General features: G+C 33.8%; 3 protein-coding genes across 3 annotated transcripts; 1 reads left to right on the forward strand and 2 right to left on the reverse strand.

Annotated features, from left to right (window-relative positions):
* Nucleotides 1–24,490: 24,490 nt before the first annotated feature.
* On the reverse strand, nucleotides 24,491–28,126 carry LOC130449170 (uncharacterized). Its single transcript, XM_056786849.1, has 2 exons — nucleotides 25,137–28,126; nucleotides 24,491–24,863 (listed from the first exon to the last, which is right to left on the reverse strand). Exons 1-2 carry the CDS (start codon nucleotides 28,124–28,126, stop codon nucleotides 24,491–24,493), a joined length of 3,363 nt encoding a protein of 1,120 aa, XP_056642827.1.
* Nucleotides 28,127–30,564: 2,438 nt separating this feature from the next.
* LOC130449171 (uncharacterized) lies at nucleotides 30,565–33,346 on the forward strand. Its single transcript, XM_056786850.1, has 3 exons — nucleotides 30,565–30,667; nucleotides 32,780–33,054; nucleotides 33,332–33,346. The coding sequence occupies exons 1-3, from the start codon at nucleotides 30,565–30,567 to the stop codon at nucleotides 33,344–33,346; spliced, it is 393 nt and encodes a 130-aa protein (XP_056642828.1).
* Nucleotides 33,347–33,814: 468 nt separating this feature from the next.
* LOC130449696 (histone H3-like) lies at nucleotides 33,815–34,229 on the reverse strand. The gene has a single exon (XM_056787658.1). The coding sequence runs from the start codon at nucleotides 34,224–34,226 to the stop codon at nucleotides 33,816–33,818; it is 411 nt and encodes a 136-aa protein (XP_056643636.1). The 5' UTR covers nucleotides 34,227–34,229; the 3' UTR covers nucleotide 33,815.
* Between the last annotated feature and the right edge of the window lie 37,860 nt (nucleotides 34,230–72,089).

The following is a 72,089-nucleotide window of genomic DNA, read 5'->3' on the forward strand; positions in this document are numbered from 1 at the left end:
AGTGTGGACCAGTAGCAACCGGGGTGGCAATACATCGTACAAGGAGTAGTAGTATACTTAGGTAATAATCCCAGGCAAAAAAAAAGAGATGCTACACAACGCAACGCTGGAGCTGGTATATGATTCTAGTATTTTTTATGGAACGTAGAAGGATGGACAATTTATCACATTTCAGAATTTTTTTTTGAACAAATATAGACTATATATAATTATACACTGGGCAATTAAGTATTTTAGGCCATATCTTTTTGGTTATACATTTTTAGTAAGATCGGACTATAAACCACTCGTTTATTTATTTACTATGAAAGATCCCTCTTCCAAATTAACACGTATGCGTCTAGACTTAGAAGAGTACGACTTTGAGGTAGAATACATTAAAGGTAAAGATAACGTAGGCGCAGATGCCTTATCTCGTATTCACGTCGAAGATCTTAAAAACATCTCTGCCACATCTACAAAAATTTTCGCTATAACTCGTTCAATGACAAAGCGTACTCCAGATACAAATTCGACCATTGCGAAAAAACTAGCCCACAAAATAATAGACCAAAAGTGTTTCAAACCACCGACAATTTTATAACGATTAATATCCCTTATTTAAAATTCACTATTAAGCCAGATTATCTTAGAGTAATTCTGGGTCGAAAGGACAAAAAGAGCGCTATAGAAACAATACATTTTGCTAACGACAACTTTTCTTTAGGGAAGTTGTTGTCTCAGCTTGAAATTCTAGCTAGCAAAAATAACATTAAGAAATTAAAATTAAAAATTAATTATATTATATTTACTATGTGCACAATTAATGATTTTAAAGAAAAGGGCGAAACTATGTTAAAAAATTTAAATATAGTACTATATGATGAACCTACAATTATCACAAATAAAGCCGAAAAAGAAAAAATTGTCGCAGAGTACCATGATCATCCACTCCTTGGTGGTTATTGCGGGCAGAAGCGACTTTTAAAGAAAATTAGGACTAAGTTTCGTTGGAAAAATATGTCTGAGGACGTAGCCAACTATGTCAAATCATGCCAAAAGTGTCACATGAATAAAAGTAAAATTGGCCATAGGGAACCGATGGTACTCACACCGACAACCCAACGGCCATTCGATATTATGTGTATAGACACCATAGGACCATTTCCTAAGACATCGAACGGAAATTGTTGTCATAACACCGGTACCCAATAAAGATGCCTTAACTATCGCAACGGCCATAGTTGAAAACTTGATTTTAATTTACGGTCCTTTGCGCGAGATAAGAACTGATATGGGAACGGAATACAAAAACGAATTGCTGGAACAAGTTTGCAGACTACTTAATATCGAACAAAAATTTTCCAACGCGTACCATCCCCTGAGTATAGGTGGCTGCGAAAGTAGGAATAGGAAACGTATTTTTGGGTAGCAATTATTTTTGGGATTTAATATTCAGTTTTAGAAAAAGGGATCCCTATATCGTAAGTGAATATTTCTAATGTGATCAGCAACACATTTCTCTTATTTCTTTTTCCGTGAGACTGAATGTTCTCCATTTACCGGCCGAAATGGAGTCCATTCTTCCAAAAGGGGGAGATGTGGTGCCCTTCAAGTCAATTATTTTATTCTTTTATATCGATATCTATGTATACACCCTGTACACTAACTGTTAATTATTTATAACCAGGTCACCTATGTTTTGGTAATATTGCAATTTACTGTTACGTAGGTAAACTATATCGTAATTATGAACCAATATTATGTGTCATCATTAATTATAATTCCAAACTATTAAGACAATAGAAAAATGGTGAATGGTGAATTTCTACCCCTCGTTAGGGCCCAACCTTACAGCGGGCTTGGAACTTTATTTTTCAGTGGAAAGTGTTTGGTTTTTGGGTGAAGGCGAAATGAATGCGGTTACCTACGCCGCTGGTTACGGTACAATTATAACCATAAAAGGGGGAATGAGGCGTTGTATCGATTCGGCTACTAGCGCACGAGAAGTGGGGATGGCATTCATTATTGTTGTTGCCAATATTTCAATTAGGATTTTAGTGTCAGTCGACAGGTCATACGGGGTTTGAGGTTTTTCCAGGGTGACTGGGGCTGTATCCTGGGGGGCTTTCGGTGTTTCCATCCTTTTCGGGCAGCAGGGGTGGAAGGCGGGGTGAGATCCACCGCAATTTTTACAAGTAGGGGAGTTTAATTTTGGGCCTTTTTCTGGTTTGTGACCAGAAGCACCACAGGTTGGACAAATGGGTTTGGCATTGCAGGTGTCTGCGGAGTGGCCGGTAGAGGAACAACGGATGCAATATATGGGGACCGCGGGTATGTTGTTTGAATTTGAGGCTTCGCAGTAGTGCGAAAGCCCGTGGAAGTTTATACCCTTGGTCTTTGGACTCGTTGTGGAAAGTTCATCGGAATAACGACGATTATCTCGTCGCCTATGGCGTAACGGACTTTCCTTGCCAACGTTTCGTGATGAAACGTGGAAGGAATTTTGAGAAGGGTGCTTCCATTGGGGTTAGCTTTGAGAAAGCGCATTTTTCCCCTCAATAGGTCTTGCGTATTGAGGAGATTGTAGAGCTCTCTCTGTGAGGTATATTTTTTTGGAAGGTTTCTCAGATTGAGTGTCTGAAGTGGAGGACATTGAGCGGAGATGTGAGATTGAGATTGTTGTTGGGTGATGGTTTGGGATTGTTGGTGGGTTCTGGGGATATGGGTTTGAGTTGGTGCTTGCGGTTTAGTGGTATTTTGGGTAATTTTTTTGGGCTTTTGAGGTATTAGGATTGATTTGGAAATTAGAGGGGGAATATTGGTTTTGGGGATCGCGCCTAGTCGGGTATAATCAACCTGCTGGGATTTAGAGCTGGCTGATTTCTGCGAGACCCTAGATGCATAAGAATCCGCAGAGGGTGCTGGTGATGAGCTTCTGCTATTCTCAAATGATTTACGTTCGATATATTTCATGGCATTATAAAATTAGTTAAATTGTTGTGGATTGTACCGCTAGAGGTCTGCGACTATTTCTGCGAGGGTTTTCTCCTCAGGAAGAGAATTGGGGTTGGTCGGGAGTGATGGGAATTCGTCGACGGTGGATACGGGTTTGTTTCGGGTTTGTATAGGGGAACGGGCTACTCGGGGCATTTTCAAAGGGGGATAGGTTAAATGAGAGAGTCGAGCGATCTTCTCGTAGCGCTCTAAGAAAGCAACTGGATATATCGGCGAATAACTAGTAAACTAATACACGTATTTCCACACGATTTAAACCAATCGCAAGACTGCATCAAGAGGAAGATTTTGATATTTCATATGTTGAGGTTGGGTGAAATATTTCGAGATTCAACAGGTATACAAAATCAAAGATATATCGGCGAATAACTCGTAAACTGAAGGATGGATTTCCACCCGATTTGAACCATTCCAAAGACTGAATCAATAGGAAGATTTTGATATTTCATATGTTGAGGTTGGGTGGAATATTTCAAGATTCAATAGGTATACAAAATCAAAGATATATCGGCGAATAACTCGTAAACTAAAGGACGGATTTCCACAAGATTCAAACCAGTCGAAAGATTCAATTGAAAGGAAGATTTTGATTTATGATATGTTGAGGTTGGGTGGAATTTTTCAAAATTCAACACGTATACAAAATCGAAGATTTATCGACGAATAACTCGTAAACCAATATACGTAATTCGACACGACTTCAACCAATCGAAAAACTGAAACAAGAGAAAGATTTTTATATATCATATGCTGAGGTTGGGTGGAATATTCAGAGATTCAACAGGTATACAAAATCAAAGATATATCGGCGAATAACTCGTAAACTAATACACGTATTTCCACACGATTCAAACCAATCGGAAGATCGAATTGAGAGGATGTTTTTGATATATCATATGTTGGGGTTGGGTGTAATATTTTGAGATTCAACAGGTATACAAAATCGAAGATTTATCGGCGATCAACTCGTAAACTAATTGACGTATTTCCACACGATTTTAACCAATCGAAAAACAGAATGAAGAGGAAGATTTTGATATATTATATGTTGAGGTTGGGTGTAATATTTCGAGGGCAGTTGCTTTCTTAGAGAGCTACGAGAAGATCGCACGTACGGATTCAAGGACTACTGTATAATCGGTCACTATTTCATTAGAACACACCGGTAAACGCAGGGTCGCCTACAGTGATTCAAACTATCGCTTACAAAGAAAGTATTCAACGTTACAGCGTCGTCATATTTAGCCTGTACAGTTGCAAAAGTACCCCTTTCGGGGCTTTGTTGCTCCACCTATCTGCCTTTTCGGGGCTTTTTTTTATAACGAAATAAACCCTTTCGGGGGCAAGTGTTATCATGAACCAGCGTGGGTCCTAGGATCAGCCAGTTTCAGGTGAATATCATTTTCATTTTCATAAAACACTAAGAGGCAATCAAAAAGGTCAGGAATTCCTTAACCGGGGAGGAAACTCCCTCCGGCAGTGAGTCCGCTGTCGGCTTTGATAGCCAACTCTCTTGTTAGGTACTAACAAAGGAATTTAATTTTCAAAAACCTCATTCCGACCATCTTACTTGATTCGACCCTCTCGATCTCTCTCATTCAACCTATTCCCCTTTGAAAATGCCTCGAGTAGCCCGTTCCCGAAGCAAACCCGTATCCACCGTCGCAGAGATGTGCAAAATAGGTTATAAAATGTATTTAAATGCAAAATGCAAATACTTTTTGTATTTTGTTATTTCAAATACAAAATACAAAATAGTTTTTCATTTTATATTTAAAATACTAAATGCAAAATACGTATTTACAAAATGCTTTATTAAAATAAAATACTTTTAGTTTTAAATTATCTTTATTTTGTTGAAAAGTTTATTTATTTTAGCCAGCTAACAGGCTGGTAAATTTACTTTGATAACTTACTTAAATTAAATTATTTAACAGATTTTAATAAAATAATTTGCTCAAATACACTGTCGCTCATCTTTCTCCTGTGTGGTCTCATAATCATGCCACCATAAGAAAAAAGCCTCTCTACTGGCGCAGAACTAGGCAAGCAGGTATTATATTTCAAGAATAACATCTTTACTGTAGGATATTTATTTAATGATTGCAGGCTGACATCATTATCCTTCAAATATTGCAATGATTCCAGGTCAATAGTGGTGTTTGCATTTGCACTATCACTAGCTAGTGAGGAACTCGAATCATCATAGAACATGTAGTAGGATTCATTTTTTTCTTTCTTGTGTGATGATTGGGATGTATTATTTAGATCTTTATGATAATTTTTAAGTTTTTTCACTTCTGCAAGGAACAATTCCTTTATATGTTCTCTATTTCCTTTTGGCACCCATTTTAATTTAAAAAAAGGATATGACACCGATGCCAAAATTGCATCTTTAGCTTTAGGATCCTTCAAATCATGAAATTTTCCAAACCTCTTTTCTAAGCTTTTTTTATTGTCTCTATCAGTACTCCACAGTATATGGGATTGTCCATTTGTAATGAATGCAAGATTTTTTGTATTCTTATTAACTCAGGTAGCAGGCATCCATAAAATGTTTCTTTATCTCCCTCTAAGCTTTTGATAGCTTCTGCTATGGGTTTTGTACAGTTGGTATATTCAATTAGGAACTGCAATTCAATTTCTTTAAAAACCGACAATCCTAGTTTTTTTAAGGTTTCATTTAAAGTTTCCTGAACTTTTAAAAGATCCATAATACAGTTATAATATGAATTCCATCTTGTTGGACATGGACTTGTCGGAGATTTCCCGGTAGTTTCACAATATATTTCAGACGCTTTGGGGGACCTTGAACACAAATTCCAAATTGCTTGGCATTTAGCCATAGCTGCATCATGCAGCTTTTTATATGAAATATTTTGAGATCTTGCCTGAATAATATCACGAGAGGTAATTAAATGCAATGTGTGGGTGGTACATCTTTCATGGTTAGGCAATTGATATGTTTCTTCAGGTTTTTGAGATTCAGGAAATTCTTTTAAGAGAAATGTCTCATCATCATCGTCGTCATGTTCATTATTATTATTATTATGGTCGTCATCATTTTTATTTACTGAAATGTTTTCTATGTCAGATGATGAAAAAAAAATTCCATCAGTAGCGTCCATTCCCAATTCAGATTTTCCATAAATTTTAAATGCTTTTAACATATTTGAGCCATTATCAGTTACAGTTTTTGTTATTTTTGGTACCCTCAAATGATACTCTGTGTGTATGTTAATGATCAGTTCGGCCACTTTGTCAAAGGTATGAGTTCCTTTAAATCTTCTACAAGCAAGAGTAAAACTATTTCTCTCAAATGTGTGAGGATCAATCCAATGAACAGTCATACCTAGGTAATTTCTCCTTGATGATGACCAAACATCTGCTGTCGTACACACATAATCAACGGTTTTTAATTTTATTTTTAGATTTTCCTTATATTCTGCGCACATATCAGCAATTCTCTTGTAACATGTGCGACGGCACATAAATTTTGGTGGGTTTTGTAGTTTTTGAGCACCTCCAATTAGAGTCCTAAATGATTTATTTTCGACAATAGATATTGGTGACATTGTATCAATTATAAAATCTATAACCAACTTGTCTAAATTAATTGACACTGGCAAAGTAGTTGGAAGAGTGCTTTGTATCAGTTTTTTCGAAGTACTTGCACTATTTTCATCAGTGTGTGTGCCACATTTTTTCTTTTTGGAGGTTTTGGTTTGGGATTTTAAATTTTTATACTCTGTCAATAGATCACCATGACCTTTTCTCTGAAAAAAAAAGTAATATCATTATACATTCACACATACACAACCAGAATCAGCTATTGCAGTTTGTTTATTTATATACACCTATTGTCTATGTAATTGTAACAAATGAAAAAATATCAAGTTTGATTAGGAAATAAAATTAACATGTTACTCACTTTTATATGATTTAAAAAATTTGTAGTTGAAATTAGACTTCCTTTTAATGTTTTAGAGCATTTCTTGCAAACAGCCGATATATTATTATTCTCACTTCCAGCATCCTTTTTTATATCTTTAAAACAATACTTTAATATCAATGGTAGAGAAATATTATCATCCCTGAAACAAAATAGAAAATATCATGGAGATTAAGCATAAAAATAACATGTATGCATTTTGCAGGTATAGATAAATCAATGTATTAATTAAAGTATTTAACAATCGTTGTTTGTTTTAATATGAAAACATAGGTAATTGTTTATAAATTGGGTTTGGTGGGTAGCGGATAGCTAATTAAAAATAACATGAGATATAATTATTCATTTTGTGTACTTACATGTTTTCAAATTTAATTCACTGAAAAGATAGTTACCAAGTAATTTATTCAGTAGGTTAGGTTAGGTTACCGGTTAACCGAATTTATGATCAACTTGCAAACAAACTCGAAACAGTTCAATAATTATTTGGTTCACTTTTTTGGTTTCGTTATTATTTTATCGGAAAGCAAGATAACTTTATTAAAAGTGTAAAAAGAGATAATTCGTTAGTTCGGTTCAACACATTTGGCAACCTAAGTGGCTTGCACAGATTACTACTATTAGCGTTTTCGGGAACGAAAACTCACCGCACGGTAAGGTGACCGAATAATCCCGAATTCATACGAAAAGAGTCGATAATAAACGAAGCTGATCAGACCAAGTTACATAGTGTTTTATTTACAGTACTCTTTTATTGTAACAAGATTTTAATTGAAGATTGTAACACATTAATTATTAATTCTTCGATGTTTACAAAACTTAGCAAAAAGTATTTTGCATTTTGCAAATACAAAATATGTCCTAAAAGGTATTTCAAATAAAATATAAAATGCTTTTCTAAAAAAAGTATTTAAATACAAAATGGAAATATTTATTTTGTATTTTGTATTTTGCATTACAAATACTGTTATTTTTAAAATGTCACATCTCTGCACCGTCGACGAATTCCCACCACTCCCAATCCCAATTCTCTTCCTCAGGAGAAAACCTTCTCAGAAATAGTCGCAGACCTCTCGCGGTACAGTCCACAAGAACTTAACAATGTTCGTAATGCCGTGAAATATAAACATAATCTCCAACGTAAATCTCTTGAGAATAGCAAGAGCTCATCACCAGCATCTAGGGTCTCGCAGAAATTAGCCAGCTCTAAATCCCAGCAGGTTGATTATACCCGACTAGGCGCGATCCCCAAAACCAATATTCCCCCTCTAATTTCCAAGTCAATCCCAATACCTCAAAAGCCCAAAAATATTACCCAAAATACCACTAAACCGCAAGCACCAACTCAAACCCAGACCCCCAGAACTCACCAACAATCCCAAACCATCACCCAACAACAATTTCAATCTCGCACCTCCGCTCAATATCCTCCACTTCAGACACTCAATCTGAGAAACCTTCTTAAAAAATATACCTCACAGAGAGAGCTCTACAATCTCCTCAATACGCAAGACATATTGAGGGGACAAATGCGCTTTCTCAAAGCTAACCCCAACGGAACCGCCCTCCTCAAAATTCATTCCACGTTTCATCACGAGACGTTGGCAAGGAAAATCCGTTACGCCATAGGCGACAAGAAAATCGTCGTTATTCCGATGAACTCTCCAAAGACCCCCAACTAAAACCTTCTCTCTGGTCTGCAAGAACGTAGACCAATCTTATACCGACGGAGAGTTCCTGGAGATCCTCTCTACACTAAAATTCCCCGTTAAAAAAACTTGGAGGATCATTGCTAGATCTATAAATAAACCTCCATCCATGTTTCGAATTATTACAGATTCCGAAACACCCTACCATCACGCCCTCACCAAGGGTATAAACTTCCACGGGCTTTCGCACTACTGCGAAGCCTCAAATTCAAACACCATACCCGCGGTCCCCATATATTGCATCCGTTGTCCAACCTGTGGTGCTTCTCGTCACAAACCAGAAAAATTCCCAAAATCAAACTCCCCTACTTGTAAAAGTTGCGGTGGATCTCACCCCGTTGTGTCATTTAGGCACATTCCTTATTTTATATGTTTCAAGACTTTTCTTCGCATGAAGAGACTCTGTTAATAAAGCAAATTTAATTGTGCGGAGAATTCCGTTATTTAAAGTGGCCGTACACTTAGTACGGACCAATATTTAACTGTTAAATTTCAGGAAATTTCCCAAATGTAGGGAAAAACCCTATGATAGAGGAACATCGAAGGATAGGTTGACGAAACTTCTTGAAGCAACAGTAAGAAGACTGGAAGAAGACCTCAAAAGAAAGGATGAAGAAAACAAAAAAAAGGATGGCGAAAGCAAAAAAAAGGATGGGGAAATCAAGCTCCTGAGGGAACAGTTGAAACACAACTGGTAAGAATAGATAACCTGACGGAAACACTGAAAGAATTGAAAGGCAAAGTAACAAAACTCATAGAACATAACGAAAGGAACCAAAAAAAAAAACAACCCCAAAATGAAGACAAAATCTGGGAAAGGAGATGCGAGAGCCCGACTATAGTCATGGAGGAATCCAACAGCGAAGGCTGCCCAATGGAAGAGGAGGAATTCACGCAAGTAAAAAATAAAAGGAAACGGAAAAAAGCGAAAAGCAAAACCACAGAAGAAAACAAAAACGACAGTAATGGAAGTCAGAAGGAAATACAAGAAGAATTAAAAGAAATAAAGAGAAGCGAGGAAGAAAAACAGAAAAAACCAGAGAGGAGGCCACCTCCAATCATACTGAAATCTCCACTGCTGTGGACTGTTATCAGGAAACAACTGATACAGAGAAATATAAACGCCCAGTGCAAAATGGGCAGTTTTACAGGAAAGATCACCACGCAGTCAGTGGAAGACTTGCACAAAGAAATAGAGTGATACACGTACGCACTCAGAGAAGAAAAAGAAAGAAAGCTAGTGATAAAAGGACTAGCAGTGAACACCACAGCATCGGAAGTAGAAATCGAACTAAGGGAAAAAGGACTGAAACCCAAAAAAGTATGGCAACTCACGAGCTATACTCAAAAAAATAAAGACAACACGAGAAAATTGCTACCAATATACATGGTAGTTATCGAGCCTGCAGAAGAGCAGACCTACAAAAACTTGAGATATCTCTGCCACACGAAGATAAGTGTGGTAGAACAGAAAAAACACGACGGACCTGTACAATGCTACAGGTGCAAAGGTTTCCATCATGGACAGAGCACGTGCAACATGGACATGCGCTGTGTAAGATGCGCAGGAGAACACAGGGTCGCGGACTGCATCCTGAGCAAAACGGAAAAACCAAAATGCAGAAGCTGCGCGGCAGATCACCCAGCCAACTACAGGGGGTGTCCAAAAAATCCAAAAAAAGTGGAAACTAAAAAACAAAAAACAAAAACCACGATCCCAGGAGTCAGCTACGCCCAAACGGCCAAGAAAACGCCGTTAGCCTCAACTTCACAAAAACCACAAGGAACGGGCGAGATATTGAGTATGCTGCAGAACATGCAGGCACTCATAGCGACATCAATAGCCCAACAAGCCAAATAAAATGACAACCAACCTTCCTAGTCAAATAAAGATCGGCTCGTGGAACACAGGAGGACTACGAACAAACCAAAACACCATGGGAGTGATCTTGGAGGAAGAAGATTACGATATCTTCGCTCTACAAGAAACGAGATTGCCAGGTGACACACACAGATTCACCTGGCCAGGCTACAACGTTTATAGAGACGATATAAACGGACGCTCCGGAGGCACAGCGATCTTAGTAAAAAAAGAGTTGTGCCAACACCGAATAAACTCACCGGACGGACTACTTAGCATGGAGGCAACAATAGTAGTCATTAAAACATCATACGGCGATATTAGAATAATATCAGCATACGTACGGCCTAAAAACACAATACAGGAGGAAGACGTGTTAGCAGTACTCCCAGATGTTAAAAAAGGCATTATCATAGGAGATCTGAATGCCAAGTCCCCTGACTGGTACAGCACAAGAAGAAACATACAAGGAAGAAACTTGGAGAAGATCATAGAAGATCACCCATCCTATCAAGCGATAGGACCAGTAAGACCGACACACTACCCACCAAACGGAGGAAGGCCCGAGGTTATAGACATCGCTGGGTTGAGAGACATGACGATGCCTGTAGAAATCGGGATCATAGACGGCGGCGTTGCTCACTCACCAATCGTCGTCACCATTGGTAGCGGCAACAGACAAGAAGGAAGAACCGTGAGAAAAACCAACTGGGATAAATTCAGAAGGCTAACAGGACAGCTGTTAGGACCAATCTCGGAAATAAAAAGCAAGGAGATGCTAGAAGAACAGGTCTGTTTCTTCGAAGAAGCACTATCAGAAGCGATAGAACGAAGTACCACAATGACCGTAGCAGATTCAAAAATATAAGCGACGATCTGAGAAATCTGATTAGGGGGAAAAATCGAATAGCTAGAAGTTCCCAAAGGACACAAAACCCAGAAGAAAGAAGGAGAGTCAGGGAAATGAAACAGGAAATTCAGGAAAAATTACAGGAACACAGGAGCGAAGAATGGAACAGAAGTATGAACGAATTATATCCGCAAAAACCGGGACTACGGAACATATCTAGTCCTGAGAGAAGAAAGAAAACCAATGCTGCCAATACACGGAAGCAACGGGATGGCGTACACAGACAAAGAGAAAGCAGAAGAGCTGAAAAACACAATGGAAATTCATTTCACAATGAACGAGCATCCCGACGAAGACATGGACTTCTCAGACATGATAGAAGGAAACATAAATGAATACCTAGAAGACGAGGAGGATCAAAAAACCCTAGGATTCGCAACACCGATGGAAGTGAAGGAATTACTTAGGTTCGCATCAGCAAGGAAAGCACCGGGAATAGACGGAATCTCAAATAGAGCGCTGAAAAACATGCCAAAAAAAGGTATGGCATACCCTTCGAACATAATAAGTGGCATGTTGAAGACAAAACACTTCCCATCGAGATGGAAACAAGCAGACATTATCATGCTGAGAAAACCCGGGAAAGACCCCACTTTCCCCCAAAACTACAGACCGATAAGTTTGCTACCTGCCATGAGTAAAATCGCAGAGAGAGTGATACTGAAGATTCTGAACGAACAAACAAGTACATTAAACACTATACCAGAGGAACAATCCGGCTTTAGGAAAAACCACAGCACCGAACAACAAATTTTGAGACTAGTAGAATATACTACTCAAGGTTTCAACCAGAAAGAATCCACAGGGGTAATCTTCTTAGACGTAAGCAAAGCCTTCGACCGAGTATGGCACGAAGGTTTGCTTTCCAAGATGAAAGAGGCAGGATACACAAAACCGCTCATAAAACTCCTGAGCACGTACCTCAAAGACTTCAGGTGAAGGTTGCAAACGAAAAATCGGAGGTCGGAGAGCAGCAGGCGGGAGTACCGCAAGGAGCGGTACTATCACCAATGCTGTATAACATATACACAGCAGACATCCCGAAAACGGAGAACACCTTGACAGATTGACGAATGGTGCAAAACATGGAAAATACAAGTCAACTGCGAGAAAAGCCAAGCAGTTCTCTTCAAGAAAAAAAGAAGCCACCAACCCGACCGGAAAATAAAAATTAACAATGAAGAAATCCAGTGGACAAAAAAGGCCAAATACCTAGGCGTAACGCTAGACCAAAGTCTCACTTTCAACGAACACGTGAAAAACACTGCCGACAAAGTGAGACAAGCGAGAGCAAGACTATGCGGATTAATCGGTGGAAAAAGCAAGTTAAAGACGGAAACAAAACTCAGATTTATCAGGAGTATAATAATACCGATTATAACGTACGCCTCTGTTGCTTGGGACATACTTGCAAAACAAACAGAAAGAAACTACAGGCTCAACAAAACATAACGCTGAGATAAGCACTAAATGTTCACTGGACAACAAGTAGCGAGGAAATATACGGAGAAACGGGACCCGAAAAGTATTATACATCATGGACCAAAGGGCAATAAAGTTATTCGAGGAGTTGGCAACACACCCCAACGAAGAATTAAGGAAAATCACAAAATACAATAAAGAAGACTACAAGAAACACAAGAGGCCCAGAAAACAATTGGATGGATAGGTAATGTAGGTCAAGATAGGTTAGTAATAGCAGTAGGTTAGGTTAGTATGAAAAAAAAAAAATTCTCTATCCACAATCCTAGGTTTTCAGAGACAACCCACAAGAGGACACCCCCCGACACGGTAACTCCGCATTTCACAAGCAAGTGTAGAGTTATACATCGGGGACAGCTATAGAGAAGGCGAAGGACCACTCGGATTAGATCTTTTCCGACTGGTTGGAGGTTGGAAGAGGTTTACCCGAGGCCGCGAAACACACACACACACATTATGACGTCCAGACCATGAAGCCAAGAGAGTATAGTCAACAGCAGGTAGCTGTGCTTTGACACAGCTTTTTATTTATAATGAATTGAAATACTTCTGCATGAAAGAATTGTGTTTGTTAACACAAATTTGATTGTGCGGAATTTATCCGTTTTTCGAAACAGCCGTACTTATCAGTACGGCTTAAACTTTTCTTTTAGGTAATTTCCAGGTACCGAAGCAAAAATAGGAAAACCGAGACAGAGAGTAACAGGCATGGAGCCTGAAAACTCCAAAAATAGGGTTGAGTTATCTAAAATCATAATTCAACAAAAAGCTGATTATGAAGCGCTAGTTGAGACGATGGGACAGCAAATTAAATTCCTTAAAGAGAGGATGAGAAACTACGAAGAAATGATCATCGGTAAAGACAAGCTAATTAAGTCCTTAGAGGGCAATATTAGAGAACTCAATGCCGATAACAACAAGTTGGCAGATAGAATAGTAGATTTGAGAGATGAGTTGAAAACTCAAAATAAAACAAAAGAAGGAACACAAAACGAAGACTGCTCCATGGAAGGAGACTACATGGAAGTGAAGAACAATAAAAAAGAAAGAAAGCAGAGAGACAATCCTCAGATGAAGAAATAGCAACGGACAAACAAATCCAAGAAGAATTGGAGAAGATAAAAAAAGACGAACAAAGGAAACAGACAAAACCGGAGAGAAGGCCACCTCCGATAATTCTAAAATCCCCACTCATGTGGACAGCACTACGCAAACAGCTAGTGCAAAGAAAAATCGATGCCCAGTGTAAAATGGGAATACACACGGGCAAAATAACGACAGCAACTAAAGAAGATTTTAACAAGATGAAGATGCTCCTGAGCGAGTATAAGGAGATTGAGTGGTATACCTACCTACTCAATGAGGAAAAGGAGAAGAAGCTCGTCATAAAAGGACTGGCTGTTAACACCCCAGTGTCGGAGGTAGAGGAAGAACTGAGGGAAAATGGACTGAGGCCAAAGAAAGTATGGCAGCTGACAAGCCGTACTCAAAGAAAGGAGGACAACACCCGAAAACTACTACCTATCTACATGGTAGTAATAGAACCTACAGAAGAACCAACTTATGAGAAGTTGAGATACCTCTGCCACACAAAAATAAGTGTGGTAGAACAAAAAAGGCACGACGGACCTGTACAATGTTACAGGTGTCAGGGATTCCATCACGGACAAAGCACGTGCAACATGGACGTGCATTGCGTGAGATGCGCGGGAGCGCATAGAGCGAAGGAATGCACGCTCAGCAAGACGGAAAAACCGAATTGCAGGAACTGCGGAGGAGAACACCCCGCAAACTACAAGGGGTGCCCGAAACACCCGAAAAAGATGGAGAACAACCAAGCAAGGAACACCACGCAAACAGGACGCACTTACGCACAAGCTGCGAAGAAAACAACAAAGACAGGAGAAAAAACACCAGAGCTACTGAGTATGTTGCAGAGCATGCAAACACTCATAGCAACACTCATTGCCCAACAGAAGTAAACCACAAGAGGACACCCCCCGACACGGTAATTCTGCGTTTCATAAGCAAATGTAGAGTTATACATCGGGGACAGCTATAGAGAAAGCGAAGGACCACTCGGATTAGATCATTTCCTATCGGCAGGAGGTAGGAAGAGGTTTACCCGAGACCGCGAAACACACACACACGAAGACGTCCAGAACAAGAAGCCAAGAGTGTATAGCCAACAGGCTAATCTCTTAATAAAAAGATAAGATATCCCAGAATCTCCCATAGACATTAGGGGAGACGAAGGAGTCGACGCGCTAAACTGCGACGCGAAAGAGGATGATGACATGTCAAAATGACAGGGAGAGGTGGAATTTCCTTATTCGCACCCACTCGAGGATTTATACGGGAGTGGGTGCTTAGAGGGACGGGCTTTCTCACGCGCAAGTGTGTGTGTGTCTGTTAACTTCTAATTTTACCCACTTTTCGATAAATACGGTACGTCATCTAAGTGTTTTTTTTTTCAAGAGAAATAATGCCACCAAAAGCTAGCGGAAAGGCAGCGAAAAAAGCCGGAAAGGCTCAAAAGAATATTTCAAAAGCCGATAAAAAGAAAAAAAGGAGGAGGAAGGAAAGTTATGCTATTTACATTTACAAAGTACTTAAGCAAGTTCATCCTGACACACACATCCTTTTCAGAACCACAATACTACTTTTTTTTATTTATATATGATAACAACGAACGAAAGACTTTAATTCAATTGAATTCTATTAAATATGACGAAAGATGATATTCCACTTAACTGAAAAATTCTCTTCTAAGATCAATAAAAATTTATTGTGTATTAATATTATAAGGCCATGTTTTTCCGTTGTACGTACATATATATATATATATATATATATATATATATATATATAAACTTTCTAACGTCGCTTTTGTTTTAAAAAGTTTCATATACTAATTCACTGTCGGCTAAAGGCAAAAAAAACCCGACAGTTACATGCGAAGAATTTCTGAAGGACATTTTTAAAACAATACCATTGTATCAAATATCACAAACATGTATCAGCATTTATTCTATTTTTGTATCAAATAACGTAAACATGTATCAGCACTATTTTACTATAAATAAGATGTTTGTAAACAACTCAATGATATTTAATGTTTATAATTAGTTCGATCTTGAGATTAATTGTATTCATATAAATATACAAAAATAAAGTTTTTTAATTTAATTTAATTTCTAAACCCGAAATTTATAATTGGCGCAGTCAGTAGGATTAGTGCGGTCGCGAGTTTACGCAAAGTGCCGGCTAAGTACTCCATTACCTCAGCACTAGATCTACATACTCAACGAGGGACAGGACTTCAGACAAGCTGTAAGTGCCAAGTCTCCTTATTATTTTGATTCCTTTATTATCCATCCTTATCAATACTTTGAATGAGGAAGAGATAATTTAATAATATTAAAAATATTATTTTATGAACGATTTTGATAAATTATTAAATACCTTCAGTGAATTAAACTTAAAAGATAATTCAGAATATATAAAAATGGCAACGTCAAATCCAAAAACCCTAAATTGGGATTTATTTAAATTAAAGTTAGAGAATATTAAACCTTATGATGGAAACAAAAATACATTAAACAAATTTATAAATCGATGTGAGAACCTTATAGAGACGTATTCAGTTTATAATGATCAAGACATTAATAATCACGTCTTAGAATACGTACAAGAAAAATTAATAGATAAAGCCGAGTTAATGGTGGGAAATAGAATTGAGTTGAATACATGGTTTAAATTAAAAGAAGCGTTGATTCAATGTTTTGCAGATAGGCGCGATTTAGATTGTATTTTACAGGAATTAACGAGAACGAGACCATTTAAAAATGAAAATTTGATAGCTTTTGGTAATAGATTGCAATTATTAAAAAGTCAGACTGTACAAATTATCAGTAATAATTAAACTTAGGAGAGATCGATAAAAGATGTCAAATTAATCACTGTGAGAAAACAGCTTTGAACACCTTTATTGCGGGATGTTCAGGCGTTATACGTAACAATATGTACTTAAAAAAGCCTAATTCTCTGGAAGACGCTATGGCTTATGTAGACGAGTTTGAAAATTTCGAAAAACTTTATGGTCAATTTTACGAATCTAAAGTTAAATATAATAATAATAATACTAATGTTCAAATGAATCCATCAAGAAATAATAGAAACAATCAACATAACAATTATAATTCTTTCTACCGACAACCTAATAATAACAATCATGACAGATATACTAATTATGATAGATATAATAATAACAACTATTAGAATGAAAGATACAATAATAATAATAACAATAATTTCCCTAGTCAACCAATAAACGTAAATCCCATGTCACAGAGAAGGCAAAATTACCCGACGAATGCACAAGTATTTGGTCCATGAAAAATGTTTTCCGCCCGAACCAAATACTTGTAAACCGTTTACCTAGACCAGAACCGATGTCTACGACATCGAGAAATTTTTCTGACACACCAAGTAGACGTATAAATAATAATAATAATACAAATAATAACAAATATTTCAAATCACGAAATGAACCGAATTTTACTTCTGAAGAACTATATAATAATAATTATAAAAATAGCGAAGAAGAAGAAGTAATCGATTTTCACCATTTATTTGAACGCGACGAAGATAATGATCGAACCGTAAATTTTCGGAAAGAGCCTCGGAAAAAGAATCAAAAATAGAAGAAATAAATTTGACTCCTAATGATGTATTAACATATTTTGAAAATTTTATAGAATCTAACGAATCAAAACCTAGTGAAAAAATAATTTAAATAAATTTCACATCTAATAATTCATCACCAAAAATTCAGAAATTAATAAAAATGAAAGAATCAGAATTAAATCATTGTGAAGAAACAAATGAACAAGTAGAACTAGATCTTAGTAAATAATTTGATGAAGAAGAAAAAGATAAATTAAATATAACAGAAAAGAATTCAGAACAAAATATTATAATGGTAGAACAAATGAATAATGATACAAAAGGAGAAGTAGAATTATTTGATAAAATAGAATTAAACAGAGAAATAAATGAAATAAATAATGATATGACAATGAATGAAAAAGATATAATAAATGATGTTATAAAAATAAATAATGATATATTAGAAAACGAATATTATATTATAAAACCCGAATTAAGTACAAATATATTGCGAAATAATGTGATCAACGAAACAAAAATGAATAATGAAAATGAGAAAATGGTTATTAATTATGAAACAATTAACAAAGAATTTGATAGAAATAATAATGAAATAAGTTCAAAATATTTCAAGAGAAAATTAAATGCTATACTAAATGAAAAGATAATAGAAGAACTATTTTGGAAAAATAAATATTATCATACATTAAAATGGTACGCAATTCAAGAAATTATAAAATGGATTTTTATACAAAGACCTTTCTTTCTTTATATTATGTTATAAGAATAGATAAGATTTAGAACTAATGGATAAAAAATAGGTAAAACATAAAAATTAAATATTAGTAAACTTTTAGAAACTATAATAATAAAAAGTTATTATTAATTAGAGTATATATAAAAAATTTAATAATATAAATAACTTTGTTTATTCAACTAATGGGAAAAGAAAATAATATAAAAATTCAAATTATAATCAGTATAACACAAATGAATCATTTAAAACAATACCTATAACTTTAAATGAACCCCTTAAAGCTCAACCATTTGAAATAAATCAATATGAAATTCACAACTTTAACTATTCAAAAGAAGATAAAAAACTAATTAACGAAAATTATAATTGGCACGAAACTTATATTTGGCGCAAAAATAAAATAGACATAAGTAAATTAATTCAAACTAATCATATGAACGAAGAAAAAAAAAAAAGAATAACATAATCAAATTATGTAAGAAATTTTCTGAAAAAACGCATCATTCAAATTTATTCATTGTATAAATGCAGTAAAAGATATTTTAACTGAGGAAGAACAAAAAGAAAAATTAGAATATTATCATATATATATAAGAAAGGACATAGAGGGATCAACGAATTAAAAAAATCGTTAACCGAAAAATATTACTGGCCCAAAATGATACAAGATATAGAAAATTTCGTTAATAATTGTGAAACATGTCAAAAAAATAAATATGATAGAAATCCACCGATAATAAAATTCAATTTAACTCCAGCAGCTAGTAGACCATTTGAGCACATTCACATTGACACCTTTAAAATAGCAAACCAATAATATTTAACAATAATAGATGCTTTTTCTAGATACGGTCAAGCTTATTCAATGTCAAGTGTGAATGGAACTTCAGTTGTAGATAACATATTAAATTACGTTACTCATCATGGTTTACCTTATAAAATAACAGCTGACTGTGGTTAAGAATTTAAAAATAATGACTTACAAGATTTTTGCAAATTACACAAAATTGAGTTACATTATACCACGTCAAAAAATAGCAATTCTAATTCACCTTTTGAACGTTTTCATTCCAGTTTAATCGAACATTTTAGGTGTATAAAAGAAAATAATAACGATTTGACTCCCGATCAATTGATAAAACACTCAATATTAGCATATAATAATTCAATTCATTCGGTAACACAATTTAGACCATTTGAAATTATTAAAGGCCATATAAATAACCCTGATCCATTCGATTTAGACGATCACTTAATAATATCTAACTACATACAAAATCACAAGGAAACCTCCAAATTATTATATGAAAAAATCAAAGATAGAAATGCTAACATTAAAGAAAAAATAATCAATAAGAGAAACGAAAATAGAAATGATCCCCCATCCTACGAAAACCAAAACATAGCCTACATAAAAACAAAATTTCGAGACAAGAAACTACCTAAATTCAAAAAAGCTGAAATTGTAAAAGATTCTGGTATATTATTAGAATCAAACAAAGGAACATATCATAAAAATATAATTAGAAAACCAAAAAACTAAAACAAAAATTTGTTACAGATAATGAAGCTGACAATAGTATTAACGTTACTATTACTTTACAAGATGACCAAAACAGAAGACATAACAGTTACGAACGTAAATAACTTATTATTACTTATCAATTTAGGAACCAGTAATCTTATACATAGTAAACATACTTTCATATATTATATAAATTTAGAATTCATTCATAAACAAATCAATAATTTAAAACAATATTATTATAACCTAAGAAATAATTTATCTCAAGCGATCGCAACAAATCCTATTTCATACCATAACTTAGCTGAACACTCATTGAGTAGAACAGAAATTTTAATTAACACTTTAGATAAAAAACAGAAAATATTTACCCACATTTAAGATTGAAAAGAGGACTAATAAATGCTGTAGGCAAAATAGATAAATGGCTTTTTGGAACTTTAGATGCGGATGATGAAGAAAGATATAATAACGCTATAAATGTCCTACAACAAAATCAGAAACAAATAATTCACGAAGTTAATTTACAAATATCACTACATAAAAAATTAATTGATCATTATAACAAATCGATTACGACTCTATGGGATAATCAACGGAAACTTTTTGATAATATAGAGAAATTTCATATTTGAATTGAAAATAAAATAATAACTTTAAATAATTTTATAACATTCCAAAGTACAATTTCACAAATTAATCTGGATTGTCAGAGTTTAATTACACTAATTGATAATATCTAAAATGCAATAACGTTTTCTAAATTAAATACAATTCACAGTTCGGTTATATCAAGTCAAGAAATTTTGGAAATGATAAAATATTTAAGTACTATTTACAATGAAGAACAAATACCAAAATTTAGTAATATTTTGACATATTATCTCTTTCTTGATTCACAAGTAACCTTTTCTAAATCCAAAATAATATTTGCTACCCATGTTCCTATCCTAAAACCTAAAACCTACGAATTATTCCATTTATACCCCGTAATTCAAAACCATACAATATTTATCCCTCCGCAACCTTACTTGGCCAGAATTCAAAAAGAAGTTACTTTCATCAAAGAAGAATGCCCCGAATTAGAAGGAAAATATTATTGTAAAGAAACTCTCAAATTACAAGATACTGTACTGTTGAACTTTTAAATGGACATTCCGGTAAAAATTGTGTCATTAGTGAAATTAATCTTCAAGAAACAATATTGGAACAAGTAACAAACGATGAACTTTTAGTGATTCCAAATTTTGAAACTGATGTGGTTTCTAAATGTGTATCAGACCGTTATTTTAAATTAATGTATCCATCACTTATAAAAATTCCAAAAAATTGTAATATTCAAGTAGGAAGTGAAATTTTCTCTACTAATGTACAAATTAAAAAAGGGAAATCAATGATACTACCGAAATTAAACTTTAAATTTTTGAATAATGAAATTTATAAATCTCCTAACTTAACTAATATAGATTTTAATAAATTGTATGAAATTAATAACATCGCTAAGAATATAAAACCAATTCATGAAATTTATAATCCACAAAGTCATGTATCGATAGGATTATTTACTGTAATAATAATAATTTGTATAATTCGTAAATATGAATATAAGTTTATAAGAAAACAGAAAATAGAAGAAATGAAGAAAGAAGACATCGAATTAGAAGAGGAAAGACAACAAAGGATGAAAAATACCTCTGTCATTTTTAATTCTTAGGGATGGAGGAGTTACATGCGAAGAATTTCTGAAGGACATTTTTAAAACAATACCATTGTATCAAATATCACAAACATGTATCAGCATTTATTCTATTTTTGTATCAAATAACGTAAACATGTATCAGCACTATTTTACTACAAATAAGATGTTTGTAAACAACTCAATGATATTTTATGTTTATAATTAGTTCGATCTTGAGATTAATTGTATTCATATAAATATACAAAAATAAAGTTTTTTAAAAATAAATTTCGAAACCCAAAATTTATAATTCGACCGCCGGTAAGATAAAACATACAAAGCGGTTGGTCGGTTGCCGTTGTTAAAGTAGTTTTTGTGGCGTCTTTGAAGTTATGTTATAAACACTTTCTTTTTCTTTTCAAATTGGTTTGAAATTTTAAATAAAATATGTTCATTTCCTAAAATAATATACTATACAATGTAAAAAAAAAAATAAAAAATGTCGGATAAAATATTAAATATTGTAATAGACAGACATAGTTGCGAATAGAGCGAAGTAGTTCGTTCAAAGAAAATTTAATCAGTCAATCAATTTATTGTAATAATTATAATTTGCTACTACCACTCACCCACCATTCAATATCTAAAATGAAATATACGCGGGTTCCAATATTGAAATTTGATATTTTTCTTATATTCAGTATGTCGGAAGATTGTTATTGAAAAATACTCATAATAATATATTAGTTATGAAGATATAGTAGAAACGTGTCGCGTAAGTCAGGGTAGACATGTCACCGTTCAAAGGATAATTGCGGTATTTTTTTTTTTTTATTACAAAATTCGCATCAACCGTATACTGGTTATTAGCGATTTAGTAAAGATTAAGTACTTAATCTATGAATAATTGTTAAATTAATTTTATGATAGAGATCTGTTTAAGGTAATTTTTAAGGTAAGTAATGTTATATTTTGGTCCTAAAATTTCACGTATTGTTCCGAGTGGTAGATTTGATGATGATCTTTCTGAGTTAAGAGATGGACATTCTGCGATTATGTGTTTTATAGTTAACTTGCAATTGCAGTTGCTACATTTTGGTTCGAGTTTCGCATCAAATAAGTAGCTGTGCATCAGTCGCGTATGGCCTAGACGCAGACGTGTTAGAAGAACTTCATCTCTGCGATTTTTCGGTAGTATTGAGTTTTATTGAGTCTATCACTTCACGAAGTTTGTGTGTGGATGTTGACCATTTTATCTCCCAATCATTGAACACTTTACACTTTAAGATTGTTTTAATATCGGTAGTAGTTAAAAAATTCACGCACTCCGCACTATCACTAATTACAGCTTCCTTAGCCGTCAGGTCTGCCTCTTCGTTTCCTTTTATTCCAATGTGTGAGGGGATCCAACAGAATACTATTTTTTTGTTGTTGTCTTGTATGTATTTCAGTTTTTGCTTGATTTTGATTACTAATGGATTTGTGGTGTGAATTTTTTGAAGACTTTGGATTGAGCTAAGAGAGTCTGTGAGTATGATATGATTAGGCTCGTTTGATGAAGCGGCGAAGTGGGTAGCTCGATATATTGCGTATAATTCAGCAGTGAAAGTGGATAGGGTTTGAGGAGCTTTTATCATATATTTGGAGGTTGGTGTAATGATTGCGATCCCCGTACCGTCTTGAGATGTTGATGCATCTGTGTAAATATGTACAAAGTTTTTGTACTCATTGAGTATGTTATTTAAGTGTCCTTCGATTAGCTTATGGTTGGTGTGGTGTTTGTCGAAAGAGGTGAGATGGGTAATGAATTTCGTGCTTCCTATTGTCCATGGTGGAGTTTGAGAAGATTCGATAGGAAGGCATTCAGGAATAAAGGAATTCAATTCGCTTAGATATGATCGAATTCTAGCATAGAAAGGTTTGGGGGTTCTGGGTTTATTTGAAAAAAGATTTGGGAATTTCTTGGAGAAGCAGTTTTGGAGGGTCGGATTGGAAGGATTGAATTTTAGTTTGGCTGCATATGTAAGGCTCCAATATATTCTTCTGTCTCCCAAGGATGGTTCCCCTGATTCGCAGTACAGACTTTCCACTGGTGTTGTTTTGAATGCACCTGTTATCAAACGTAAGGCTGAGTTGTGAAAGCTGTCGAGGTTTTTCAGTAGCGATTTGTTTGCTGTTGAATATACAATTGATCCATAATCCAGTTTTGATCGAATAAGTGTTCGGTACAATGTTAGTAATGTTTGTCAATCTGCACCCCATTCTTTGTTCGTTAGCGTTTTCAGAAGTTCAGTCGTTTGTTGCAAGCTAGGAGAAGGTTTCTAATATGGTAGTTCCAGCTTAGTGTGTGGTCGAATAGTATTCCGAGAAATTTTATTGTTGTTTCCATTTTTATGTCTTCATTATAAAGTTTCAGTACCGGTATGTTTGGTATGTTCTTTTGTCTTGAGAAATGAATATAGCGAGTCTGTAGTTGAAAAATTAAAACCAGTTTTTTGTGACCACAGCTCTAAGTTATGGATAAAAGCCTGACTTTGTGAGAAGAGGTTTTTAATATTTTTTCCTTTACAGTAAACAACTAAGTCATCTGCGTATAGTCGAGCTTTTACTGGTAACTTTAAGTTTTTCAGGATGTCGTTGATTGCGATGATAAAGAGTGTGGGACTTATGATTGATCCTTGGGGTACACCATCATTAAAATATGTTTTTTCGGAGGTGGTGCCGTTGGTTTTAACTTTAAATGTTCGATTTCTCAGGAAGTTTTTGATAAAAACCAGGCAGTGACCATGTAGAATTCGTAAAATTTTTTTATGATGTAATCATGTCTTGCAGTGTCAAAATCTCGGTTAATGTCAAAGAAAACAGCTAGACAGCTGTTTTTTAGGGCAAATGCTTCGTTGATTTCACTTTCCAAGTCTATTATGTTATCCAGGGCTGATCTTTGTTGTCTAAATCCGCTTTGTTCCGGTATAATAAGGTTTCTTTTTTCTAGAATCCAGAGCAATCTGTTGTTTATTATTTTTTCCATTAGTTTGCACATAGCACATGTGAGTGATTTGTGGTGGTTTCAGTATAGGAATTATTATGGATTCATGCCATTTTTCAGGAAAGTTATGCTGCAGCCAGATGGTAATGAACAGGTTAAGGATGTATTCGTGGGCAATTAAGGGGAGATGTTTCAAGAAGACAACTGGTATTTCATCTGGTCCTGGTGACGTTTCTTTCAGGCTTGAAAGAGCTTCATCATATTCTTGGGTGGTAATAGTTAAATTGATGGGTTCGAAACGGGGAATCGGGTTCAACCACAAGCAAACATACGAACTTAACAGAAGAAACGGAAACTATTTAATCGCAACTATTTGAAGATTACACTGACTGACATTTTAACTAAAATAATTTTTTTATATCAAATTTTGACAAGACATGAGGTTACTACGACGTGATTAAAGCGACAACAACTACAACCACTTACTTCACTATACCGACTACAACCATGACAGACACTAAGAATCGGGTTCAGCCACAAGCAAACATACGAACTTAACAGAAGAAACGGAAACTATTTAATCGCAACTATTTGAAGAAGAAAAGTACCGGGCTAATCTTTCGCAGCAAAACACACCTGGTTCTTGGGATAAAGCTGAAATCAAAGGCGTTTTTCTCCTTTCCATTTGAACTTCATTTTCCTCAGGAGTGACATCGCAGTTAGGCCATTCAGAACGCGGCCCGTACAACCATCTCGGCCCCTCCCACCATTTGGAGTCAAGAAGTTCTTCAGGAAAACAAACCCTGTTAGGAAGATCTGCTGGGTTCATCACCCCTGGCACATGTTTCCACGTATCAGGATCAGTCAGAGAACGAATTTCCTTAACCCTGTTGAACACAAATACTCCCCACGGTTCCTCTTTCTTGATCCAACACAGAGCCGTGGAAGAATCTGACCAAAAATGGCACTCTACATCGCCAATCTCTTTTACAATACTAGAAGCCATTCGCGCCCCAATTGTTGCAGCCAGAAGCTCTAGGCGAGGAATTGTAGGTCTCTTAACAGGGGCAACACGAACTTTCGCTCCCACCATTATCACAGATACCGTGTTATCTGTTTCAACTCGCAAAAATGAGACGGTGGCATAAGCGACCTGACTTGCGTCACAAAATGTGTGTAGAGACACATTACCAACGGTCAATTTCAACCATCGTGGGACTTCGATTTGATTCAAGGCATCAGCTTGACTCATCCACTTACGGAACGTTGCCTGGCTTTGCTCATTAAAAGGGGTATCCCAGTTCCCAGCCTCACCCCAACTTTCTTGAACTAACAATCTCGGTATCAAAATGGCGGGTGCACATACACCGAGCGGGTCGAAAATACGGTGTGCTGCTGACATCACTGTTTGTCGCGTGATGGCATCACTTTCCAAAGGCTTGGGAGAGTTTAACCTGAGAATATCCTCCTTTTTATCCCACAGAAGTCCAAGAACGGGGAAACTGGTGTGAGCAGCACAATCGGGGTCGCTCCATTCCCAGCCACGAAGATCAAAGCAGGCTTTCATAAAAATTTCCCTGACTTGCGACATGAAGCTCAAAAGTTCCTTCTCATCATCAACCGAAGTCACACAGTTATCAACGTACAAGCATTTGCGCAACTGTGAGATGACAGATCTTTCATAAGGAACCTCTTTTGAAGCCACTTTTTCCTCACACTTTGAGAGATGATGGTCAATAACGGTGCCTAGCAAATAAGGGCTACTGGTCACCCCAAACACCACCCTCCTGTGACGGTAGATTTTCATCTCTCCGACCTCGTCCTTCCATAGGAACCTCAAGCTATCCCGATCCTTTTCCGAAACAGAAATCTGTAAGAAGGCTTTTCTTATGTCAGAAATAACGCCTATTGCGTTCAGACTGAATCGTAGAAGTATCGATGGGATTAACTCTACACAACTGCCCCCTTTTTCTAGACACATATTCAGGTTAGGCTTGCCTTTCTCTTTGGACGAGGCGACGAAAACAGGACGAATTCGGGTGGTACTGGCTTCCTTAACCACGGCTCGGTGAGGCAAATAATGTCCGAAATCCCACTTATCAAGCTGTACCTCTTCAATAATTTCATCTTTCAGCCATTCTTGAAACACCGCTTCATATTCTTTCACCAAATGACCGTTACGTAACTTGGCTAGGGTCGATTCAAGTCTACCACGGGCCAGATCGAAATTTCGAGGCAGCGGGGGATGTTCCTTCAGCCATGGAAGACATACCTCATATCGTCCATCAGGTAAAATCTTAACTGTTTCCAAGAAGTGCCGACGCACAACCGTTTTTGCCTCTTCTTTGGTACTAACCAAAGCGGGGTCCTCGATGCCCAACACATCCAACCTCCACATATCAGAAGGGTCGAACTCCTGGGCGCAGTGCAAACTGATGTTAACCATACAACTTGTCTCAGCGTCCTTAACGCGGCCCATTATGGTCCAACCTAGGCTAGTTTCGATAGCAACCAAACCACAGCTTAATACCTCGCGCCTCCCGGTGAGTAGCTTTCCCGCGACGTCCGCTCCAACAAGAATTCCAATTGGGCCCTCTCTGTCGTCAGTCAACTCGATTTTCTTCTCGCGCAGTTCAGATACCCATAGACCTTTAGGAATGGAGGGAATGGCGTGACAAATCTGTTCCGAGTCAAGAACTTCAAAGTTGCAGGAAAACGCACTCATCAAATTTTGCAGACGGATCTTATAGCATTGATGCGTCTTGGGTTCAGTCTTGCTCCCACCAAACAATGCATGAACCAAGTTCTCAGTGCGGATCGGCTCATAGCGCATTCTGGTAGCCAGCGCTTGAGTTATATAACTTCTTTGAGAACCTGTGTCAATCAACAACCTGGTGGTGACAGGATTTTCTCCTTTCAAACGAACCCTCAACGTTTGCATCAAAACTGGTGCACTCTGGATACTAGCATAGTTGTGCTCTACATCGTTTTCTTTCTTCGTCGCCTTACTAATTTCAATAGTCGTTGAATTCTGGTTACGAGGAATTGGGCACACCACAGTAACATGAGGTTCACCACAAACTAAGCAACACAGCTTTTCCTTACAAGGCCGTTTCCCGTGGAATTTTTTCAGACACTTAAAACAGCGGCTTTTAGCTTTGAGGAGCTTAATTTTCTCCTCTTTGCTCTTGGCCCTCGCCTCTGAACACAATTCGGTATTGTGAGAATTTTTGCAAAAAATGCAACTGACATCTTCAGTGCCTTCAGTGGACTCAATACCAACTAGGTCAGCAGCTGTGGTGTACTTTCCAGTCGAGGACTTGACATTCCCAGCACTGCTCTTTGGTGCAGCGCTGGGGACAGAAAACGTGCTCCTAGCTAGCAGAAACCGCTCCTCGCTTTCAACCTCTCTCTTCAGAAAATCTCGCAACTTGACCATTTGATCTGCAGCTTCAAAGAGGGATGATTCATCAATGCCGCACGACATCCGCTTACGCTCCCATTCCCGCAAAATTGACTCAGGAAGTGCGGATTCAATTAAAGGCGCGAGCATGCACGCGTATTTTTCTGATGTAACTCCCAAACTCTCCAAGGCCATTAGCTGGGTTTCTAGCTTGTCATGAAGCTGTGCGAGAGTCAAAGAAACTTTGCCCGATGCCTGTACCAAGACCAATGAGAGAAGCTCCCTAACATACAGCTCAATCAGCAATTCATCACGGCCAAAACGGAAACTATTTAATCGCAACTATTTGAAGATTACACTGACTGACTTTTTAACTAAATAATTTTTATATATCAAATTTTTGACAAGACATGAGATTACTACGACGTGATTAAAGCGACAACAACTACAACCACTTACTTCACTATACCGACTACAACCATGACAGACACTAGTTCCACAACAGGTTCGTTTTCATCGAATTGTATTATTACCTCATCCTTTTCTTCTCTCTCATGGGTAATAACAGTATCATCGGAATTGCGTGTGATGGAGCGGTTTTTGTAAGTGGTAGCTAGTATTGAGACTATTTTGGAGTTATCTGTGGTTGTGCGTCCATCTTTCTCTAGCATGTGTATATTATGGTGCTTGTAACGTCCTGATATTTTTCTCACTTTTTCCCATACCTCCGTCATGGGTGTTTCAGAATTTATTGTAGAGACGTATTCTGTCCAGGATTTGCGTTTAGCAGTTTTTATTGTACGTCTAGCTTCGGCTCGGGTTTTCAAAAATTCGATTTTGTTCGCTGATGTATTGTGTCTTTTATATCTATTGAAAGCTTTTTTGTTGCTCTTTATTGCTGATTCGCAGTCACTATTCCACCACGGCACAGGATTTCGTCGTTTCAGACGTGTAGTTCTTCCGATTGATATGTTTGCTGCTCGATGAACAATACTAATAAGGTTTTCTAAAGCTTCGTCTATATCTGTTATAATTGTGTAATTTGTCAAACTTTCTGATATAATTGTTTTGAAAAGTGCCCAGTTTGCTTTTTTTAAGTTCCATTTTGGATATAAGTCGTGATTGTGATTTGGTTTTCTATTGTTATGAATGACGATTGGATAGTGGTCACTGTTGTAGGTATAGTCCATCCGATCCCAGGAAAGAGCTGGAGTCAAAGTTGGGTCACAGATAGTGAGGTCAATACATGAACCCTGTCCTGATTGTATGTTAAATCTAGTTGGCTTCCCATCATTTAAGATGGAGAGATTTGCGTCATCAAGAGTATCTCCTAGTAAGCGACCTCTGTGGTTTATTGATGTTGATCTCCACAAGGTGTTATGGGCATTGAAATCTCCGACTATTATTCTAGGTTGATAATTCATTTAATTCTTTAGCATCTACTTGATATGCTGGAGGCATGTATACATTGCATATGTTTACTTTTGGCTTAGTGTGTAGTTCGATAGCTACGGCTTCAAGGTTTGTAAGAATCGTGATTTCTGCAGCGTGGAGAGATTTTTCCACAAATATTGCTACTCCTCCGCTAGCTATTTCAGCATTTATTCGGTTCTTGTAGAAGCTGTTAAATTGCCTGAGCGGTTCGTTGTTATTGTATTTGAAATTGGTTTCTTGAAGACAAATAACTTCGCATTTCTGTTTGGATAGGATGGTTTGCAACATTGGTAAGTTGTTATAAAAGCCATTGATATTCCATTGTAGTATAGATGTAAAGTCCATGGGAATACGGGGAGAAAATATTAAAGTAAATTATTGGTTCAGTTAGTTAATATTTGTTTGAGATGATTCGCTTTCTGTTTCTGAGAGGTCCGTTTCTGGTATGTTCAATTGTAGGTGAGAAAACAGTTTCTTCTTGAGTTCAGTATCTGCTTTTGATAGATCTGTGCTCAAAGAAAGGGTAAATTTTTGTTAGCATGTCTATTAATCCAGTAAAATCATTTGTGTAGTTCTTTATTATACTAATTGGATCAGATGAGCCGTAGACATTTTCAAAAAGGTCAGATATCTGGTTGTGGTCCAATATGAAAGGAGGATTCTGTTCTGAAATGACTTTTCCAATTGGTTCCATGAGAATTTCTGTAGAGATGTCTGGTTTATTTTTAGGCTTTTTACTTGGCCTATTTGGTTTGGGGAAAGACGGTTTCTTAGGGTTCTCTGATTTAATTCCTTCTGTTTGAGGGGGAGGAGTAATTATTTGCTCGTAGTTGCGTTTGGTGCTGTTTTGCGGAACTTCTTTTATGTTTATGGGGGGTACATTCTGGGAGTGAGATGTTATAGGGGTTTCTGATGGGATCTTGGTGTGTGCTTGTGGAGTATTGGCTTCGGTATTTTGGGGCTGCTGGGAAGGTTGAGTGGGGTTTTGTGGTAGTTCAGCTATTTGGGGTTGTTCATAAGTTTGTGATTGTGAGTTTCTACAGTTTGCTGCAGTATGACCTGGTTTTTTACATGTAAAACATAGTAGATGGTCTTGGGATAGGTAAATTCTATAGCTGGTGTTCTCGTGTGTAATCATTAGACAGTCGGGTATTTGGATTGTCGATGGTGAAATAAAGATTTGTCTTCTGAAGCTGTAGATGTGGTTATATTCCGGAATTGTGGAGCAAATTTTAAGGAAAGACATTGGTGATAGTGTATTGAGACCTATTTTGTTAAGTTCATCGATTAGAGCTGAGTGTGGTATGGTGGGGCATACATTTCAGAGTATCAATCTTTCGGAAGGTGTTATAAGCTTTCGGGCTTGGATCGAAGTGTTGTTGATAATGATCAGCCCTTTATGAAAGCTCATGAAGCGGTCTACAGTATCTTCATTTGCGAGGTACATGCATATTCTATTGTTTGTGAATAGTATATTTTTTGGACCGATTAGTTCGCCAAGTGATATCAGGTAATCTTGAATTTTCAGGTTATCAACAGCTGGAAAAACAATTGCTTGATGTTTTGTAGGAAATTGTGGTTGACTAAGTATAGATGAGTATGTTTTTGTAGGGTTTATATTCTGAGAGCTTCTGTAGTCAGAAGTCCCAACATTTGTATTTTGCATCATTAATTTTAGAAATATTTCCGCTTTGATTCTAGAGTGCGGACCTGTTTTGGCACAGGCCACTTCATATCAAGTTGATAAGAGCTGGTTTGTTTTTTTGTGAATTCTTCTTCCAAACCGGTGCGGTGTAAAATTGATAGCGTAGTGTGTAAAAATTCACTGTTTTAGTATGAATGTATGAGATTCTACTTACAGTAATGTCTCTGAGTTAAGAACACTTCTAAACGGATCTATCTATAGTTTCATAGATTTTAGGACTATGATAACTATCGAAAAAGAGTTATTTTTATAGGAACTGACACTTTCACTGTTAACGTTACGGTTGTCAGAGCCGGACTCCAAATTGCGGTATTATTTCAATTTGTTTTGATATTTTTAAATATTGGTCATTATTGTGAATAGACACGTTTCTCTTTACCTACATTGTATTTTAAGAAGGACTTTTATTTAATTTCGAAATTATATCTAAAGTGCTAAGCATCGACGGAAATAAATTTTCAACCATTTTTAAGTGGTACTTTTTTTTAATAACAAACGTTGTTATCAGTCATTAAATTATAGTAAAACTTCGGCGAAAGTTCGAAGTATACCTTAGTTAGTTCTTTGTCAATTTTTTTCATTACATTCGATTCGAAAATCTCGAAGAAACCAAGGTTTTTGAGGTTGGTTTGGTTTATGAGGTTCGTTAATTTAATTAAAAAGATTCTTTATTTTGTTTATGATTCCCAAATTAACAATACATATAAAAATAACAATATAAAATGTGTATGCCGATGGTCTGGCGATCTTTACATGTATTGAGTGCGTCTGAAGTATTAAGTTGGCTCCTTGTTTCTTCAACATTATCCATACATTTTCGCTCTAAAAATAACTTTGTCCCTAATATATGTTTATGATTCCTAGCATCTTTCGACTGGGTTATCTCTGAAAAGCAGCTGAAAAACAGAGTTTCAATGAGGTTCGTTTTTTAACTTAGTTCTATTCGTTCGTTCAGTCTTCCGTCCGCTTTATTTGAATGACTCCTCTTGTAACTAATTACTCGCGGAAAATTAAAACTCTTTTATACTACTAAGTATATAATATAGAGAGGTGAAATTTTATAAAACTAAATATAAAAGTACATCCAATATTTTTTTTTTTTTTTATATCAGTTTAGTGTAGTTTATCGACGATATAATAACACTCAAGGTTGTTTGTTAGTAGTTATGGCGGATACAGAAAATCAAACTTCGGTTGTAACCGCAACGTCTGCGTCTAATTCACCGCAGGTTTCGTCGTCTCCAATAAATAAAAAGGAAAAAAAAGCTAAAAATCCTAGGACCAAACCATCTCATCCACCGACTTCGGAAATGGTAAACAATGCAATCAAAGGTTTAAAGGAACGCGGAGGCTCATCTTTACAAGCAATTAAAAAGTACATTGCTGCCAATTACAAAGTTGATGCAGAAAAAGTAGCGCCATTCATCAAAAAATATTTGAAAGCATCTGTAGTATCGGGATCTTTGGTACAAACTAAAGGTAAAGGAGCTTCCGGATCATTCAAGTTAGCTTCGGCAACTTCGACTGGTGGTACTTCGGCTAAAACGAATGCTATTGACAAAAAGAAAAAGAAAACAGCCGCTTCTACTCCAGGCGTAACTAAATCCAAAAAAATTGTAACAGCAGCAAAACGAAATGCTATTATTGCAGGAGGAGGAGGAGTGGATAAATCGAAAAGTATTAGGAAATATTAGGCAAAAAAACGACAGGTACAGCAGCGGCTTCCTTAAAAACTTCGACGACAACAACAACACCAACTACTGATAAGGAAGGCGTTAAAGTTGCCAAAAAAACAGACAAAAAATCTTCGGCTAAAGGAGGAGTCGCCGCCGCCGCTTCCAATACAGCCAGTGCCGCATCATCCGAAATTAAAACGAAGAATCCTACTAAAGCAAAAAAATCCAATAAAGGCAGTCCCACGAAAAAGCCGAAAGCACCAAAACCGACAACTGCGAAAGCAGCTGTTAGCAGCTCCTCTCCTAAAGCAAGAAAAGCCGCCGCCGCCGCTCCCAAAAAGAAGAAATAAAAAGAATATTTTTTTCTGACAGAAAGATAGTACAACAATCGAGAATTATTATCGGACTGATGATGGGTACGACGACAATCGACAATAATAACAAATGGCCCTTGTAAGGGCCACAATTTTTTCCTTTATTTATGACGAAAATAAGAAACAAATAATGTTTGTTTTGATAAAACAAGAATTTTTTAAATTTCGGTTCAATAATTGATATGTTATGTTATATATAACATTTTCATAGATCGATGTAATGTAGATTGTTACCACCTTCTAAATTTGTCTCGACCTACCTACGATATAGTAGATCTAATGTGTTTTATAAACTTTCAATTATTATATGTCGATATTGTCTAAAATTTGTTAGTTGTTAGTTAAAAATAATAATTTTCTCTATCTCGTGTATGTATGTGTGTGTGTGTGTGTGCGCGGCGTGCGTGCGTGCGTGCGTCTTCTTTATCCAATCAACAATCACATCCTTCTTTTATATTTCAATGTTTTCAAACGAACATCCTATATTTATATCAAAATATTATACTACTATCATAAATGTTAAATTATTTGTGGTTCTGAAAAGAACCGTTTTTACTTACAATATATATATATATATATATATATATATATATATATATATATATATATATATATATATATATATATATAAAAAATAAAAAATCTATTATAATCAAATAGATAAAATGTAATTCTATAAAAAAAAAATTTTGTATTTATGCTCGTTCTCCGCAAATTCTTCTAGCCAATTGGATATCCTTGGGCATAATGGTGACTCTTTTAGCATGAATGGCACACAGATTAGTATCTTCGAATAGACCTACCAAATAAGCCTCACTAGCTTCCTGGAGAGCCATAACCGCTGAACTTTGAAAACGTAAATCTGTTTTAAAATCTTGTGCTATTTCACGAACCAATCGTTGAAATGGCAATTTTCTAATAAGTAATTCGGTACTCTTTTGATAACGTCTTATCTCACGAAGAGCTACAGTACCTGGCCTATAACGATGAGGTTTTTTTACTCCACCAGTAGCTGGTGCGCTTTTACGGGCGGCTTTCGTCGCTAATTGTTTACGAGGAGCTTTCCCTCCAGTCGATTTTCTAGCCGTTTGTTTAGTACGAGCCATCTTATTTTTTTTTTTTAAGTATACAAGAAATGTCAATATACTAAACCGCTATAGCAGCTTGCAGCTAAACACACAATGAATGAGATAAATCTAGAGAGAGATATTCGTTGTTAAGAATTTGGAAGGAAGGTTTTTTTTTTGGTAATTTGGGTATAATTAGCTTAGGCCCTGATATAGGAATTTTTTCATCTGCAGGGCTGGGTGTGTGGATATTTGTTGGGAAGTGCTTGCTCGGCTGCTTCTAGCGGTGTAGTTATTTTTTTGTTCAAGATTTTTTTTCTTTTTATTACTTTTTTTGGGTTTTTTTATATATTTTTTTGTTCATTTTTTGTTTTTTCTTAATCTAATTGGGGGTGGGCGGGTACAGCTGCGGCTGTATTATTCCCTATCGTCGGACATTTGTCTGGAGAATCGGTTCTCCAGGTTGCAGGGAAACCGCAGAAAACCTGCAACTCCGACGATGGATGACAATGAGGGTGTGTGTTGGGGGTAGGAATTTATCTGATTTATATGGGAGCTACTATCGAGGAAATTAAGGAAGGATGAGGAGGGTCTCTTTCGCAACGGAATTCTTGATTCGATGGATCGAATCAATTAGAAGGGGCTTGGAGGTCATTTAGGCGGCTTGGAATGGGGGTTATGTCAGTATCGACATAAATGGTGTTGCTAGGGCTAACCTACACTTTTTCAGTGGGACGTGTTTGGTTTTTGGGTGAAAGCGAAATGAATGCGGTTACCCACGCCGCTGGTTACGGTACAATTATAACCGTAAAAAGGGGGAATGAGGCGTTGTAGCGTTTCGGCTACTAGCGCCCGAGAAGTAGAGATGGCATTCATTATTGTTGTTGCCAGGATTTCAATTAGGATTTTAGTGTCAGTAGACAGGTCATAAGGGGTTTGAGGTTTTTCTAGGGTGAATGGGGCTGTATCCTGGGGGGCTTTCGGAGTTTCAATCCTTTTCGGGCAGCGGGGGTGGAAGGCGGTGTGAGGTCAACCGCAATTTTTACAAGTAGGGGAGTTAGCTTTTGGGCATTTTTCTGGCTTGTGACCAGAAGCACCACAGGTTGGACAGATGGGTTTGGCATTGCAGGTGTCTGCGGAGTGGCCGGTAGATGAGCAACGGTTGCAACATTTGGGGACTGCGGGTATGGTGTTTGAATTTGAGGCTTCGAAGTAGTGCGAAAGCCCGTGGAAGTTTATACCCTTGGTTAGGGCGTGATGGTAGGCTGTTTCGGAATCTGTAATAATTCGGAACATGGATGTGGGTTTATTTGTGGATCTAGCTATGATCCTTCAAGTTTTTATGACAGGGAATTTCAGTATAGAGAGGATCTCCAGGAACTCTTCTTCGGTGTAAGATTGGTGTACATTCTTGCAGACGAGAGAGAAGGTAGTTTTTTTGGTTTTAGTGGTTAGGGGTTTTTGGACTCGTTGGGGAGAGTTTATCGGGATTACGACGATTTTCTCGTCGCCTATAGCTTAACGTATTTTCCTTGCCAACGTTTCGTGATGAAACGTGGAAGGAATTTTGAGGAGGGCGGTTCCATTGGGGTTAGCTTTGAGAAAGCTCATTTGTCCCCTCAACAGCTCTTGCGTGTTGAGGAGATTGTAGAGCTCTCTCTGTGAGGTATATTTTGTTGGGAGGTTTCTCAGATTGAGTGTTTGAAGTGGAGGACATTGAGCGGAGGTGTGAGATTGAGGTTGTTGTTGGGTAATGGCTTGGGATTGTTGGTGGGTTCTGGGGGTCTGGGGTTGTTGGTGGGTTCTGGGGGTCTGGGTTTGAGTTGGTGCCTGGGGTTTAGTGGCGTTTTGGGTAATTTTATTTGGCTTTTGGGTTTGAATTGGTGCTTGGGATTTAGTGGTCTTTTGGGTATTTTTTTTGGCTTTTGAGGTATTGAGATTGACTTGGAAATTAGAGGGGGGATATTGGTTTTGGGGATCGCGCCTAGTCGGGTATAATCAACCCGCTGAGATTTAGAGCTGGACGATTTCTGCGAGACCCTAGATGCATAGGAATCCGCAGATGGTGCTGGTGAGGAGGTTCTACTATTCTCGAGTGATTTCCGTTGCGTCCAGAACAAGAAGCCAAGAGTGTATAGCCAACAGGCTAATCTCTTAACAAAAAGATAAGATATTCCAGAATCTCCCATAGACCTCAGGGGAGAGGAAGGATTCTACACGCGAAACTGCGACGTGAAAGAGGATGAGGATCTGTCGGAATTGACAGGGGGTGGTTGGAATGTTCTTGTTCGCACCCACTCGCGGATTTATCCGGGGGTGGATGCCTAGAGGGACGGGCTCGTCTCAAGGGAAATTGTGTGTGTGTGTGTGTGTAACTTCTCTCTACTGCTTCTAGGCTAGTAGTTTTTGTTCAGGAGTATTTCTCCTTCTAAAATTCGAGATCATACTGGGCTGGTTACGGTCCTGTTCAGTTTACGTTGAGTGAACATCTGTGACTGTGTAGTGAAGCGAAAGCGGACGCGGGTAAGACCCAAATAAAACTTTTATTGCAGGTTGTGTCAGTTAGGCACATTTATTTTATAGGCTTTAAGATTTTCTTCGCATGAGGAAAGTCTGAAAATAAAGCTTTTATTGCTTTGATGGCGAAATTTCTCGAAGCAACAAACAAGAAGCTGGAAGAAGAGTTGAAACGAAGGAACGAAGAACAAAAGAAAATGGAGGGAGAAAACGAGCTCCTAAGAAAAACAGTTGAAATGCAACTTTCGAAAATCGACAGCTTGACCGAAACGGTAGAAGAACTAAGCAGAAAACTAACAAAACTGCTAGAGCAAAATGAAAAAAACCAAAATAAAGGACAAACCCAAACGGAAAACAAAATATGTGAAAGGAAATGCGAGAGCCCGACCATATTAATGGAGGAATCAAGCAGCGAAGACTGCGCAATGGAAGAGGAGGATTTCACGCAAGTGAAAAATGAAAGAAAACGTAAGAATGCGAAAAACAAACCTACGGCACAAAACAATAACGAAAACAACGGAAGTGGAAAGCAAATAGAGGAAGAATTAAAGAAAATGAAGAGAGACGAAGAGTAAAAACAAAAAAAAACCAGAGAGGAGGCCACCTCCAATCATACTAAAATCCCCACTGATGTGGACTGTCAACAGGAAACAACTGATGCAGAGAAGTATCAACGCCCAATGCAAAATGGGCAGTTTTACAGGAAAGATCACCACGCAATCAGTGGATGATTGCAATAAAATGAAGATGCTCCTGAGCGAGCACAAAGAAATAGAGTTGTACACGTACGCATCAAAGAGGAAAAAGAAAGAAAGCTAGTGATTAAAGGACTAGCAGTCAACACCCCAGCACAGGAAGTAGAAACCGAGCTGAGGGAAATAGGATTGAAACCGAAAAAACTATGGCAACTGACGAGCTATACGCAAAAAAACCAAGACAACACAAGAAAATTACTACCAATATACATGGTAGTTATCGAGTCTGCAGAAGAGCAGGCATACAAAAACCTGAGATATCTCTGCCACACGAAAATAAGTGTGATAGAACAGAAAAAACACGACAGTCCTGTACAATGCTACAGGTGCCAAGGTTTCCATCACGGACAGAGCACGTGCAACATGGACGTGCGCTGTGTAAGATGCGCAGGAGAACACAGGGCCGCGGCAGGACCCTGAGCAAGACCGAGAAACCGAAATGCAGAAACTGCGCAGGAGACCACCCAGCCAAGTGCAGGGGGTGTCCGAAAAATCCCAAAAAAGAAGAACCCAAAAAACCAACAACAAAAACCACGATCCCAGGAGTCAGCTACGCCCAAACGGTCAAGAAAACGTCGTTAGCCTCAATTCCTCAAAAACAACAAGGAACGGGAGAGATATTGAGTATGCTGCAGAACATGCAGGCACTCATAGCGACATTAATAGCCCAACAAGTCAAATAAAATGACAAACAACCTTCCCAGTCAAATAAAGATCGGCTCGTGGAACACAGGAGGACTACGAACAAACCAAAACACCATGGGAGTGATCTTGGAGGAAGAAGATTACGATATCTTCGCTCTACAAGAAACGAGATTGCCAGGTGACACACACAGATTCGCCTGGCCAGGCTACAACGTTTATAGATACGATATAAACGGACGCTCCGGAGGTAGTGAAAAAAGAGTTGTGCCAACACCGAATAAACTCACCGGACGGACTACTTAGCATGGAGGCGACAATAGTAGTCATTAAAACATCATACGGCGATATTAGGAGATCTGAATGCCAAGTCCCCTGCGTGGTACTGCATAAGAAGAAACAGACAAGGAAGAAACTTGGAGAAGATCATAGAAGATCACCCATCCTATCAAGCGATAGGACCAGTAAGACCGACACACTACCCACCAAACGGAGGAAGGCCCGAGGTTATAGACATCGCTGTGTTGAGAGACATGACGATGCCTGTAGAAATCGGGACCATAGACGGCGGCGACACTCACTCAGCAATCATCGTCACCATTGGTAGCGGCAACAGACAAACAGGAAGAACCGTGAGAAAAACCAACTGGGATAAATTCAGAAGGCTAACAGGACAGCTGTTAGGACCAATCACGGAAATAAAAAGCAAGGAGATGCTAGAAGAACAGGTCTGTTTCTTCGAAGAAGCACTATCAGAAGCGATAGAACGAAGTACCACAACGACCGTACCAGACAAATACGGCAGATTCAAAAATATAAGCGACGATCTGAGAAATCTGATTAGGGAGAAAAACCGAATAGCTAGAAGAGCCCAAAGAACACAAAATCCAGAAGAAAGGAGGAGAGTGAGGGAAATGAAACAGGAAATTCAAGAACAGCTACAGGAGCACAGAAGCGAGGAATGGAACAGAAGGATAAACGAGCTAGATCCGCAAAAACCCGGACTACGGAATATATCTAAAGTCCTGAGAGAAGAAAGAAAACCAATGCCCCCAATACACGGAAGCAACGGGATGGCGTATACAGACAAAGAGAAAGCAGAAGAGCTGAAAAACACGATGGAACTTTAGTTTACACTGAACGAACATCCCGACGAAGACATGGACTTCTCAGACATGATAAAAAAACATCAACGAATACCTAGAAGACGAGGACGATCAAGAAACCCTAGGATTCGCAGCACCGATGGAAGTGAAAGAACTACTCAGGTTCGCATCAGCAAGGAAGGCTCCGGGAATAGACGGAATCACGAACAGAGCGCTGAAAAACATGCCAAAAAAAGGTATGGCATACCTTTCGAACATAATAAGTGGCATGTTGAAGACAAAACAATTTCCATCGATATGGAAACAAGCAGACATTATCATGCTGAGATAACCCGGGAAAGACCCCACTTTCTCCCAAAATTACAGACCGATAAGTTTGCTACTAGTAGAATATACTACTCAAGGTTTCAACCAGAAAGAATCCACAGGGGTAATCCTAGACGTAAGCAAAGCCTTCGACCGAGTATGGCACGAGGGCTTGCTTTACAAGATGAAAGAGGCAGGATACACAAAACCGCTCATAAAACTCCTGAGCACGTACCTCAAAGACAGGAAGTTTCAGGTGAAGGTCGCAAACGAAAAATCGGAGGTCGGAGAGCAGCAGGCGGGAGTACCGCAAGGAGCGGTACTATCACCAATGCTGTATAACATATACACAGCAGACATCCCGAAAACGGAGAACACCTTGACAGCGCTATATGCGGACGACACTGCAATAGCAACGAGATGCGTTAAGGTGAAAAACCTCACGAAAAGACTCCAAAAATACAAGTCAACTGCGAGAAAAGCCAAGCAGTACTCTTCAAGAAAAAAGAAGCCACCAACCCGACCGGAAAATAAAAATTAACAACGAAGAAATCCAGTGGACAAAAAAAGTCAAATACCTAGGCGTAACGCTAGACCAAAGTCTCACTTTCAACGAACACGTGAAAAACACTGTCGACAAAGTGAGACAAGCGAGAGCAAGACTATGCGGATTAATCGGTAGAAGAAGCAAGTTGAAGACGGAAACAAAGCTCAGATTTATCAGGAGTATAATAATACCGATTATAACGTACGCCTCTGTTGCCAGGGGACACATGTGCAAAACAAACAGGAAGAAACTACAGACTCAACAAAACATAACGCTGAGACAAGCACTAAATGTTCACTGGACAACAAGTAGCGAGGAAATATACGGAGAAACGGGACCCGAAAAAGTATTAGACATCATGGACCAAAGGGCAATAAAGCTATTCGAGGAGTTGGCAACACACCCCAACGAAGAATTAAGGAAAATCACAAAATACAATAAAGAAGACTACAAGAAACATAAGAGGCCCAGAAAACAATTGGATGGATAGGTAATGTAGGTTAAGGTAGGTTAGTAGTTTAGGTTAGATAAAAAAAAACAAAAAACCAAAAAAAAAACATAGAAAAAAAATTTCTATCCAAAATCCTAGGTTTTCAGAGATAACCCACAAGAGGACACCCCCCGACACGGTAATTCTGCATTTCACAAGGAAATGTAGAGTTATACATCGGGGACAGCTATAGAGAAGGCGAAGGACCACTCGGATTAGACCTTTCCGACCAGTTGTAGGCCGGAAAAGGTTTACCCGAGGCCGCGAAACACACACACATTATGACGTCCAGACTATGAAGCCAAGAGAGTATAGCCAACAGGCTAATCTATTAACGAAAAGATAAGATATCCCAGAATCTCCCATAGACCTAAGGGGAGAGGAAGGATTCTACGCGCGAAACTGCGACGCGAAAGAGGATGAGGACCTGTCGGAATTGACAGGGGGTGGTTGGAATGTTCTTCTTCGCATCCTCTCGCGGATTTATCCGGGAGTGGATGCTTAGAGGGACGAGATTTCTTACGCGCAAGTGTGTGTGTGCTGTTAACTGCTAATTTTACCCACTTTTCGATAAATACGGTACGTCATCCAAGTGTTTTTATTTTATTTCAAGAGAAATAATGCCACCAAAAGCTAGCAGAAATGCAGCGAAAAAAGCCGGAAAGGCTCAAAAGAATATTTCGAAAGCCGATAAAAAGAAAAAAAGGAGGAGGAAGGAAAGTTATGCTATTTACATTTACAAAGTACTTAAGCAAGTTCATCCTGACACCGGTATATCGAGTAAAGCTATGAGTATAATGAATAGTTTTGTTAATTATATATTCGAACGTATCTAGCAATTTTTCGGTTTTTGTGGCTAGAAAAACTCAAAAATTAGCCATAAAAACCCAAAAATTAGCAATAAAACCCAAAAATTAGCTAGAAAAACCCAAAAATTAGCCATAAAAACTCATAAATTAGCTATGAAACCCATAAATTAGCCATAAAACCCAAAAATTAGTTTGAAAAACTCAAAAATTAGCCATAAAAACTCAAAAATTAGCTATAAAACCCTCAAATTAGCTGGAAAAACTCAAAAATTAGCCATAAAAACTCAAAAATTAGCCACCAAAAACCCAAAAATTAGCCATAAAAACCCAAAAATTAGCCAGAAAAATCTAAAAATTAGCTATAAAACCCACAAATCAGCTAGGAAAAGTCAAAAATTAGCCATAAAAACTCAAAAATTAGCCACAAAAACCCAAAAATTAGCCATAAAAACCCAAATATTAGCCATAAAAACAAACAATTAGCCATAAAACCCAAAAATTAGCCAGAAAAACTCGAAAATTAGCTAGAAAAACCAAAAAATTACCTATACAACCCAAAAGTTAGCTTGAAAAACTCAAAAATTAGCGATGAAAACCCAAAAATTAGCCATATGACCCGAAATTTAGCTAGAGAAACTCAAAAATTAGCCACAAAAACCCAAAAATTAGCTATAAAAACCCAAAACTTAGCTATGAAACCCGAAAATTAGCTATAAAACCCAAAAATTAGCTAAAAAAACTCAAATATTAGCCAAAAAAACCAGAAAATTAGCTAATGAAACCCAAAAGTTAGCCACAAAACCCAAAAAGTAGACATAAACCCCAAAAATTAGCCACAAAACCCAAAAATTAGCCATAAAAACCCGAAAATTAGCTATAAAACCTACAAGGTAGCTAGAAAAACTCAACAATTAGTCATGAAAACTCAAAAATTAGCCACAAAAACTCAAAAATTAGCATAAAAAACCAACAAATTAGCCATAAAAACCAAAAATCAGCAATAAAACCCAGAAATTAGCTATAAAACCCTCAAAATAGCTGGAAAAACTCAAGAATTAGCCAAAAAAACCCCAAAATCAGCCAAAAAAACCCGAAAATTAGCCATAAAAACTCAAAAATTAGCTACAAAAAATCAGAAATTAGCCTCAAAACCCAAAAATTAGCTATAAAAACTGAAAAAATAGCTATAAAACCCAAAAATTAGCTAGAAAAACTCAAAAAGTAGCCATAAAAACTCAAAAATTACTCACAAAAACCCAAAACTTAGCTATAAGAACCCAAAAATTAGCTATAAAAACCCGGCAATTAGCTATACAACCCAAAAATTAGCTAGAAAAACTCAAAAATTAGCCATAAAAACTCAAAAATTAGTCACAAAAACCCAAAAATTAGCTTTACAACCCAAAAATTAGCTAGAAAAACTCAAAAATTAGCCAAAAAAACCCGAAAATTAGCCTGAAAAATTCGAAAATTAGCTAGAAAAACTCAAAATTCAGCCATAAAACCCAACATTTAGATGGAAAAACTGAAGAATTAGATAGAAAAACTGGAAAATCAGCTAAAAACTCAGAAATTAGCCACAAAAACCCAACAATCAGCTAGAAAAACTCAAAAATTAGCTATAGAAACCCAAAAATTAGCTATAAAAACCCAAAAATTAGCTATAAAACCCAACAATTAGCTAGAAAAACCCAAAAATTAGTTGGAAAAACTCAAAAATTAGCCATGAAAACTCAAAAATTAGCAACAAAAACACAAAAATTAGCCATAAAAACCCAAAAATTAACTAGAGAAACTCAAAAATTAGCTATAAAACCCAAAAATTATTCATAAAAAACAAAAAATTAGCTATAAAAACACAAAAATTGCTAGAAAAACCCAAAAATTAACTATAAAAACCCAAAAATTAGCTATAAATCTCAAAAATTAGCTAAAAAAACCCGAAAATTAGCCATAGAAACTTAAGAATTAGCCATAAAAACCCGGAAATTAGCTATACAACCCAAAAATTAGCTAGAAAAACTCAAAAATTAGCAAAAAAAACCCGAAAATTAGCCAGAAAAACTCGAAAATTAGCTAGAAAAACTCAAAATTCAGCCATAAAACCCAACAATCAGCTAGAAAAACTTAAAAATTAGCTATAGAAACTCGTGAAATATCTATAAAACCCAAAAATTAGCTAGAAAAACCCAAAAATTAGCCATAAAAACCCAAAAATCAGCAATAAAAACCCAAAAATTAGCTAGAAAAACACGGAAATTAGCCATAAAAACTCAAAAATTAGCTATGAAACCCATAAATTAGCAATAAAACCCAACAATTAGCTGGAAAAACTGAAGAATTAGCTAGAAAAACTGGAAAATCAGCTAAAAAACTCAGAAATTAGCCACAAAAACCCAACAATCAGCTAGAAAAACTTAAAAATTAGCTATAGAAACTCGTGAAATACCTATAAAACCCAAAAATTAGCTAGAAAAACCCAAACATTAGCCATAAAAACCCAAAAATCAGCAATAAAAACCCAAAAATTAGCTATAAAACCTAAAAATTAGCTAGAAAAACCCGAAAATTAGCCATAAAAACTCAAAAATTAGCTATGAAACCCATAAATTAGCGATAGAACCCAAAAATTAGTTGGAAAAACTCAAAAATTAGCCATGAAAACTCAAAAATTAGCAACAAAAACCCAAAAATTAGCCATAAAAACCCAAAAATTAGCCATAAAAACTCAAAAATTAACTAGAGAAACTCAAAAATTAGCTATAAAACCCAAAAATTATCCATAAAAAACAAAAAATTAGCTATAAAAACACAAAAATTGCTAGAAAAACCCAAAAATTAACTATAAAAACCCAAAAATTAGCTATGAATCTCAAAAATTAGCTGAAAAAACTCAAAAATTAGCCATAGAAACTGAAAAATTAGCCATAAAAACCCGAAAATTAGCTATACAACCCAAAAATTAGCTAGAAAAACTCAAAAATTAGCCAAAAAAACCCGAAAATTAGCCAGAAAAACTCGAAAATTAGCTAGAAAACTCAGAAATTAGCCACAAAAACCCAACAATCAGCTAGAAAAACTCAAAAATTAGCTAGAAAAAATCGGAAACTAGCATCAAAACCCAAAAATTAGCTAAAAAAACTGAAAAAATAGCTATAAAACCCAAAAATTAGCTAGAAAAACTCAAAAATTAGCCATAAAAACCCGGAAATTAGCTATACAACCCAAAAATTAGCTAGAAAAACTCAAAAATTAGCCAAAAAAACCCGAAAATTAGCCAGAAAAACTCGAAAATTAGCTAGAAAAACTCAAAATTCAGCCATAAAACCCAACAATTAGCTGGAAAAACGGAAGAATTAGCTAGAAAAACTGGAAAATCAGCTAAAAAACTCAGAAATTAGTCACAAAAACCCAACAATCAGCTAGAAACACTTAAAAATTAGCTATAGAAACTCGTGAAATACCTATAAAACCCAGAAATTAGCTAGAAAAACCCAAAAATTAGCCATAAAAACCCAAAAATCAGCAATAAAAACCAAAAAATTAGCTAGAAAAACCCGGCAATTAGCCATAAAAACTCAAAAATTAGCTATGAAACCCATAAATTAGCAATAGAACCCAAAAATTAGTTGGAAAAACTCAAAAATTAGCCATGAAAACTCAAAAATTAGCCATAGAAACTGAAAAATTAGCCATAAAAACCCAAAAACTGCTAGAAAACTAAAAAATTGGCAATAAAAACCCAAAAAATAGCAATAAAAACCCAAAAAATAATTATAAAACCCAAAAATTAGCTAGAGAAACTAAAAATTAGCTAGAAAAACTCAAAAATTAGCTAGAAGAACTCAGAAATTAGCCACAAAAACCCAACAATCAGCTAGAAAAACTCAGAAATTAGCCAAAAAACCCAAATATTGTTAGAAAAACCCAAAAATTAGCTATAAAAACTCAAACAATAGCCATAAAAATCCAAAAATTAGCTATAAAACCCACAAATTGGTTAGAAAAACTCGAACATTAGCCATAAAAACTCAAAAAATAGCCATAAAAACCCAAATATTAGCCATAAAACCCAAAAATTAGCTTGGAAAACGCAGAAATTCGCTAGAAAAATTCAAAAATTAGCCATAAAAACTTGAAAATTAGCCATTCAACCCAAAAATTAGCAAGAAAAGCTCGAAAATTAGCTAGAAAAACTCTGAAATTAGTCACAAAACCCGAAAATTGTCAGAAAAATACAAAAATTAGCTATAAAAACTCAAAAATTAGCCAGAAGAACCTCGAAAATTAGCCATAATACTCAGAAATTAGCCAAAAAAACCCAACAATCAGCTAGAAAAACTCAGAAATCAGCCACAAAACCCAAAAATTAGCCATAAAAACCTAAAAATTAGCCATAAAATCCAAAATTTAGCCAGAAGAACTCGAAAATTAGCCATAAAAACCCAAAAATTAGCTATAAAACCCTCAAATTAGCTGGAAAAACTCAAAAATTAGCTATAAAAACCCAAAAAATAGCTATAAAACCCAAAAATTGCTAGAAAAACCCAGAAAATAGCTATAAAAACCCAAAAAATATCTATAAAACCCAAAAATTAGCTATGAAACCCATAAATTTTTGGGTTTTTATGGTTAATTTTTGGGTTTTATAGATAATTTTTGGGTTTTTATAGCTAATTTTTTGGGTTTTTATGGCTAATTTTTGAGTTTTTATGGCTATAATTAAAAATTAGCCATAAAACCTGAAAATTAGCTAGAGAAACTAAAAATTAGCTATAAAAACCCAAAAATTATCTATAAAACCCAAAAATTAACCATAAAAACCCAAAAATTTATGGGTTTCATAACTAATTTTTGGGTTTTATAGCTAATTTTTGAGTTTCTCTAGTTAATTTTTGGGTTTTTATGGCTAATTTTTTTGTTTTTGTTGCTAATTTTTGAGTTTTCATGGCTAATTTTTGAGTTTTTCCAACTAATTTTTGGGTTTTTCTAGCTAATTGTTGGGTTTTATAGCTAATTTTTAGCCATTCAACCCAAAAATTAGCAAGAAAAGCTCGAAAATTAGCTAGAAAAACTCTGAAATTAGTCACAAAACCCGAAAATTGTCAGAAAAATACAAAAATTAGCTATAAAAACTCAAAAATTAGCCAGAAGAACCTCGAAAATTAGCCATAATACTCAGAAATTAGCCAAAAAAACCCAACAATCAGCTAGAAAAACTCAGAAATCAGCCACAAAACCCAAAAATTAGCCATAAAAACCTAAAAATTAGCCATAAAATCCAAAATTTAGCCAGAAGAACTCGAAAATTAGCCATAAAAACCCAAAAATTAGCTATAAAACCCTCAAATTAGCTGGAAAAACTCAAAAATTAGCTATAAAAACCCAAAAAATAGCTATAAAACCCAAAAATTGCTAGAAAAACCCAGAAAATAGCTATAAAAACCCAAAAAATATCTATAAAACCCAAAAATTAGCTATGAAACCCATAAATTTTTGGGTTTTTATGGTTAATTTTTGGGTTTTATAGATAATTTTTGGGTTTTTATAGCTAATTTTTTGGGTTTTTATGGCTAATTTTTGAGTTTTTATGGCTATAATTAAAAATTAGCCATAAAACCTGAAAATTAGCTAGAGAAACTAAAAATTAGCTAGAAAAACTCAGAAATCAGCTAGAAAAACTCAAAAATTAGGTAGAAAAACTCAAAAAATAGCTATAAAACCCAAAATTAGCTAGAAGAACCCAAAAATTAGCCATAAAAACCCAAAAATTAGCCATAAAACCCAAAAGGTAGCCAGAAGAACTCGAAAATTAGCCATGAAAACTCAGAAATTAGCCAAAAAACCCAACAATTAGCTAGAAAAACTCAGAAATTAGCCACAAAAGCCAAAAATTAGCCATAACAACCCAAAAATTGGCCATAAAACCCAAAAATTAGGCAGAAGAACTCGAAAATTAGCCATAAAAATCCAAAAACTGGCCATAAAAATCCAAAAATTAGTCACAAAAACCCAAAAATTAGCCACAAAACCCAAAAATTAGCCATAAAAACCCAAAAAGTAGCCATAAAATCCAAAAATTAGCTATAAAAGCCACAAATCAGCTGGGAAAACTAAAAAATTAGCCATAAAAACTCAAAAATTAGCCACAAAAACCCAAAAATTTACCATAAAAACCCAAATATTAGCCATAAAAACAAACAATTATCCATAAAACCCAAAAAATAGCCAGAAAAACTCGAAAATTAGCTAGAAATCCCAAAAAATTCGCTATACAACCCAAAAATTAGCTAGAAAAACTCAAAAATTATCTATAAAACCCTCAAATTAGATGGGAAAACTCGAAAATTAGTCTCAAAAACCCAAAAATCAGCCACAAAACTCAAAAATTAGCCATAAAAAACAAGAAATTAGCCATAAAACCCACAAATCAGCTGGTAAAACTCAAAAATTAGCCATAAAAACTCGAAAATTTGCCACAAGAACCCAAAAATTAACCATAAAAACCCAAATATTAGCCATAAAAACGAACAATTAGCCATAAAACCCAAAAATTAGCCAGAAAATCTCGAAATTAGCGATGAAAACCCAGAACGTAGCTATAAAAACCCAAAAATTAGCTATAAAACCTGAAAATTAGCTATACAACCCGAAAATTAGCTAGGAAAACTAAAATATTAGCCAAAAACCCAAAAATTAGCTAAAGAAACCCAAAAATTAGCTATAAAACCCAAGAATTTGCCAGAAAAACTCGAAAATTAGCTAGAAAAACTCAGAAATTAGCTATAAAAACATAAAAATCAGCCACAAAACCTTAAATTTGTCAAAAAAACCCAAGAATTAGCTATAAAAACTCAAAAAATAGCTATAAAACCCAGAAATTAGCTAGAAAAACTTGAAAATTAGCCATAAAAACTAAAAAATTAGCCACAAAAAATCAAAATTTAGCGAGAAAAACCCAAAAATTAGCCATAAAAACCCAAAAATTAGCCACAAACTCAAAAATTAGCCAGAAGAACTCGAAAATTAGCCATAAAAACTGAAAAAATTAGCTAGAAAAACTCGAAAACTAGCTATAAGAACCCAAGAATTAGCCACAAAAACCCAAAAATTAGCCATAAAAACTCAAAAATCAGCCAGAAAACCCAAAAATTAGCCAGAAGAACTCGAAAATTAGCCAGAAAAACTCGAAAATTAGCTAGAAAAACTCAAAATTCAGCCATAAAACCCAACAATTAGCTGGAAAAACTGAAGAATTAGCTAGAAAAACTGGAAAATCAGCTAAAAAACTCAGAAATTAGCCACAAAAACCCAACAATCAGCTAGAAAAACTTAAAAATTAGCTATAGAAACTCGTGAAATACCTATAAAACCCAAAAATTAGCTAGAAAAACCCAAAAATTAGCCATAAAAACCCAAAAATCAGCAATAAAAACCCAAAAATTAGCTAGAAAAACCCAAAAATTAGTAATAAAAACCCAAAAATCAGCAATAAAAACCCAAAAATTAGCTAGAAAAACCCGGAAATTAGCCATAAAAACTCAAAAATTAGCTATGAAACCCATAAATTAGCAATAAAACCCAACAATTAGCTGGAAAAACTGAAGAATTAGCTAGAAAAACTGGAAAATCAGCTAAAAAACTCAGAAATTAGCCACAAAAACCCAACAATCAGCTAGAAAAACTTAAAAATTAGCTATAGAAACTCGTGAAATACCTATAAAACCCAAAAATTAGCTAGAAAAACCCAAACATTAGCCATAAAAACCCAAAAATCAGCAATAAAAACCCAAAAATTAGCGATAAAACCTAAAAATTAGCTAGAAAAACCCGAAAATTAGCCATAAAAACTAAAAAATTAGCTATGAAACCCATAAATTAGCGATAGAACCCAAAAATTAGTTGGAAAAACTCAAAAATTAGCCATAAAAACTCCAAAATTAACTAGAGAAACTCAAAAATTAGCTATAAAACCCAAAAATTATCCATAAAAAACAAAAAATTAGCTATAAAAACACAAAAATTGCTAGAAAAACCCAAAAATTAACTATAAAAACCCAAAAATTAGCTATGAATCTCAAAAATTAGCTGAAAAAACTCGAAAATTAGCCATAGAAACTGAAAAATTAGCCATAAAAACCCGGAAATTAGCTATACAACCCAAACATTAGCTAGAAAAACTCAAAAATTAGCCAAAAAAACCCGAAAATTAGCCAGAAAAACTCGAAAATTAGCTAGAAAAGCTCAAAATTCAGCCATAAAACCCAACAATTAGCTGGAAAAACTGAAGAATTAGCTAGAAAAACTGGAAAATCAGCTAAAAAACTCAGAAATTAGCCACAAAAACCCAACAATCAGCTAGAAAAACTCAAAAATTAGCCATAAAAACCCGGAAATCAGCTATACAATCCAAAAATTGGCTAGAAAAACTCAAAAATTAGCCAAAAAAACCCGAAAATTAACCAGAAAAACTCGAAAATTAGCTAGAAAAACTCAAAATTCAGCGATAAAACCCAACAATTAGCTGGAAAAACTGAAGAATTAGCTAGAAAAACTGGAAAATCAGCTAAAAAACTCAGAAATTAGCCACAAAAACCCAACAATCAGCTAGAAAAACTTAAAAATTAGCTATAGAAACTCGTGAAATACCTATAAAACCCAAAAATTAGCTAGAAAAACCCAAAAATTAGCCATAAAAACCCAAAAATCAGCAATAAAAACCCAAAAATTAGCTAGAAAAACCCAAAAATTAGTAATAAAAACCCAAAAATCAGCAATAAAAACCCAAAAATTAGCTAGAAAAACCCGGAAATTAGCCATAAAAACTCAAAAATTAGCTATGAAACCCATAAATTAGCAATAAAACCCAACAATTAGCTGGAAAAACTGAAGAATTAGCTAGAAAAACTGGAAAATCAGCTAAAAAACTCAGAAATTAGCCACAAAAACCCAACAATCAGCTAGAAAAACTTAAAAATTAGCTATAGAAACTCGTGAAATACCTATAAAACCCAAAAATTAGCTAGAAAAACCCAAACATTAGCCATAAAAACCCAAAAATCAGCAATAGAAACCCAAAAATTAGCGATAAAACCTAAAAATTAGCTAGAAAAACCCGAAAATTAGCCATAAAAACTAAAAAATTAGCTATGAAACCCATAAATTAGCGATAGAACCCAAAAATTAGTTGGAAAAACTCAAAAATTAGCCATAAAAACTCCAAAATTAACTAGAGAAACTCAAAAATTAGCTATAAAACCCAAAAATTATCCATAAAAAACAAAAAATTAGCTATAAAAACACAAAAATTGCTAGAAAAACCCAAAAATTAACTATAAAAACCCAAAAATTAGCTATGAATCTCAAAAATTAGCTGAAAAAACTCGAAAATTAGCCATAGAAACTGAAAAATTAGCCATAAAAACCCGGAAATTAGCTATACAACCCAAACATTAGCTAGAAAAACTCAAAAATTAGCCAAAAAAACCCGAAAATTAGCCAGAAAAACTCGAAAATTAGCTAGAAAAGCTCAAAATTCAGCCATAAAACCCAACAATTAGCTGGAAAAACTGAAGAATTAGCTAGAAAAACTGGAAAATCAGCTAAAAAACTCAGAAATTAGCCACAAAAACCCAACAATCAGCTAGAAAAACTCAAAAATTAGCCATAAAAACCCGGAAATCAGCTATACAATCCAAAAATTGGCTAGAAAAACTCAAAAATTAGCCAAAAAAACCCGAAAATTAACCAGAAAAACTCGAAAATTAGCTAGAAAAACTCAAAATTCAGCGATAAAACCCAACAATTAGCTGGAAAAACTGAAGAATTAGCTAGAAAAACTGGAAAATCAGCTAAAAAACTCAGAAATTAGCCACAAAAACCCAACAATCAGCTAGAAAAACTTGAAAATTAGCTATAGAAACTCGTGAAATACCTATAAAACCCAGAAATTAGCTAGAAAAACCCAAAAATTAGCCATAAAAACCCAAAAATCAGCAATAAAAACCCAAAAATTAGCTAGAAAAACCCGGCAATTAGCCATAAAAACTCAAAAATTAGCTATGAAACCCATAAATTAGCAATAGAACCCAAAAATTAGTTGGAAAAACTCAAAAATTAGCCATGAAAACTCAAAAATTAGCCATAGAAACTGAAAAATTAGCCATAAAAACCCAAAAACTGCTTGAAAACTAAAAAATTGGCAATAAAAACCCAAAAAATAGCAATAAAAACCCAAAAAATAATTATAAAACCCAAAAATTAGCTAGAGAAACTAAAAATTAGCTAGAAAAACTCAGAAATCAGCTAGAAAAACTCAAAAATTAGCTAGAAGAACTCAGAAATTAGCCACAAAAACCCAACAATCAGCTAGAAAAACTCAGAAATTAGCCAAAAAACCCAAATATTGTTAGAAAAACCCAAAAATTAGCTATAAAAACTCAAACAATAGCCATAAAAATCCAAAAATTAGCTATAAAACCCACAAATTGGTTAGAAAAACTCGAACATTAGCCATAAAAACTCAAAAAATAGCCATAAAAACCCAAATATTAGCCATAAAACCCAAAAATTAGCTAGGAAAACGCAGAAATTTGCTAGAAAAATTCAAAAATTAGCCATAAAAACTTGAAAATTAGCCATTCAACCCAAAAATTAGCAAGAAAAGCTCGAAAATTAGCTAGAAAAACTCGGAAATTAGTCACAAAACCCAAAAATTGTCAGAAAAATCCAAAAATTAGCTATAAAATTTCAAAAATTAGCCAGAAGAACCTCGAAAATTAGCCATAATACTCAGAAATTAGCCAAAAAAACCCAACAATCAGCTAGAAAAACTCAGAAATCAGCCAAAAAACCCAAAAATTAGCCATAAAAACCTAAAAATTAGCCATAAAATCCAAAATTTAGCCAGAAGAACTCGAAAATTAGCCATAAAAACCCAAAAATTAGCTATAAAACCCTCAAATTAGCTGGAAAAACTCAAAAATTAGCTATAAAAACCCAAAAAATAGCTATAAAACCCAAAAATTGCTAGAAAAACCCAGAAAATAGCTATAAAAACCCAAAAAATATCTATAAAACCCAAAAATTAGCTATGAAACCCATAAATTTTTGGGTTTTTATGGCTAATTTTTGGGTTTTATAGATAATTTTTGGGTTTTTATAGCTAATTTTTTGGGTTGTTATGGCTAATTTTTGAGTTTTTATGGCTATAATTAAAAATTAGCCATAAAACCTAAAAATTAGCTGGAGAAACTAAAAATTAGCTAGAAAAACTCAGAAATCAGCTAGAAAAACTCAAAAATTAGCTAGAAGAACTCAGAAATTAGCCACAAAAACCCAACAATCAGCTAGAAAAACTCAGAAATTAGCCAAAAAACCCAAAAATTGTTGGAAAAACCCAAAAATTAGCTATAAAAACTCAAACAATAGCCATAAAAATCCAAAAATTAGCTATAAAACCCACAAATTGGTTAGAAAAACTCGAACATTAGCCATAAAAACTCAAAAAATAGCCATAAAAACCCAAATATTAGTCATTAAACCCAAAAATTAGCTAGGAGAACGCAGAAATTCGCTAGAAAAACTCAAAAATTAGCCATAAAAACTTGAAAATTAGCCATTAAACCCAAAAATTCACAAGAAAAGCTCGAAAATTAGCTAGAAAAACTCGGAAATTAGTCACAAAACCCAAAAATTGTCAGAAAAATCCAAAAATTAGCTATAAAAACTCAAAAATTGGCCAGAACCTCGAAAATTAGCCATAATACTCAGAAATTAGCCAAAAAAAACCCAACAATCAGCTAGAAAAACTCAGAAATCAGCCACAAAACCCAAAAATTAGCCATAAAAACCTAAAAATTAGCCATAAAATCCAAAATTTAGCCAGAAGAACTCGAAAATTAGCCATAAAAACCCAAAAATTAGCTATAAAACCCTCAAATTAGCTGGAAAAACTCAAAAATTAGCTATAAAAACCCAAAAAATAGCTATAAAACCCAAAAATTGCTAGAAAAACCCAGAAAATAGCTATAAAAACCCAAAAAATATCTATAAAACCCAAAAATTAGCTATGAAACCCATAAATCAGCTAGAAAAACTCCAAAAATTAGCCATAAAAACCTAAATATTAGCCATAAAAACAAACAATTAGCCATAAAACCCAAAAATTAGCCAGAAAAACTCGAAAATTAGCTAGAAAAACCAAAAAATTAGCTATACAACCCAAAAATTAGCTTGAAAAACTCAAAAATCAGCGATGGAAACACAAAAACTAGCCATAGTACCCGAAAATTAGCTAGAGAAACTTAAAAATTAGCCACAAAAACTCAAACATTAGCTATAAAAACCCAAAAATTATCTATAAAAACCCGATAATTAGCTATACAACCCAAACATTAGCTAGAAAAACTCGAAAATTAGCCAAAAAAACCCAAAAATTAGCCAGACAAATTCGAAAATTAGCTAGAAAAACTCAAAATCCAGCCATAAAACCCAACAATTAGCTGGAAAAACTCAAGAACCAGCTAGAAAAACTCGAAAATCAGCTAAAAAACTCAGAAATTAGCCACAAAAACCCAACAATCAGCTAGAAAAACTCAAAAATTAGCTATAGAAACCCAAAAATTAGCTAGAAAACTCAAACATTAGCTAGGCAAACTCAAAAATTAGCTTGAAAAACCCAAAAATTAGCCATGAAAACCCAAAAATTAGCTATAAAATTCCAAAGATTAGCTATGGAACCCATAAGTTTTTAGGTTTTATAGCTATTTTTTGGGTTTTTATAGCTAATTTTTGGTTTTTTCCAGCAATTTTTGGGTTTATATGGCAAATTTTCGAGTTCTTCTGGCTAATTTTTGGGTTTTTTATGGCTAATTTTTGGGTTGTATAGCTAATTTTTGGGTTTTTCTAGCTAATTTTTGGGTTTTCATGGCTTATTTTTTGGGTTTTTCTATCTAATTTTCGAGTTTTTCTGGCAAATTTTGATTTTTATGGCTAATTTTCGAGTTTTTCTACCTAATTTTCGAGTTTTCTAGCAATTTTCGTGTTTTTATACCTAATTTTTTAGTTTTTTCAGTTAATTTTTGGATTTTTTGGCTAAATTTTGAGTTTTTCTAGCTAATTTATGAGTTTTATAGCTATTCTTTGAATTTTTTATAGTTTTTATAGCTGGAAAAACTCTAAAAATTACTCAAAAATTAGCCACAAAAACATGAAAATTCGTAGAAAAACCCGAAAATTAGCCATAAAAACCCAAATATTAGCCATAAAACCCAAAAATTAGCTAGAAAAACCCAAAAATTCGCTAGAAAAATTCAAAAATTAGACATAAAAACTTAAAAATCAGCCATTAAACCCAAAAATTAGCAATAAAAACTCGAAAAATAGCTAGAAAAACTCGGAAATTAGTCAAAAAACCCAAAAATTGTCAGAAAAATCCAAAAATTAGCTATAAAAACTCAAAAAATAGCTATAAAACCCAAAATTAGCTAGAAGAACCCAAAAATTAGCCATAAAAACCCAAAAATTAGCCATAAAACCCAAAAGGTAGCCAGAAAAACTCGAAAATTAGCCAAAAAACCCAACAATTAGCTAGAAAAACTCAGAAATTAGCCACAAAAGCCAAAAATTAGCCATAACAACCCAAAAATTGGCCATAAAACCCAAAAATTAGTAAGAAGAACTCGAAAATTAGCCATGAAAATACAAAAACTGGCCATAAAAATCCAAAAATTAGTCACAAAAACCCAAAAATTAGCCACAAAACCCAAAAATTAGCCATAAAAACCCAAAAATTAGCCATAAAAACCCAAAAATTAGCTATAAAACCCACAAATCAGCTGGGAAAACTAAAAAATTAGCCATAAAAACTCAAAAATTAGCCACAAAAACCCAAAAATTTACCATAAAAACCCAAATATTAGCCATAAAAACAAACAATTATCCATAAAACCCAAAAAATAGCCAGAAAAACTCGAAAATTAGCTAGAAATCCCAAAAAATTAGCTATACAACCCAAAAATTAGCTTGAAAAACTCAAAAATTATCTATAAAACCCTCAAATTAGATGGGAAAACTCGAAAATTAGTCTCAAAAACCCAAAAATCAGCCACAAAATTCAAAAATTAGCCATAAAAAACCAGAAATTAGCCATAAAACCCACAAATCAGCTGGTAAAACTCAAAAATTAGCCATAAAAACTCAAAAATTTGCCACAAGAACCCAAAAATTAACCATAAAAACCCAAATATTAGCCATAAAAACGAACAATTAGCCATAAAACCCAAAAATTAGCCAGAAAATCTCGAAATTAGCGATGAAAACCCAGAACGTAGCTATAAAAACCCAAAAATTAGCTAGATAAACTCGAAAACTAGCCATAAGAACCTAAGAATTAGCCACACAAACAGAGAAATTCGCCATAAAAACCCAAAAATTGGCTATAAAACCCTCAAATTAGCTGGAAAAACTTGAAAATTAGCCATAAAAACTCAAGAATTAGCCACAAAAACCCAAAAATTAGCCATAAAAACTCAAAAATCAGCCAGAAAACCCAAAAATTAGCCAGAAGAACTTGAAAATTAGCCATAAAAACTCAAAAATTAGCTATAAAAACTCAAACAATAGCTATAAAATCCAAAATTAGCTAGAAAAACCCAAAAATTAGCCATAAAAACCCAAAAATTAGCCATAAAACCCAAAAAGTAGCCAGAAGAACTCAAAAATTAGCCATGAAAACTCAGAAATTAGCCAAAAAAAACCCAACAATTAGCTATAAAAACTCAGAAATTAGCCACGGAAGCCAAAAATTAGCCATAACAACCAAAAACTGGCCATAAAAACTCAAATATTAGCCAAAAAACCCAAAAATTAGCTACAAAAACTCAGAAATTAGCTAGAAAAACTCAGAAATTAGCCACAAAAACCAATTGTTAGAAAAACCCAAAAATTAGCTTCAAGAACTCAAAAATTGGCTATAAAACCCAAAAATTAGCCAGAAAAACTTGAAAATTGGCCATAAAATCTCAAAAATTAGTCACAAAAACCCAAAAACTGAAAAATTAGCCATAAAAACTCAAAAATTAGCCACAATAACCCAAAAATTAGCCATGAAAACCCAAAAATTAGCCATAAAACCCAAAAAGTAGCCAGAAAAACTCAAAAATTAGCCATGAAAACTGAGAAATTAGCCAAAAAAACCCAACAATTAGCTAGAAAAACTCAGAAATTAGTCACGAAAGCCAAAAATTAGCCATAACAACCAAAAACTGGCCATAAAAACCCAAAAATTAGTCACAAAAACCCAAAAACTCAAAAATTAGCTATAAAAACTCAAAAATTAGCCACAAAAACCCAAAAATTAGCCATAAAAACCCAAAAATTAGCCATAAAACCCAAAAAGTAGCCAGAAAAACTCAAAAATTAGCCATGAAAACTGAGAAATTAGCCAAAAAAACCCAACAATTAGCTAGAAAAACTCAGAAATTAGCCACGAAAGCCAAAAATTAGCCATAACAACCAAAAACTGGCCATAAAAACCCAAAAATTAGCCATAAAAACCCAAAAATTAGCTATAAAACCCACAAATCAGCTGGGAAAACTCAAAAATTAGCCATAAAAACTCAAAAATTAGCCACAAAAACCCAAAAATTAACCATAAAAACCCAAATATTAGACATAAAAACAAACAATTATCCATAAAACCCAAAAAATAGCCAGAAAAACTCGAAAATTAGCTAGAAAACCCAAAAAATTAGCTATACAACCCAAAAATTAGCTTGAAAAACTCGAAAATTAGCGATGAAAACCCAAAAATTAGCGATGAAAACCCAAAAATTAGCCATAATACCCGAAAATTAGCCATAAATCTAAAAAATTAGCCACAAAAACTCAAAATTTAGCGACAAAAACCCAAAAGTTAGCCATAAAAACCCAAAAAGTAGCCACAAAACCCAAAAATTAGCCAGAAAAACTCGAACATTAGCTAGAAAAACCCAGACATTTTACACAAAAACCCAAAAATTGTTAGAAAAACCCAAAAATTAGATATAAAAACCAAAAAATTAGCTAGAACACTCAAACATTAGTGGGAAAAACTCAAAAATTAGCCATGAAAACTCAAAAATTAGCTATAAAATTCCAAAGGTTAGCTATGAAACCCATGAATTTTTGAGTTTTATAGCTATTTTTTGGGTTTTTATAGCTAATTTTTGGGTTTTCATAGCAATTTTTGGATTTTCATGGCTAATTTTTGAGTTTTTCTAACTAATGTCTAAGTTTTCTAGCTAATTTTTGGGTTCCCATGGCTTATTTTTTGGGTTTTTCTATCTATGTTTTGGGTTTTCTAGCTAATTTTCGAGTTTTTCTGGCTAATTTTTGGGTTTTTATGGCTAATTTTCGAGTTTTTCTACCTAATTTTCGGGTTTCCTAGCAATTTTTGGGTTTTATAGCTAATTTTTGGGTTTTTCTAGCTAATTTTTGGATTTAATGGCTAAATTTTGAGTTTTCCTAGCTAATTTTTGAGTTTTTCTATCTAATGTTTAAGTTTTCTAGCTAATGTTTGGTTTTCATGGCTTATTTTTTGGGTTTTTCTGTCTAATTTATGAGGTTTCCAGCTAATTTTCGAGTTTTTCTGGGAAATTTTTGGAGTTTTTATGACTAATTTTCGAGTTTTCCTACCTAATATTCGAGTTTTCTAGCAACTTTTGTGTTTTTATACCTAATTTTTTGGTTTTTTCAGTTAATTTTCCGATTTTTTGGCTAAATTTTGAGTTTTTCTAGCTAATTTATGAGTTTTATAGCTATTCTTTGAGTTTTTATAGTTTTTATAGCTATAAAAAAGTCCAAAAATTAGCTAGAAAAACTCAGAAATTACCCCCAATACCCAAAAATTGGTAGAAAATCTCAAAAGTTAGCCTTAAAAATCCACAAATTAGCTTAAAAAACCCAGAAATCATCCATAAAAACTCAAAAATTAGCCAGAAAAACTAGAAAATTAGCTAGAAAAACTCAGAAATTAGCCACAAAAACCCAACAATTGTTTAGAAAAACTCAGAAATTAGCCACAAAACCCAAAAATTAGCCATAAAAACCTAAAAATTAGCCATAAAACCCAAAAATTAGCCACAAAAATCCAACAATCAGCTAGAAAAACAAAGAAATCAGTCACAAAACCCAAAAATTGTTGGAAAAACTCAGAATTCAGCTATAAAAACTCAAAAAATAGCCATAAAACCCAAAAATTAGCTATAAAAACCCAAAAATTTGTTAGAAAATCTCAAAAATTAGCCATTAAAATCCAAAAATCAGCCATAAAACCCGGGAATTAGCTAGAAAAACTCAAAAATTTGCTAGAAAAACTCGTAAAATAGGTATAAAATCCAAACATTAGCTAGAAAAATCCAAAAATTAGCTATAAAAACTCGTAAAATAGCTATAAAACCCAATACTTAGCTAGAAAAACCCAAAAATTAGATAGAACACTTAAACATTAGTTGGAAAAACTCAAAAATTAGCCATGAAAACTCAAAAATTAGCTATAAAATTCCAAAGGTTAGCTATGAAACCCTTGAATTTTTGAGTTTTATAGCTATTTTTTTGGGTTTTTATAGCTAATTTTTGGGTTTTCATAGCAATTTTTAGATTTTCATGGCTAATTTTTGAGTTTTTCTAACTAATGTCTAAGTTTTCTAGCTAATTTTTGGGTTCCCATGGCTTATTTTTTGGGTTTTTCTATCTATGTTTTGGGTTTTCTAGCTAATTTTCGAGTTTTTCTGGCTAATTTTTGGGTTTTTATGGCTAATTTTCGAGTTTTTCTACCTAATTTTCGGGTTTCCTAGCAATTTTTGGATTTTATAGCTAATTTTTGGGTTTTTCTAGCTAACTTTTGGATTTAATGGCTAAATTTTGAGTTTTCCTAGCTAATTTTTGAGTTTTTCTATCTAATGTTTAAGTTTTCTAGCTAATGTTTGGTTTTCATGGCTTATTTTTTGGGTTTTTCTGTCTAATTTTTGAGGTTTTCAGCTAATTTTCGAGTTTTTCTGGGAAATTTTTGGGTTTTCATGACTAATTTTCGAGTTTTCCTACCTAATATTCGAGTTTTCTAGCAATTTTTGTGTTTTTATACCTAATTTTTTGGTTTTTTCAGTTAATTTTCCGATTTTTTGGCTAAATTTTGAGTTTTTCTAGCTAATTTATGAGTTTTATAGCTATTCTTTGAGTTTTTATAGTTTTTATAGCTAGAAAAACTCTAAAAATTAGCTAGAAAAACTCAGAAATTACCCCCAATATCCAAAAATTGGTAGAAAATCTCAGAAGTTAGCCTTAAAAATCCACAAATTAGCCATAAAAACCAAAAAATTAGCCATAAAACCCAGGAATTAGCCAGAAAAACTAGAAAATTAGCTAGAAAAACTCAGAAATTAGCCACAAAAACCCAACAATTGGCTAGAAAAACCCCAGAAATTAACCACAAAAACCCAACAATTGGCTAGAAAAACTCAGAAATTACTAACAAAACCCAAAAATTAGCCATAAAAAACCAAAAATTAGCCATAAAACGCAAAAATTAGCCACAAAAACCCAAAATCAGCTAGAAAAACACAGAAATTAGTCACAAAACCCAAAAATTGTTAGAAAACCTCAAAAATTATCCATAAAAACCCAAAAATTAGCCATAAAACCCGAAAATTAGCTAGAGAAACTCAAAAAGTTGCTAGAAAAACTCAGAAACTAGCTAGAAAAACTCAAAAATTAGCCACAAAAACCCATAAATTGGATTGAAAAACTCGAAATTCAGCCATAAAACCCAAACATTAGCTAGAAAACCTCGAAAATTAGCCATAAAAACCCAAAAATTAGCCATAAAACCCGAAAATTAGCTAAAGAAACTCACAAATTAGCTAGAAAAACTCAGAAACTAGCTAGAAAAACTCAAACATTAGCCACAAAAACCCATAAATTGGATTGAAAAACTCAAAATTCAGCTATAAAACCCACAAATTAGCTAGAAAAACTCAGAAATTAGCCACAAAACCCAGAAATTGTTAGAAAAATCTGAAAAAAACGCAAAAATCATCTGGGAAACTTGAACATTAGCTAGAAAAATTCAGAAATTAGCTGGAAAAACTCGAAAATTAGCCATGAAAACCCAAAAATTAGCTATAAAATTCCAAAGATTAGCTATGAAACCCATAACCTTTTAAGGTTTTATAGCTATTTTCTGGGATTTGATAGCTATTTTTCGAGTTTTTATAGTTTTTATAGCTAGAAAAACACTAAAAATTAGCTAGAAAAAGTTTTTCTAGCTAATTTATGAGATTTATAGCTATTCTTTGAGTTTTTATAGTTTTTATAGCTAGAAAAACTCTAAAAGAGAGCTAGAAAATTTCAGAAATTACCCCCAATACCCAAAAATTGGTAGAAAAACCCGAAAATTAGCTATTTAAACCCAAAAATTAGCCATAAAAACCCAAATATTAGCCATAAAACCCAAAAATTAGCTAGAAAAACTAAACTATTAGCCATAAAACCCAAAAATTAGCCACAAAAACCCAACAATCAGCTAGAAAAACAAAGAAATTAGTCACAAAACCCAAAAATTAGCTAGAAAAACTCAACAATTAGCCATAAAATCCAATAATTAGCTAGAATAAGTCAAAAACTAACCATAAAAACTCGAAAATTAGCCACGGAAACCCAAAAATTAGCCATAAAAACCCAAAAATTAGCCATAAAACCCAAAAGTTAGCTAGAGAAACTCCAAAATTAGTTAGAAAAACTCAGAAATCAGCTAGAAAACCTCAAAAATTAGCCAAAAAAACTCAAAAATTAGCTATAAAAACCAAAAAATTTGCTAGAAAACCTCAAAAATTAGCCATAAAAACCCAAAAATTAGCCATAAAACCCGAAAATTAGCTAAAAAAACTCAAAAATTATCTAGAAAAACTCAGAAACTAGAAAGAAAAACCCAAAAATTAGTCATAAAAACCCAAAAATTCGCCATAAAAAGTTTTTCTAGCTAATTTATGAGATTTATAGCTATTCTTTGAGTTTTTATAGTTTTTATAGCTAGAAAAACTCTAGAAGTTAGCTAGAAAAACTCAGAAATTACCCCCAATACCCAAAAATTGGTAGAAAAACCCGAAAATTAGCCATAAAACCCAAAAATTAGCTAAAATAATTCAAAACTAGCCATAAAAACTCTTCTTTGAGTTTTTATAGCTTTTATAGCTAGAAAAACTCTAAAAATTAGCTAGAAAAACTCAGAAATTCACTAGAAAACTCAGAAATTAGCTACAAAAACCAATAAATTGTTAGAAAAGCCCAAAAATTAGCTTTAAGAACCCAAACATTAGCCATAAAACCCAAATATTGGCTAGAGAATCTCCAAAATTGGTTAAAAAAAACTCAGAAATCAGCTGGAAAAACTCAAACATTAGCCATAAAAACTCAAAAATTAGCCACCAAAAAACGAAAATTAGCCACAAAAACTCAAAAATTAGCCATAAAAACCCAAAAATTAGCCATAAAAACCCAAAAATTAGCCACAAAAACTCAAAAATTAGCCATAAAAACCCAAAAATTAGCCACAAAAACCCAAAGATTAGCCACAAAAATCTAAAAATTAGCCATAAAAACCCAAAAATTAGCTATAAAACCCACAAATTAGCTAGAAAAACTCAACAATTAGCCATGAAAGTTATAGTTTTTATAGCTAGAAAAACTCAGAAATTACCCCCAATACCCAAAAATTGATAGAAAAACCCGAAAGTTAGCTATTAAAACCCAAAAATTAGATATAAAACCCACAAATTAGCTGAAAAATCTCGAAAACTAGCCAAAAAAACCCAAAAATTAGCCACGAAAACACAAAAATTAGCCATAAATACCCAAAAATTAGCCACAAAACCCAAAAATTGATAGAAAAACTCAAAAATTAGCTATGATAACTCAGAAAATAGCTATAAAAGTCAGAAATTAGCTAGAAAAACCCAAAAATTAGCCATAAAAACCCAAAAATTAACCATAAAAACCCAAAAATTAGCCATAAAACCCGAAAATTAAACAAAAAAACGCAAAAATCAGCTGGGAAACTTGAACATTAGCTAGAAAAATTCAGAAATTAGCTGGAAAAACTCGAAAATTAGCTATGAAATTCGAAAAATTAGCTAGAAAAACCCAAAAAATAAGCCATAAAAACCCAAAAATTAGCTAGAAAACTCAAACATTAGCTAGAAGAACTCAAAAATTAGCCATAAAAACCAAAAAATTGCTAGGAAAACCCAAAAATTAGCTATAAAACCTCAAAAAATAGCTATAAAACCCAAAAATTTATGGGTTTCATAGCTAATCTTTGGAATTTCATAGCTAATTTTTGGGTTTTCATAGCTAATTTTCGAGTTTTTCTAGCTAATGTTTAGAGTTTTTCTAGCTGATGTTCAGAGTTTTTCTAGCTATAAAAATTATAAAAACTCAAAGAATACCTATAAAACCCAAAAATTAGCTGAAAAAACAGCAATAAAATCCAAAAATTAGCAAAAAAACCCAAACCCAAACAAAAACACAAAAATTGCTAGAAAACCTAATAATTGGGTAGAAATACTCAGAAATTAGCCAGAAAAACTCAAAAATTAGCTATAAAACTCAAAAATTAGCTAGAAAACCCCAAAAAATAAGCCATAAAAACCCAAAAATTAGCTAGAAAACTCAAACATTAGCTAGAAGAACTCAAAAATTAGCCATAAAAACCCAAAAATTGCTAGAAACACCCAAAAATTAGCTATAAAACCTCAAAATATAGCTATAAAACCCAAAAATATATGGGTTTCATAGCTAATCTTTGGAAATTCATAGCTAATTTTTGGGTTTTCGTGGCTAATTTCCGAGTTTTTCTAGCTAATTTCTGAGTTTTTCTAGCTAATGTTCAAGTTTCCCGGCTGATTTTTGGGTTTTTATGGCTAATTTCTGAGTTTTTCTAGCTAATTTTTGGGTTGTATGGCTGATATTTGTGTTTTTATTTCTAATTGTTGAGTTTTTTCAGCTAATTTTTGAGATTTATAGCTAATTTTCAAGTTCTTTTAGCTAATTTTTAGGTTTTTCTAGCTAATTCCTGAGTTTGTCTAGCTAATTTATGAGTTTCTCTAACTAATTTTCGGGTTTTATGGCTAATTTTTGGGTTTTTATGGCTAATGTTTAGGTTTTCTAGCTAATTTCTGGGTTGTATAGCTAATTTTTGGGTTTTTATAGCTAAATTATGATTTTTATACCTTTTTTTTGAGTTTTTATAGCTAATTTTTGGGTTTTTATAACAATTTTAGGGTTTTATGGCTAATTTTTTGGTTTTTATGGCTAATTTGTGGCTTTTTTACCTCAAAAAATAGCTATAAAACCCAAAAATTTATGGGTTTCATAGCTAATCTTTGGAATTTCATAGCTAATTTTTGGGTTTTCATAGCTAATTTTCGAGTTTTTCTAGCTAATGTTTAGAGTTTTTCTAGCTGATGTTCAGAGTTTTTCTAGCTATAAAAATTATAAAAACTCAAAGAATACCTATAAAACCCAAAAATTAGCTGAAAAAACAGCAATAAAATCCAAAAATTAGCAAAAAAACCCAAACCCAAACAAAAACACAAAAATTGCTAGAAAACCTAATAATTGGGTAGAAATACTCAGAAATTAGCCAGAAAAACTCAAAAATTAGCTATAAAACTCAAAAATTAGCTAGAAAACCCCAAAAAATAAGCCATAAAAACCCAAAAATTAGCTAGAAAACTCAAACATTAGCTAGAAGAACTCAAAAATTAGCCATAAAAACCCAAAAATTGCTAGAAACACCCAAAAATTAGCTATAAAACCTCAAAATATAGCTATAAAACCCAAAAATATATGGGTTTCATAGCTAATCTTTGGAAATTCATAGCTAATTTTTGGGTTTTCGTGGCTAATTTCCGAGTTTTTCTAGCTAATTTCTGAGTTTTTCTAGCTAATGTTCAAGTTTCCCGGCTGATTTTTGGGTTTTTATGGCTAATTTCTGAGTTTTTCTAGCTAATTTTTGGGTTGTATGGCTGATATTTGTGTTTTTATTTCTAATTGTTGAGTTTTTTCAGCTAATTTTTGAGATTTATAGCTAATTTTCAAGTTCTTTTAGCTAATTTTTAGGTTTTTCTAGCTAATTCCTGAGTTTGTCTAGCTAATTTATGAGTTTCTCTAACTAATTTTCGGGTTTTATGGCTAATTTTTGGGTTTTTATGGCTAATGTTTAGGTTTTCTAGCTAATTTCTGGGTTGTATAGCTAATTTTTGGGTTTTTATAGCTAAATTATGATTTTTATACCTTTTTTTTGAGTTTTTATAGCTAATTTTTGGGTTTTTATAACAATTTTAGGGTTTTATGGCTAATTTTTTGGTTTTTATGGCTAATTTGTGGCTTTTTATGGCTAATTTTTGAGTTTTTCCAGCTAATGTTTAAGTATTCTAGCTGATTTTTGGGTTTTTATGGCTAAATTTTGGGTTTTTATGGATAATTTTTGGGTTTCTATGGCAAATTTTTGGGTTTTTCTAGCTAATTTTCAGGTATTTCTAACAATTTTTGGGTTTTGTGGCTAATTTCTGAGTTTTTTTAGCAAATTTTTGGGTCTTTATGGCTTATTTTTTGGATTTTTCTATCTGATTTTTGGGTTCTCTAGCTAATTTTTGAGTTTTTCCGGCTAATTTTTGGGTTTTTATGGCTAATTTCTTGGGTTTTAAAGCTAATTTTTCGGTTTTCTAGGCAATTTTTGGGTTTTTCCAGCAATTTTTGGGTTTATGTGGCTCATTTCCAAGTTTTTCTACCTGATTCTTGAGTTTTTCGAGCTAACGTTTGGGTGTTATGTCTGATTTCTGAGTTTTTCTAGCTAATTTTTGAGTTTTATAGCTATATTTTGGGTTTTTAAAAATAATTTTTAGGTTTTTCTAGCAATTTTTTGGTTCTTGTGGCTAATTTCTGAGTTTTTCTAGCTAATTTTTAGAGTTTTCCTAGGTATAAAAACTATAAAAACTCAAAGAATAGCTATAAAACCCAAAAATTGGCCAGATGAATTCAAAAATTAGCTAGAAAAACTCAAAATTTAGCTATAAAATCCAAAAATTAGCTATAAAAACCCAAACATTAGCTATGAAAACCCAAAAACTGCTAGAAAACTCAAAAATTAGGTAGAATAACTCAAAAATTAGCCATAAAAACAGAAAAATCAGCCAGAAAAACTCAAAAATTAGCTAGAAAACCCAAAACTTAGCAATAAAAACCCAAAAATTGCTATAAAAACCCAAAAATTAGCTATAAAAACCCAAAGAGTAGCTATAAAACCCAAAAATTTATGAGTTTCATAGCTAATCTTTGGATTTTTCTATCTGATTTTTGGGTTTTTGTGGCTAATTTTTGAGTTTTTCTGGCTAATTTTTTGGTTTTTATGGCTAATTTCTGGGTTTTTCAAGCTAATTTTTTTGTTTTCTAGCAATTTTTGGGTTTTTATAGCTAATTGATGGGAATTCCTAGCAATTTTTGAGTTTATGTGGCTAATTTCCAAGTTTTTCCACCCGATTCTTGAGTTTTTCTAGCTAAAGTTCGGGTTTATGGCTAAATTTTGAGTTTTTCTAGCCAATTCATGGGTTTTTGTGGCTAATTTTTGAGTTTTTCTAGCTATAAAAACTATAAAAACTCAAAGAATAGCTATAAAACCCAAAATTAGTTGGAAAAACTCAAAAATTAGCCACAAAACTCATAAATTAGCTAGAAAAACCCAATATTTAGCCATAAAAACCAAAAAATTAGGTATAAAAACACAAAAATTGCTAGAAAACCTAGAAATTATGTAGAAATACTCAAAAATTAGCCAGAAAAACTCAAAAATTAGCTAGGAAACTCAAAAATTAGATAGAAAAACCCAACAAATCAGCCATGAAAACCCTAAAATTAGATGGAAAACTCAAACATTAGCTAGAAAAACTCAAAAATTAGCAATAAAAACCCAAAAATTGCTAGAAAAACCCAAAAATTAGCTATAAAAACCCAGAAAATAGCTATAAAACCCAATAATTATTGGGTTTCATAGCTAATCTTTGCAATTTTATAGCTAATTTTTGGGTTTTCATTACTAATTTTTGAGTTTTTCTAGCTAATGTTTGAGTTTTTCTAGCTAATGTTTTAGTTTTCAAAGTGTTTTTTGGGTTTTATAGCTAATTTTTGGGTTTTTATGGCTAATTTTTGAGTTTTTATTTTTAATTTTTGAGATTTTTCAGTTGATTTCTGAGTTTTTCTAGCTAATTTTTGAGTTTCTTTAGCTTATTTATGGGTTTTATGGCTAATTTTTGGGTTTTTATTGCTAATTGTTGAGTTTTTTCAACTAATTTTTGGGTTTTATAGCTAATTTTCGAGTTTTTTTAGCTAATTTTTGGGTTTTATAGCAAATTTTTGGGTTTTTAAGAATAATTTTTGGGTTTTTAAAAATAATTTTTGGGTTTTTAAAAATAATTGTTAGGTTTTTCTAACAATTTATTGGTTCTTGTGGCTAATTTCTGAGTTTTTCTAGCTAATTTTTAGAGTTTTTCCAGTTATAAAAACTATAAAAACCCAAGAAATATCCATAAAACTCAAAAATTAGCTAGAAAAACCCGAAAAATGAGCCATAAAAACCAAAAAATTAGCTAGAAAACTTAAACATTAGCTAGAAGAACTCAAAAATTAGCAATAAAAACCCAAAAATTGCTAGAAAAACCCAAAAATTAGGTATAAAAACTCGAAAAATAGCTATAAAACCCAAAAATTTATGGGTTCCATAGCTAATTTTTGGGTTTTTATGGCTAATTTTCGAGTTTTTATGGCCAATTTTCGAGTTTTTCTATCTAATTTTTGAGTTTTCTAGTTAATTTTTGAGTTTTTCTCGCTAATGTTTGGGTTTTTCTAGCTGATTTGTGGGTTTTATAGCTAATTTTTGAGTTGTTATGGCTAATTTTTGAGTTTTTCCAGTTGATTCGAGGGTTTTCTAGCTAATTTTTGGGTTTTTATGGCTAATTTCTGAGTTTTTATGGCTAATTTTTGAGTTTTTCTGGCTAGTTTTTGGGTTTTATGGCTAATTTTTGGGTTTTATAGCAAATTTTGGGTTTTTGTGGCTAATTTTCGAGTTTTTATGGCCAATTTTCGAGATTTTCTATCTAATTTTTGGGTTTTCTAGCTAATTTTTGAGTTTTTCTGGCTAATTTTTCGGTTTTTCTAGCTGATTTGTGGGTTTTATAGCTAATTTTTGGGTTTTATAGCTATTTTTTGGGTTTTTATGGCTAATTTTGGGTTTTCTAGCTGATTTTTGAGTTTTTCTGGCTAATTTTTGAGTTTTTCTAGCTGATTTGTAGGTTTTATAGCTAATTTTTGGGTTTTTGTGGCTAATTTCTGAGTTTTTATGGCTAATTTTCGAGTTCTTTTGGCTAGTTTTTGGGTTTTATGGCTAATTGCTGAGTTTTTCTAGCTAATTGTTGGGTTTTTTTTGGCTAATTTCTGAGTTTTTATGGCTAATTTTCGAGTTTCTTGCTAATTTTTGGGTTTTTGAGCTAATTTCTGAGTTTTTATGGCTAATTTTCGAGGTTCTGGCTAATTTTTGGGTTTTTGTAGCTAATTTTTGGGTTTTTATGGCTAATTTTTGGGTTTTTGTGGCTAATTTATGAGTTTTTATGGCAAATTTTTGAGTTTTTATAGCTAATTTTTGGATTTTTCTAACAATTTCTGGGTTTTGTGACTAATTTCTGAGTTTTTCTAGCTAATTTCATAGTTTATTCTAGCTATATAAACTATAAAAACTCAAAGAATAGCTATAAAATCCAAAAATTAGCTAGAAAAACCCAAGTAATAAGCCATAAAAACCCAAAAATTAGCTAGAAAACTTGAACATTAGCTAGAAGAACTCAAAAATTAGCCATAAAAACCCAAAAATTGCTGGAAAAACCCAAAATTTAGCTATAAAACCTCAACAAATAGGTATAAAACCCAAAAATTTATGGGTTTCATAGCTAATCTTTGGAATTTCATAGCTAATTTTTGGGTTTTTATGGCTAATTTTTGAGTTTTTATGGCCAATTTTCGAGTTTTTCTATCTAATTTTTGGGTTTTCTAGCTAATTTTTGAGTTTTTCTGGCTAATTTTTCGGTTTTTCTAGCTGATTTGTTGGTTTTATAGCTAATTTTTGGGTTTTTATGGCTAATTTTGGGTTTTCTAGCTGATTTTCGAGTTTTTCTGGCTAATTTTCGAGTTTTTCTAGCTGATTTGTGGGTTTTATAGCTAATTTTTGGGTTTTTATGGCTAATTTCTGAGTTTCTATGGCTAATTTTCGAGTTCTTCTTGATATTTTTTGGGTTTTATGGCTAATTTTTGGGTTTTTATGGCTGATTTCCGAGTTTTTCTAGCTAATTGTTGGGTTTTTTTGGCTAATTTCTGAGTTTTTATGGCTAATTTTCGAGGTTCTGGCTAATTTTTGGGTTTTTGTAGCTAATTTTTGGGTTTTTATGGCTAATTTTTGGGTTTTTGTGGCTGATTTTTGAGTTTTTATGGCTAATTTTTGGATTTTTCTAACAATTTCTGGGTTTTGTGACTAATTTCTGAGTTTTTCTAGCTAATTTCAGAGTTTATTCTAGCTATAAAAACTATAAAAAACTAAAAAATTAGCTAGGAAAACTCAAAAATTAGCCACAAAACTCATAAATCCGCTAGAAAAACTCAAAAAATAAGCCATGAAAACCCAAAAATTATCTAGAAAACTCAAACATTAGTTAGAAAAACTAAAAAATTAGCAATAAAAACCCAAAAATTGCTGGAAAAACCCAAAAATTAGCTATAAAACCTCAAAAAATAGCTATGAAACCCATAAATTTTTTGGTTTTCATGGCTAATTTTCGAGTTTTTCTAGCTAATTTTTGGGTTTTATGGCTGATATTTGGGTTTTTGTGGCTAATTTCTGAGTTTTTTTAGCTAATATTTAGAGTTTTTCTAGCTATAAAAACTATAAAAACTCAGAAAATACCTATAAAATCCAAAAATTAGCTGGAAAACTTGAACATTAGCTAGAAGAACTCAAAAATTAGCCATAAAAACCCAAAAATTGCTAGAAAAACCAAAAATTTAGCTATAAAACCTCAAAAAATAGCTATAAAACCCAAAAATTTATGGGTTTCATAGCTAATCTTTGGAATTTCATAGCTAATTTTTGGGTTTTTATGGCTAATTTTGGGTTTTCTAGCTGATTTTTGAGTTTTTCTGGCTAATTTTTGAGTTTTTCTAGCTGATTTGTAGGGTTTATAGCTAATTTTTGGGTTTTTATGGCTAATTTCTGAGTTTTTATGGCTAATTTTCGAGTTCTTTTGGCTAGTTTTTGGGTTTTATGGCTAATTTTCGAGTTTTTATGGCCAATTTTCGAGATTTTCTATCTAATTTTTGGGTTTTCTAGCTAATTTTTGAGTTTTTCTGGCTAATTTTTCGGTTTTTCTAGCTGATTTGTGGGTTTTATAGCTAATTTTTGGGTTTTATAGCTATTTTTTGGGTTTTTATGGCTAATTTTGGGTTTTCTAGCTGATTTTTGAGTTTTTCTGGCTAATTTTTGAGTTTTTCTAGCTGATTTGTAGGTTTTATAGCTAATTTTTGGGTTTTTGTGGCTAATTTCTGAGTTTTTATGGCTAATTTTCGAGTTCTTTTGGCTAGTTTTTGGGTTTTATGGCTAATTTCTGAGTTTTTCTAGCTAATTGTTGGGTTTTTTTTGGCTAATTTCTGAGTTTTTATGGCTAATTTTCGAGTTTCTTGCTAATTTTTGGGTTTTTGAGCTAATTTCTGAGTTTTTATGGCTAATTTTCGAGGTTCTGGCTAATTTTTGGGTTTTTGTAGCTAATTTTTGGGTTTTTATGGCTAATTTTTGGGTTTTTGTGGCTAATTTATGAGTTTTTATGGCAAATTTTTGAGTTTTTATAGCTAATTTTTGGATTTTTCTAACAATTTCTGGGTTTTGTGACTAATTTCTGAGTTTTTCTAGCTAATTTCATAGTTTATTCTAGCTATATAAACTAAAAAAACTCAAAGAATAGCTATAAAATCCAAAAATTAGCTAGAAAAACCCAAGTAATAAGCCATAAAAACCCAAAAATTAGCTAGAAAACTTGAACATTAGCTAGAAGAACTCAAAAATTAGCCATAAAAACCCAAAAATTGCTGGAAAAACCCAAAATTTAGCTATAAAACCTCAACAAATAGGTATAAAACCCAAAAATTTATGGGTTTCATAGCTAATCTTTGGAATTTCATAGCTAATTTTTGGGTTTTTATGGCTAATTTTTGAGTTTTTATGGCCAATTTTCGAGTTTTTCTATCTAATTTTTGGGTTTTCTAGCTAATTTTTGAGTTTTTCTGGCTAATTTTTCGGTTTTTCTAGCTGATTTGTTGGTTTTATAGCTAATTTTTGGGTTTTTATGGCTAATTTTGGGTTTTCTAGCTGATTTTCGAGTTTTTCTGGCTAATTTTCGAGTTTTTCTAGCTGATTTGTGGGTTTTATAGCTAATTTTTGGGTTTTTATGGCTAATTTCTGAGTTTCTATGGCTAATTTTCGAGTTCTTCTTGATATTTTTTGGGTTTTATGGCTAATTTTTGGGTTTTTATGGCTGATTTCCGAGTTTTTCTAGCTAATTGTTGGGTTTTTTTGGCTAATTTCTGAGTTTTTATGGCTAATTTTCGAGGTTCTGGCTAATTTTTGGGTTTTTGTAGCTAATTTTTGGGTTTTTATGGCTAATTTTTGGGTTTTTGTGGCTAATTTTTGAGTTTTTATGGCTAATTTTTGGATTTTTCTAACAATTTCTGGGTTTTGTGACTAATTTCTGAGTTTTTCTAGCTAATTTCAGAGTTTATTCTAGCTATAAAAACTATAAAAAACTAAAAAATTAGCTAGGAAAACTCAAAAATTAGCCACAAAACTCATAAATCCGCTAGAAAAACTCAAAAAATAAGCCATGAAAACCCAAAAATTATCTAGAAAACTCAAACATTAGTTAGAAAAACTAAAAAATTAGCAATAAAAACCCAAAAATTGCTGGAAAAACCCAAAAATTAGCTATAAAACCTCAAAAAATAGCTATGAAACCCATAAATTTTTTGGTTTTCATGGCTAATTTTCGAGTTTTTCTAGCTACTTTTTGGGTTTTATGGCTGATATTTGGGTTTTTGTGGCTAATTTCTGAGTTTTTTTAGCTAATATTTAGAGTTTTTCTAGCTATAAAAACTATAAAAACTCAGAAAATACCTATAAAATCCAAAAATTAGCTGGAAAACTTGAACATTAGCTAGAAGAACTCAAAAATTAGCCATAAAAACCCAAAAATTGCTAGAAAAACCAAAAATTTAGCTATAAAACCTCAAAAAATAGCTATAAAACCCAAAAATTTATGGGTTTCATAGCTAATCTTTGGAATTTCATAGCTAATTTTTGGGTTTTTATGGCTAATTTTGGGTTTTCTAGCTGATTTTTGAGTTTTTCTGGCTAATTTTTGAGTTTTTCTAGCTGATTTGTAGGGTTTATAGCTAATTTTTGGGTTTTTATGGCTAATTTCTGAGTTTTTATGGCTAATTTTCGAGTTCTTTTGGCTAGTTTTTGGGTTTTATGGCTAATTTTTGGGTTTTTATGGCTAATTTCTGAGTTTTTCTAGCTAATTGTTGGGTTTTTTTGGCTAATTTCTGA

Source organism: Diorhabda sublineata, chromosome 10, assembly GCF_026230105.1.
Source record: "Diorhabda sublineata isolate icDioSubl1.1 chromosome 10, icDioSubl1.1, whole genome shotgun sequence".
NCBI classification, from domain to species: Eukaryota; Metazoa; Arthropoda; class Insecta; order Coleoptera; family Chrysomelidae; genus Diorhabda; species Diorhabda sublineata.

Bases quoted from the DNA above. Each gene is read 5' to 3' on its own strand.
- LOC130449170 (XM_056786849.1), bottom strand. From the start codon at position 28,126: ATGGCCTTGGAGAGTTTGGGAGTTACATCAGAAAAATACGCGTGCATG. The intron at 24,864-25,136 runs GTACTTTTCTTC...TCTTCTGTTAAG, and splicing joins TGCTGCGAAAGATTAGCCCG to TTCGTATGTTTGCTTGTGGT.
- LOC130449171 (XM_056786850.1), top strand. From the start codon at position 30,565: ATGTGGTTATATTCCGGAATTGTGGAGCAAATTTTAAGGAAAGACATT. The intron at 30,668-32,779 runs GTATGGTGGGGC...AAAAAACGACAG, and splicing joins ATCGATTAGAGCTGAGTGTG to GTACAGCAGCGGCTTCCTTA.
- LOC130449696 (XM_056787658.1), bottom strand. From the start codon at position 34,226: ATGGCTCGTACTAAACAAACGGCTAGAAAATCGACTGGAGGGAAAGCT.